General features: G+C 39.3%; 3 protein-coding genes and 1 long non-coding RNA gene across 4 annotated transcripts; all 4 read right to left on the bottom strand.

Moving 5' to 3' along the window:
* Positions 1-23,799: 23,799 nt before the first annotated feature.
* LOC128894379 (elongation of very long chain fatty acids protein 7-like) lies at positions 23,800-31,056 on the bottom strand. The gene is made up of 7 exons (XM_054156072.1): positions 30,471-31,056; positions 30,053-30,101; positions 29,586-29,776; positions 29,025-29,105; positions 28,794-28,956; positions 28,252-28,391; positions 23,800-25,614 (listed from the first exon to the last, which is right to left on the bottom strand). The coding sequence occupies exons 1-7, from the start codon at positions 30,534-30,536 to the stop codon at positions 25,450-25,452; spliced, it is 855 nt and encodes a 284-aa protein (XP_054012047.1). The 5' UTR covers positions 30,537-31,056; the 3' UTR covers positions 23,800-25,449.
* Positions 31,057-33,585: 2,529 nt separating this feature from the next.
* LOC128893892 (cysteine sulfinic acid decarboxylase-like) lies at positions 33,586-37,764 on the bottom strand. The gene is made up of 6 exons (XM_054155215.1): positions 37,413-37,764; positions 36,877-37,123; positions 36,553-36,760; positions 36,052-36,428; positions 34,687-34,878; positions 33,586-33,876 (listed from the first exon to the last, which is right to left on the bottom strand). The coding sequence occupies exons 1-6, from the start codon at positions 37,682-37,684 to the stop codon at positions 33,703-33,705; spliced, it is 1,470 nt and encodes a 489-aa protein (XP_054011190.1). The 5' UTR covers positions 37,685-37,764; the 3' UTR covers positions 33,586-33,702.
* Positions 37,765-38,038: 274 nt separating this feature from the next.
* Positions 38,039-38,458, bottom strand: LOC128893755 (protein UXT homolog). The gene has a single exon (XM_054154963.1). The coding sequence runs from the start codon at positions 38,456-38,458 to the stop codon at positions 38,039-38,041; it is 420 nt and encodes a 139-aa protein (XP_054010938.1).
* Positions 38,459-40,854: 2,396 nt separating this feature from the next.
* On the bottom strand, positions 40,855-44,653 carry LOC128893934 (uncharacterized). Its single transcript, XR_008461422.1, has 3 exons — positions 43,725-44,653; positions 42,899-43,645; positions 40,855-42,742 (listed from the first exon to the last, which is right to left on the bottom strand). It is a non-coding gene; the product is annotated as an uncharacterized LOC128893934 (long non-coding RNA).
* Positions 44,654-72,089: the final 27,436 nt, after the last annotated feature.

The raw sequence follows: 72,089 nt of genomic DNA, 5'->3' as shown, positions 1-72,089 counted from the left end.
CGCGTACGTGTCCTCCGTTGAATCGTGAAAAATGGGTAGGAGGAGAAAGAGATATAACGAAAGAGAACGATGGGGGGATGAGAGGTAGAACGAAAACCGTTGGGTGGCGGCTCATAGCCGACTACAGTTTACTTTAAATCTCCTGGATGGTTTCTCGTCCGCCTTCCCGGTTTAAGATAAGCTACAGGGTCCGCCCGGAAAACGGAAGTAATGGCTTACCAGATATTATCAACTGCTACAGGGTGCATCGTAAAGGGGTGGCGTTGCTGGAGAACCACTCCCAGCACCCTACATTATTTTTAAGGCACCACTGTACCGAAACTAGCAACCACCGTAAACCTTTCCGCGTGGCTTACCGCATTACGTGCTGGAGTAAGCAGCTTATTGAATTCCGGGGCGGTGAACCAAAAGGGGTACCCTTAACGGCGCCACTGAAAATTTCGTACCGTTTAACTGGATCTGCCCTTTCGTTTTCCGATTTTTCGTTTTTCCCTCGTTGCTTGACCGTGCTCGAGTACAGATCGTGCTACCCGAGTACACTACTGGCGCGAAACGCCTCCTCCGAACAGAGGAATTTTCCTGGCAAGTACGAATTCTCTTCCTCAAAGAAATTTGAACACTATCGACAATTCCATAGAAAGTCTTTCTTCTTACCAGATAATAAGACAGTAATTTTTATCATCCTTCCAGCACATAATAAAATGGATTAGGCGAGACAAACGAAACATGAAATTAAACATTCCATGAAATACATATTTTCCTCGAATATATAAATAACCATTTCACGTATAATTATTTACCTCTTGCACCACCCTAAAGTAATTTGTACCACCGTCCTTTCATTCGGTAATTAATATCGTATTCCCAAGCGTGTATTACAGTTTTTTGTTTTTTGTCTCTTTTTCCATTCGAAGAAAGATGTCTCGGTCGTGAGGCTTTCGCGCAGTAACGAGTTTCCACCGCATTAATTAATTATGAAATTCTCAAAGGGAACCTTTTACGGCTTTTAACGAGCTACGGGGCAAAATAAATCTCATCGGGTTATTGAAAAATATATTGAAGCAACGAAATTGAATCCAATAAGCGAGCCCCGGAGAGACAGAAACCTAATACGTTCTTTATTAAATCCGGACAGAGTCTAAGAATAACCTTTTAACGGTGCACAGAGGCCATCATTGTCGTCGGCCGCGTCAGACGCAGCAAAGGTAGATGAAAGATTAGAAAGGGTGAAGAAGGTTCACTTAATGAGCAAGAGCAAACCGCGGTACAACTTTAATGGTTTGTTAATAGAGATGGAGATATCAGACCGTTTGCCTGCCGGAACCAGACTCCGGATGAGAAGTCATAGAAACTCGGAAATGTAGACTTTTCCTGTTTGCCGAATGGCCTTCCATCTTTATTCCATCTGCAAAGGGGCACTCCTTCGACTCCATCTCAGACCGGGAATTATGATTCGAGATAGAGCTTAGCCGTATGCCGTTTAAAGGGAACTGCAACATCTGATAAGACGAGTAATATTCCGCCAAAGGTATATTTACGGGTGACTTTACCTTCGTAATCATATCTGCCCTTCGTGCTGCGACATTGCGGTGATTCCGTAAATATTATTAACTTTTATTCGACGTGGAAAATACCGTGATTTGGGCATCGCAAAATGTTTGAAAACGATTGGAGATGGAAGCTGTGTGTAGTATTAAAGTTATTAAAAGTAACTCGTCATTTCTACTTATGGATGTGATGATAAACATTTATAATAGTATGGTATTGTTTATTCTTTATTCGTACTATTTCCCAGCTAATTGGAACCGAATGAAATAAATTACAACGACGCCAATCTTTAAAGTCGACAAATCAAGTAGAAATTACGAGGAATGATCAGACATGGTCGCCAGTCGTACTCAATTGTACCCGTGCTCTATGAGTTTAAAAATTTGATTTTCTCAAAAACAAAATCTCCTATTCTGTATCTTCTTGTTTTGTCCGAAATCGTTCTAAAAAGAGATTGAGTTTTCGGTAGTACATTTCGTTAGGTCAGCAACGAGCCAGTGGTGAATCTTGCCTTACTTCGCGGGAAATGTCACGGTTAGGTCAGACGGGCACTTTCCAGACCGCGAAATTCCGAACTAAAACCATTTCCAGTTTGCACGATGCTCTTTGTCGTCGTCGACGTCTCGGACATTTCCCGACGGTTAGTAACTTCATAACGGTATCCCCAAATAATTAGAGGCCATTAAAACAATTGCGAGCCACTTCAGGCGGGCTAATTGCCCTCGAGATATTATTAATGATCGTGAATGTTGACGATACAATTTCGCTTGGTTAGCAATTTATCTTAATGAGATAACAATGCCTTTGTCCATGCTAACCAACTTGCAATTGCGTCCTAATGCAATTAGTAGGTGTGAAATTAATTCAACGTTCCAAATGCGACGATAAACGAAAGCTATTTCTGAAATTCTTGGACCGCGGAGAAATCTATTTCCTGCTAACAGCAATACGTAAATTAGTTTCTTTTATTAGAATTGCTATACATTAGCAGGAAATCAGAATCGATATAATTAAATCTATAATTTATTTTATTATGAATAATAAATTCTTGATCTAAGAGTCTGCAGCTATATCAACTACAACCTGAATATTGTCTGTGACCGTTTTGCAAGAATCATGATTAAAAAGAAATTGATATTTATTATTAAGTTTCAGAAAATGCGACATTCTCTAGGCATCCTTTTTAGGCGTATCTGGTAAAGGGTACACAGCCAGGTCTTCGGACCTTCGCAACTTCCCTAGAAGTTACAGGAGCGGTCGTTAATCATGATTCTTAATTGCTCCATGGCCACCTAAATCGGGGCGAACGAATAATTTAGGAACCATTCCATTGATTTATCATATAAATCGCGGCATCGACCCTTACCGAGATTGCTGAGTAAATTCTTCTCCTTTGTCCTGGAAACGGTTTAATCGTTCTTAACGATCCTGGTTCCGTTGATTTAATTCGATTCAGTTCTCCTCGTAAACAAGAATCTGATTTCTAAAACTGAAACATAAGCAAAATGGAGTTTCCTTTGCTGAAATTATATCATAAATATTTTTAATAATCTGAAAAGACGTCATTTGTGAATTATGCTTCTTAATAATCAAGCCAACTCAATGAAGATTTCCAATTACCCTCAAACTAATTAAAACAAATGATTCACCTAAACCACATACCATTCAACAAATTTGTACGATTATTAGATATGAAAATGTTTGAAAACTCCTCCCCCCCCCCCCGCACCAGCTACCAATGAATCCTTAAAAAGCAGTGGGCGTCCCATGACTTTCAGTGCAAAAAAGTAGAATTTGTCTTAAACTCTCCACGCATGCAGTATTTCATCGGTGCATATCGAGAATTACTTTCTTTGAAACGGTCTTGAATGAGCACACGCGAAACGAGGAAGCCCGGTATCGATTGGCGCGTGTTCCAATAACCAAAAAGGCACCCATAGCTGACGCAGAATCCCTCAGATCCGTTAGAGAGCAAGTACGTACGAGGCTTTGGTATCAAAGATCAACAGGCCACGCACGATTTCTCCAGTGCTCTCCTCTTAGCCGAGAATTCGCATTAATCATTACCGTTGCAAAAGCGAAAAAGCATTCGAGGGCACACTCGAGGATCCTGAATGCAGCTCGCCTTCGCATGTAGACATCCGTTTGGCAACGTATATATACATATATAGAGAGATACGCATTTAAGACGCAGTGAAAGACACGGAAGAAATGGCACGGGAACCGAAAGAGAAGAGCCAGAGCGATTCACACGATTCACGTGCCCGCTTATGAAAACAGGGCATTTGAACGTTGTAGGGCTTCCGGAAAAAGAAGGATATCAGTGAATCTATTTGCTGGTCTCGCGAGCCACTCCCGGAAGTGTCTCATTAAAATGCTAGCCTCATTTTCTTTCAAACGAGCCCGCCACCGGTGGCCAACGGTCTCCTCTTCCGCGTGGCCGGTGGAGCCGTCTCCTTGGAGCGTTCAGAACCGCCCCCAACTTTGCCCATCGTCTTCGTAGTTCAACAAAGTGGGAAATGAAGCAGGGCAAACGGCACAAAGAGAGATGGCAAATACGACAAGACCCATCCAACCGGCAGGTGAGCAGAAGGTCTCCCCCGTTCAGCCGAGCAAACCAAATGACGGACAAACGTCCCCACGTTGAATCGTCCACAGGCCTGGGAATTACGCATTCTATGAATAACCAGGCGAGCCTGGACGTTCTCGGCCGGATAGCTCGGAGTTGGAAAGATGGCTGCCACGACGATGCCCCCCAGGGGGCCCGCCAATGGCCGAGAGCTGGAAAAGCTCGCAAGTGAATTACCGCCGGCCGGGATACGCGACGTTTCCAATGTCCTCGAACTCGAGCAAATAGCGAGTGAAAGGGTTCGATATTAATATCCTGGACTTGAAAAGGAAATGCTGAATAACAACCGATGAGGGGATAGAGGCAGCGGCCGAAGTATGCCATTGAAATGTATGTCGCATGCGGATGACCCGTTTCCCGTTTGAAATTAGTATGGCAGTGTGGTCGCGAAATGAAAATACAGATTTCAGCTCACGAATCTCTCTGCGATATGGGGAAATATTCGCGGTACAGACGACGCGCTTTATTTTCATCCTTGCTCGCTCGGTCGTATGCAGAATGAATGTCTGCCGTTTCATCTTCGGCGAAGGCGGAGACGGTGAATTAACGCGATCGCTGGGCGAAATTCGTGCAACTTTTTACGCGTACACTACGCGGATTTATATTCTGGTAATTACTGCGGCGGAGACCGTGGATGTTCTTTCGATGATTTTGAAATAAACGTGACGCAAATTGCTTAAAAAATGGACGGTTGTCGGGGATAAACTGGTTGAAGCGAAGATGTGGATAAATCAATATTTATTTAATTGCTACATGAGTAATCGTGGATGTTTTTACACTGATTGAAAATTGTTAAGGCACAAAAAGGTCATGTCGATGGTACAATTACAAATATATGTTTAAAATATTGATTCGATATTAAATGATATTTAATTGTGATGATATAAATCTAAAGTTCGTTAACAAGAGTAATCGATATTATCGTGTTACCACGCAACCGTTTGTTGGTAGTATGGTAGTAGTGCAAGACGAGTAGCAATCGTAGCGCTCTTTTTAGATTCCTTTTCGTCAGTTGTTGGGAAATTTACTCCCTCGGAGTCAAATCGCTCGTCTCGCGAGACTAGAAGGTATTCCAGAAAACTTGGAGTCGAATCGTTCAAGCTCGCAGATCTTACTGCGAGTTCTCCAGTTGCTCATCCTTTGTTCGAAAGCGTGTAACTTGATAAAACACTTTCCTATCGCGATACAACCTTGTCTCCCTTTCGCTTCTTTTCCCCTTTTATACAAGCATTAATCTTTCTATTGGTAAATTGTTTAACAGATAATTGTTTAACAGAGAAATATATTCAATCAGCCTTTCGAAAACCAATCAGGAATACTAAACGTGCTCGCTATAAATTCATGTTTGACGTAATAGCGCGATCCAGGGAGGGACTGCCGACAAAACGGCTCGGTTGCTGCATCGTGACAGCTCTTCATTGGCCGAGTGGGTTGATAGATGTGGTAAGATGACGGAAAGGAGATTGTAAGAGAAGGATGACGCAGAGAAGAGTCTGAGCCTCGTTGAAGGGGACCGTTATAGGGAGCACTTCCGGCGTGTTGACACTGCAGCCGGCTGACCCGGTTGGTTCAAAGAGAAACAAGCAACCCTGATCGGCGGTTCTGATAGTGGCAATAGAGTCTAGATTACCTCAGCGGTGCTTCTACCTATCCGTCATCGTTCAACGTTATGGGACCAGAGAGAAATGTCTTGCTTCGTGGTAGGTGACGTGTCACGGAAGAACCTCTGACCGAACGACTACTGGCAACGCTGGAGTCGAGTGTATAATCTGAAATGCATGCATCTAGACAGACTCAAAATGGCGAGGCAACCCCCGTCGTTTGATCTCCTCTAGGTAGATTCGACATGGTCGACGGCGCGAACCAGCCATTCCACGTCGAATCGCGCAACTAAACTGCTGGATAAAATTAGCGGAACATTTTTTTTAAATGTTCATAATTATGAGAGTTTTTAATCGATTTCAGTGAAACTTCGTGAGGAGTAGTCTTCAAGTGTCTTCTGGGTGCTTGCAAAGTTGTATCTGTCAGCTTAGACTGAATTCAATAGAACGTGGGCTGACCACGTACGGGTGCAGGACCTCGATGCGCTTCTGAATGCCGGCTCCGTCCGACTCACTTACTACTCTTTCAAATCTGCTCTGATTTGACAACGATAGGGTGATTCAAAAAATCTGACCCAGTAGTTTACTTAGGCCACTACTTACTTTGTTCCTGGTCCCCGGAAATATTTATTTGTAGGGAATTGTAGACCCACAAATATTTACATGATGGCGCGACGCGATCCTCTGGCGCCAACCGGCATAAATCTCTTCTCGACCTCGGAACTTCGTGTTATGAGCTGCTACAAGAGGGATGATGTATCATGTTGCTGCGTGGGCGTGGCTCTGCCCGATAAAGATATACTTAATTAGGACCGTCTAGTGCGCAACGTTGCCCAACAACACAAGGCTATCGATCACTTCGTCCAAACGAGTATGGCCGGCTGTGCTTTAATTGCATCTTCCTTATATATGTACGTCCTGGGTGCTTGCATTGAGGCTGCGATCAGGGTACATACGTACATAATCTGCATACGTGTTTCGGTGTAAATACGTACTCGAAAAGGTTTAAAGAAGTAATATACATTTATTCGTCACCGAATCTAATCAAACTTGTTGACATTTTTATTTTCAAAAGCATGGAGTTGCTTTCAATATCAAATTCTTGATCGAACCATTCATTTTTAATTTAAACCAAGGCTTATTGTCTTTTCTTTTTTATTTTCTCGTTTCTTATTTGCAAGAATTTTATTATTACTTATTATTATATTATTTAGGAAATAAAGGATAATCATGAGTATCTCTATTCGTTGTTTTATCATAACGTAATTGTTCCCAGGTTAATCTTATCTTATAATCCAATCGTAGATTAAGGAAGACGTACAAGTATTGCTTCCGATTTTCTTCTCATTTTGATCACGTGTACTTTAATCACCGAGCTAATTGAATTTCATCGAAGAATTACAATCTTTTGTCAGCGTTTTCTTTTCGTCTCAGTAGTCCGCCTTTTCTTCGACGATCATTCGTCTTCCACGTCCAGCAAGATCAATTATTCTCACGATGGAAGTTTCTTTTCGCGGTACCAAAGTTCCACCATCCCACATTGATTTTCCTCTTTTATCTACAGACATTCCTGTCGTAATTAATTGAATTAAGCTAAACGCGAACTTCCTAACAGAGATTTGGAAACTACTGTAATATTGATACTGGATCTCGATATAATTACAAATAACGATTTGATTACAAACGTAACGAAATTCCGTTAACAAGCTGCCAACTTGAAATATAAAATTAAGATTCGAGAAACGGAGTCATACGTGTGATTTAAAATTAAGACAAATAATACACAAGTAAATAAATAATTTTCTAATTTCTAGCCTCCGATATCTAGTCGAACAAAATTGACAAATTAATAATATACAATTTATTTTTGCTTAAACTCTGTAAACGTCAAGTGTAAAAGACGGCATTCCGCAAACCTGATACCCTTGTTAAAGTAATTACTTAGCTCGCGGAATTTTCCACTTTCTTTTTAAGTTAATAAACGTTCCCGTAGTTGGGAATCCGTTGCGTAGGCGTCGTTTGCATAGCCAGTGGAACGTTTCTTAACGTCAACAAAACTTTGCTTGTTCGATTCGTTGATGTTAAGAGTACGAGTAAGTGCATCGTTGGCAGAACCTCGTTTACTTGACGTTTCTCATTAGTCCATTAGTAAACTTCTGCTGCTCCTTACTCGAACGCCGAGGCCTTTGGGGAGTCGTGTCAATTTGTCGCCTTTGCTTTGCGCGCACAATAAAAATATTCGTGTTTGCCACGAATATGTCGAGCACGATAGCACCGGTGAAATGCAAATACATAAAACATGTGATTTTTCGACTAACTTTACATCTACACACTTAGGCACACCTAGGCGTAGTCAGAGATGAATATACCACGAGGCTGATGACTAATGACGCTTCAGTCTCGAGCCTTACGTAGGAGGAGCCCCCTGGTGCTCCTCATTTATGAGTTTTTTTTTAATTTATTTACTACTTAGAGACATAGAGAAGAAAATATATAAAAATATACAATACCCTCGCAAAACATTTCAAAAAAGGGAAAAGAGCCTCGATTAAATTTTTGACACTCCGGTAATCAAACCTGCCTGTAATAAAACCCCGCTCGAGCCTGATACAACATTTTCCGCAATCTCACTAGAGCAGCCCCCGATCTTCCGTCTGAGATGCTTTCTCGATCCTCGAAACAACAGAGAAACTCGTATTACATTTCAACCAGCCCGAAATATTCACTCTCAAGCCGCATGCCAGATGCTCAGACAACGATATTAGCGTCCTCGAATGAACACACAAGCAGCTTATTCCCAAATTCCATCGCATACACAGCAAACGGTACACGTCTGTTTAACGTTCCGCCGGTAATGAACACTCAAAGAACAATTCCAGGACTTAGCGTCATATCCGCGATTCGTGAGTCAGCTGGCCGTGTAAGACGAATCGCATGCCATTTCGGGGGACTTAGACGAAGAATCCACGGTATACGAGAGGACAATACGAAGATCGGGACAGTCATTAGGCGGTATTTCGCAGAGGTAACCTCGAAACAAGGACGCTCGGAGCGATTCGCGACCTTTGGTCTCGTCTGTACTGGTCGCGCCGAGTGGCTCAGCGATGCTCTCGGCTCTCCTATATCCCGATCTATTGGTCCTGCTACTCGGTGAACGGGCGACACAATGGCCTAGGTAAATCTAGCAGAAAGAGGGGGACGGATGGACGAGGACTCGGAACGGAGGAGAGGATCCAACAGGGGTCGCGAAGTTTCGAGCCACCGGAACAATGGCAACTTGTCCGTTTCTGGCGTGGCCCGTGTTCCCTCGTGGATTAGCCGAAGAATGTCTGTTCTGGTCTACGTGCCTCCTAAATATTTCCTTTTTCGCGTAATTCTCGGGATCCGCGGTATTGGCCCGCGCTCAAATATCCAACGAGATCGTTGAAAGAACACGGACATTAAATGGAGCAGTATCTCAGAATTTGTCCAAATTTATCGCAGCTTTTAGTGATGCTTAAACGTACCTCAAGGGATTCTTCAAAATATAAAAAATTATGGATTTTGCAGGTATATGCATATGAAAGACAATATAAATATCAAAATGACGCCTGACGTTTATTCATGATACATGTACCATGATGTTCACGAAGATGATTCAGGGATAAACTTTAGTCGTAATTTTCATTTGAATGTAAAATATATCGAAGTCACTTTCAGGCAGATTTACGCGTTCCTACATTCCCGAGGATTTCCACGCAATAATTCACCGTGTTTAAGTTAGTCATGGTAAACAGTTCGAAGTTAGATATTGATTTTGATTCAATTTGCAGACAAAGTTACTGCCACGCTGGGAAAACATTTGATTTCCACGGTTAATTATTCGTGACCAACTTCACCCTCTGATAGAACTTAATTATCTCGCGTTGTGCGTTCTACTCCAGCAAAATCTTCAATTTCGAGCTGGTGCACTATCGATTTCAATATTTACGCTTCACACGCTCCACTTTCCACGCTCTATTAACCACCTTTCAAAGTATTAAGAATTTTGATTCAATCCTTTCCGTTTCAAATTGCTAAAAATTAAAACATTCATAAATATTTGTATGAACACATATCAAAAGTAGACTGCGGATTTTATACATTTATTATATTTTACAATTAATACAATAATATTATTATTTCGTTCTGCATAAGTACACGTACCTTTTTGGTGATATGTATAGCGCGCATTTATTTCATTAGTTCGTATAATAAATGCACAAAATCCCCAGTCTAATGACAACTATTACGTTTGCTTGATTATCGCTTATTTTATAATCGAGTAAAAATAAAGCAGACGCGTAAATAAATTCGATCGACTCATTTCGATGGAAACAATCACGATTTTAATACTCGAAACATCATTCGTACCCACAGCGCGAAACCTCGACCGAGATCGTTTCGCCTAGAATGGGAAGAGAGAAAGAAGCGTGTCGCTGACTCGAAATAAGTGCAATGGAAGGACAAAATTGCGCCGAGGACTAACAAATTGCGGGCTTATGCACGTGCGACGAATGAAACCGCCGACGGTTGCGAGCGCTTGGAAATAATGCCGCCTCCTTATTGCGCGATGCAATACACCGGTACCGGAAGAAGACGGGCTTTCCTCTCAACCCCTCGCCTGGCAAATGAATTTGACGTTGTGCTCATTTTTCACTGAATTGAAATTAGCACGCTAGCATAACGATAAAACAAGAAAGGATGCGAACGTTTTAGCAGCGAAGCGGAGTTATTGTCTCGTGGAATTGGAACGACGATGAGAAAATGGAAAAGTTTTATATATATATTTATTTTACTTTTAGCTTCGTGGAAGTTATTCTGTTTTCCAGGATGCGATATTGTTAAGTCTTTATAAGAATTCTTTATCGTTTTCTTCTTGGTTTCACGTGATGGAGCACCTCTTGACCCGAAGACAATTATTATGTTTGCCATTCGAAGCATTTAACTAGCGACTTACGCGCACGTTGGCTGCGAATAGTTAAATATGGCGGTAAAAAGAAGAAAGAGGTAGCAGGAGACACCGATGGATGAACAAGGAGAGCAAATCCGCAATATTCGTTGAGTATCGATAACCAAGAATCGTTAGATAAATGACTACATTTCGGGGACACGCTATCTTATCGTAAGAAGATCATCCTTCGTCAGGGCTCCATAAATTCTGGAAAAGGTAGACTAGCCGATACGGAGGATCTCGAGTCGCAGGCACTGAGCTTGCGAAATGCCGTTTGCGATCTGATTAATGGACTAGGCTTATGTACCGCAGACCTTCATCCACTTCGACATCGAGAGCCAGCGACTCGAGCATTCATCCTCTCGAGTATTTTCGTAACGCCCGTTGGCGGAAGAGAATTTTCGACAAGCTAAAAAAAAAAGCGAAAAGAAGACTAGCAACGATACTGTCAGTGGACTTCCGTCGATTCGTCTAGCCGTTTATTATTTGAAATTTTACCAAGAGAAGATAATACGTACGCTAGTTATTCCAACAAATATTTGTCTCTGTTTCACTGTTTGACAAACTGTTACCGAACGGATCGAAACGAAGTTCTCGATTCGTGGAAAAGTGGCTAATAGCGCTGAAAAGCGTAGACTGGCCAGGTACGGGGCGTTTCAACTTCGGCCGGATATAATCCAGGGCGAGAACGAAACGATCAAGGGAAGGAACGAAAAATGGAATTTCGGATTATCGTCTGTCCTTGGATGTACTCAGGAGTACCCGTGAGCGAAACAATTTCCTCGCTCGCGACCGGCAAAAAGAGACGATAGCCGAGCACGACGTCGACAGGACATCCGGGCATAACTCGGGCGTAATCGTACCCTGGATAACTGGCTATCCGCTAGAAAGCGGATAATTTCACGCTCTTCCTGCATTTCGTCCCAGACCGCTTTCTCGTTCGAGAGGCGAATTGGCTGGTTTAAAAGGAGCGTAAGGGACGGGAACGAAATGGGAGATAAAAACTACGCGAGAATGATCCTCTTACGAAAGGACAGCGATGGGCGATGCCGAACGAAAAATAAAGGGTACGCGCGGGCGTGGGTGCAACGGACATGCAAAAGAAAGAGAACGCGGCGGGAGGTGGGTATCTTTCTTGTCGACAATAAAGATTTAACGCCGTGCGTCGGTGGGTCGGTCACGTCGAGTGAAAAGACAAATATGATCTCGCCTTTTTGCTCGTCTTTCGCGGAGATAAATCCGGGACGGACGAAACGAATCGTAAAACCGTTTACACGCTGAATTATAATTTATTTATATATGCGACAAACGGAACAAACCTTTTAGTATACGAGAGAGGAACGTCGCGAGATCTGTTTTCCGTTTCCGTCGCGGAACAACCGTGTGTTCTTTCGATGATTATTTAGATCAAGTTTTATGGTATACGACGCGAATGGTTCCGGAGATGTTAAGTTTAATTATTTCTGAAGGTTTCTCGTTATTGGTGGTATTTAGATCGCGGATTGCATGCATTTATAATAGGTGCGGATTTGAAATTCATATGCTCTACGTTTTCTATGTATAGATGCATCTGTGCTAGATACAATATTAATACAAATCTTGAAAATAGATATCGATTTTCATAATAAATTCGTAATAAATCTGATTAAAATTGTGTTTATTATTCATTATTGCTTTTATGCATGTAATATCAAACAAATGGAACGATGAATTAAATTTACAGTGTTAAATGTTATCTGTATCGTATCATGTTGACCTAAATAATATTTGAATATGTAATCTTTAAATGACATAGAAAAAATCATAAAAAGTGAGATTACTTTTAAGACAATATCATCGTGACGCTTCCGAAATGATGCAAGGAGGTAGAGAAAAAAATAAAAGGCATACTTCGACAATATCGCACCGTTTATAATATGTACATCGAATATCTGTCAAGAAAATGAAAACTTTCAGGACAACTCATGAATAACCGAGAGGAAAATTAAGGAAGCAAAGGGAACAGTGTATGATAGTTAGCACGATCGACGAGGCAGGTATGGGGGGAGATGGGTGGCGGAAGGTCAGTAATTGGCTGTTACAATTTAAACAACTGGCCGAACGAGCTTTAATTTACTTTTATTTCCACCTGGAGAGTTTTCGTTCGCGTTTCCACGAAGGTTTATAACTGGCCCCGGTCTTCCGACCTGCATCGACCGTTTCCCCCCTGGCCCCGGCCATAGAGAAAAGGGTCTTTCGCGGATCCGCTGCCTCCTATCCGTGGTTTTATTCTCAATTTCGCGGCAACCGCGCGATCCAATTCTTGCTCGAATTACGGAACACCGACTCTGCGCATGGTTTAATAAATATGGAGACAAAAAGAAACAGACTACGAAGAGGAAAACCTTAAAGTTCCTTCCCAAATGCATTTCCGAAGGGATTGCGGGTAAATTGTAAAAGAAATACGGTCGCTTCGTGTCGCGGGGAAACGACGAAACGACGGGAAGCAGTATCCAGGAAGTTCGTTTTATTTTCTCGGTTGAATAACGCTTCCCCGAAGGATATTTAAAGCGCGTCGTAATTTCGCAACTGCGAAAGAAAAACGCGAGAAAAATCAAGCGAAACGAATTAAAAGTTCGTCAGGGACGTATTAAATTATTTAAATTCAGCGGGGCTCCTCCTTGTTTGCGTCGGGGTGAAAAGAGAAAGTACGCGAAAGGGGTGGAAACCTTATTACGCGACTTGCACCGCCGGAATCACAAATTCGTTTCAAGGATTCGTTAAAGTTTTAATTTCTTATTCATCAGGAAGTTTGCGGAATGATACTTCCGTGTTCGGCCGGTAACCCCCGGAATATGTTCTTGATGCTTATCTCGACGGTGCGGATTTCTTTTTCGCATCCCTTTCGAGTTGCAGAACTGAAAATTAACCGGAACAGGAAGAGTTCTTGGACTTTCAACAATCTGTCCTGGGTATCAAATTGTTTCTAATTGTAAACATAGTATACAAAAGATTATCATAAAATTTTATAAAATAAACGAAAATAAACAAACACCTAATGGGTACTAATACTTATACATATATGTATACTAATACATATATATATATAATGTTCATGTTCATCTTTCTCAACTGTCAGGATAAAACTCAACAATCACATTTTACTTTATATAGCGTTTCTGTATAACTCTCTTAACCATTTGATGTAGCAACTGTTCTTAAAAATTCATGGACATTCCATTATGGCTCACCAGTGATATTAAAATTTCGTCGGATAAAACAAACGTTATTTTGAAGTAATTTAGGAAAGAATCCCTCTGTTTTCTATTGCTTTAATTTGACGCGGTTCTTCATTTCTCCTGACCACGCCGCTGAACAATTTAATTCATAAAACGACGGAGAGTCGCTGAAAGATGAGAGAAAATAAACGGGGAGAGCGGTGGATGAGCTTTACCGGGTTAACCGGGCCTCGAGAGTCCTTGAAAAGGATCTCATCGGGGTGTAGTTGAACAAGTTATACGCGTCTCTACGGAAACTTTCCTTTCTTCTACCCTGACGATCATTATGAACTTCGCGTTCTGTTCTTGCGCAAACATGTCGTAAACATTGCAATACACGAGATCCGTAAGCTGGAAAGGCGGAATTGAAAGGGGGAAAACATAAGTGAAATAATGAAATCGTGTAAATTGAATCAGCTGTAAATTGAAGATTTCGCTGGGATAGAACGCGTAACGCGAGATAATGAAGTTCCATCAAAGGGAGAAGATGGCCGCGCCGTTAACATCGCCGTGCGGAAGCGAACTTTCCTGGAAACCGGAGTTCCGCGAATCCCGAGCCGAAGGTGGGTTAAAATCGATGCTAAACGTACGTAAACCGGTGTTCCTTTTTGCCTCGCGTAGCTTAACCAATTCTGCGGTTCGTTCGAATGTGACCCCGACGCGACGGTCACATCGGCGATAGTGGTAACGAAGGGGGTAGGGGAGGAGGAAGCAAAACGAGATGGAGCCATCCCCATAAATATTAATTGAGTCTCCATCGGCGTCGTCGTACGAGGACGAGGAATTTCCAACGACTGGTCGTTCGGGAGAAAACGAAAATCCGCAGGCCGCAGAACCATAAATTCTCAAGTTTCTGCGGCTGTCTCCGGCAACCCGCGGAATGACGAAGAGGATGGGTGGACCCACCTCGCCCACGGACCCCCTTCACCCACCTTTCCGCCCTCAACGCTTCAGTTACTCTGCTTCGTCGCACCTTCCTTCCGTTTTCTATTATCTTGCGTACGTGCGGCATGCTGAATCCTCCGAGGTGGACTGTTTTGCGGTCGTAGGAATCACCGTCACTGCTGCAACTTTACTACCAAATAATCGTCCGTCGAATGCTAGAATAAAAATAATATGACGTATAATTTCAGATGTGCACAACATAACTCGTCAAGACTAACCAGATGAGTACCAAATATGCTTTCGCAAAATATCATTTCAATCGTTATTGGAAAACGAATACCCCGAGCAAACGTGGCCGAGGGAAGATTTCTCCGAAACGTTTCAGTTTTTCAATCAGGTGGTGGCACGTCCACGATTTTTCTTCCGCCGTCTGACGGCAAAAGTTACTTTCCCACGGTCCTGGAAACGATTCTTCCGCGGCACATGTGAGCTCACGTGCACTCCCCCTATCGTCGCTGCATTTTCTGATTGCACATTTTCGAGAGTATGAGGAATTTTTTTCCGAAAGATTACCAACCGAACAAACGGCTGACGTATTTGACGGTAATGTAACGCCACCGTCACACAGTGGCTGGATCATTGAAATATCACACTGTGCGTCGGTCGCCTCGCTTCCCTAAAACGGGTGAATTTAACGGCCAGAGCTAGAACGCGGGGTAACGTTCCGCCATTGTACCTGCAGGCTACACTCTACGCTAAAGAGAAAATATATTTGGTCAATTTACCATGTATACACGCATCTTTGTGGTTTATGGTTCGAGCGTTGAGTGTCTTTCGATTTTGTGCTGGTAAATTAATTCTGTGTATGAATTTTGCTCAGCCCTTACTTACAGGTGTCTAACGCTTCTATGTTAAATATAAAAGGCGTCCAGCAGTTATAAAATTATATTTCACCCTCCAGACCTCCACGATAATTAACCCATAATGGAAATCACCGCAACGACTCGTTGTTCCTTCTTCTCGCAGAACCCCCCGCGCGAGCGTCGAATTTCGAGATTCAATGAACTTCCTCTATCCGCCCCCAACTCAGACATACCCTTTACCGAGATTTTTCTAGCCGCGCACGCCGACCGGCGTTTTCTCTCCTTTAAATCCCATGCCACGGTGGAATTTCATCGATATTCGCTAATAAATTTTAAAGGGTGCCCTCGTGAACGCCAGGGCGCGCACTAGCTGTAAATATTCAAAGTTCTCCTACGAATCGGTTTCCTCGCCGCCATCCCCTCCGTCCGAAAGTCGTTCTTTCTCTGTCGTTTCTCGCACACGGACAGGCAATCACATTATGAGCAACGCGCGCGAGAGGGAAGAACAACCGTGGGGCTCTTCCAAACTTTTTCACGAGATGAATTCCTCCGCGAAGAAAAAGGGCGGCAGTGGAAAAAAGAGAGAGGGTTTTTCGATATCCAGCAGGCTCGAGGAGGAACTCCTGCCGGAATCGTTTCTCGAAATTCGCGCCGCCCGGTAGACTTCGAACGCGCCACCTTGGGAACCGCAATGATTTACATCCGGAGTAAATCATCCGATGTTAGACGCCTCAAACTTTGCCTCGGTGAACGGCTGGAAAATAAAACTAAGAGGGGAAAGTATCGCGAGGGTTTTGCGGACGGGAAACCGTTTCCGGAAAACAATTTTTCTGCAACCGTCCGCGAGACGGGGCATTATTTTTCTTATTAACCAGGGAACCAATACCGTGTGAAGCATCGAACTATCACTGCAACGCGTCGAGCGCTCTGAATCGCTGCTGAATATTTATAGAAAAATCTTCTGACCTATACAACGATACAAGATAAGTAGAGATTATGCTTGAGAATTCTTGAGATAAAATTCTTAACAATTTTCAAGCATTCCAAGATTCCTCTTGTTTCCATTCCTTTCTTGTTTGTCTAGGCAACGTCACTTTATTTTAAAGATGTAAATTCAATCGACAATGTAACGAAATGGCGACTTGTATCGCTTGGTGCAACCTCGAGTCTCTTCCAAGGAGTAACGAAATTCAGGGTTAAATTTCCTGGAACAAGGAGACAGATTCCTTTGTTTCTTATGCAGATTGTGCGCAATTTATACAGAACGGTTTTGTAATTCAAACGGCCACCGACACGGTATTCATTCTTATGCGCACCTGTCTGGAAGTTTTCTTTTTCAGTTTTTTTTTTTTTTTTTTTTTATAAAGCACAGGTTAATGGAGTCACATTTTCCTCTTACCTCTCTTTTCCTAATTCACGGTGGAATAAAACATCATTCGGGTTAGGAATGTATCCTCGTATTTTTTTCCCACCGACTTTTACATATAAGACTCTGAATATTCATCGGCGAAGTACGACGAGAAAGTTCAATCTGCAAGAAGTGGACGACCGACTTCGTTAGGATTTTCCCTCTTCCAGTTCAAAGTTTCGCCCTTGACTGAAGCTTCGGATAAACTTTGATAAGGTAATATTGTTACCGGTAACTCTGACAAACGAACAGCTTTCTACTTTGCCAGGGAGCATGTCCGATGTCGCTTCAACGAAGATGGATCAGATATAAAATTAGGAAAAACGAGCGAAATATAAGAACTTTCGATAATTTCGTGTCCATCGGAGATCAGGAATTCCTCGGCCGAAGATAAGCCGAGTCTGCACGGCCACACTTTCCAGGAGAAGTTAATACCATTTTACGAAATCGAGTTTGCGAAATTTTCATTTCAGGAAGACACTTGCAATCAATTTCACAAGTATTAATGGTATCGTGTCGATCGATATGGAAGGACCGAGAGAGTTATAAAAATAAAAGAATATGTTTACCTTATCGAAAATAGGAGAGTACCTCCTTAAACGGTATAATATAACTCAGCTGGTAGAGAAATTACGTAGCGTATAAGAATTATCGATCAAACCCGGAACCAGAAGAAACGAAAGGTTTCCAGGCTGTGCGCCGACAAAATAAGTAGCTGCGGTCTACAAGAGGCGAAGTAGAACGATGGTGGACCGTGGAACGGGTTGGATGATAGCAATAAAGCGCTATCTAGCTTCCACTCCGAGTCACTTAACGTCTGCAAGGACATTTAAAGTCCTTAGGAGGGCGGACCATTCGCGCTATAAAACACTACCTTACCTTCTCCGCCGCAGCTACTTATTATAACGACATTATCCTCGCTCTCACTCATTAGCTACCCCATCACGACACTTCCTTCCACCCCCTTTCCCATTTCTAGCCCGAGTCGGCCATTTCGAACAACGAAGAATGCTGTGGATAAGGCGAGGCATTCCTGTTTGCCACCTTCTTCCCTTACATCATCCTTTTCTTTTCCACGGTGTTCTCGTCCTTTGCGCCACATCGCCAACGCGACCACGACTGAATTAATTTTGGTTCGATGCACGTAGCCGCTCGTAATCCGTTTATCGCGACCAGCTGCGGAAGGAATCGTGTGACCGCTTGATTAGCCGTTGCACTTTCTTCTTCTGCGCGCCGAATTAGACGGGGAAGGACGACGGTGTTTGAATGTTCGTTTTACTCGTGATTGTGGAAGGTTCGTTAGGTTCCGTACTGTCAGGTAGACCGGATTGGACGTACGAGGTTGTGGATTGTTCTCTTGCAGGCGATGCTCCCGGTCTTTACGAAAGATTCGATCCCTTCCATTCGTGAACTCTGAGGTAATAGGTTATTTGTTATTTCGAGTTTTAGGAGGTCTGGGATGATTTAGAACTTGTGAACGTATTTCGGTTATTTGCTTGATATAAGCCATCAGAAGTATTTAACATATTTCATTCGATGCTATGCTTTTAAAACTTATAAATTATTTGTTAATGAAAACCGTTTGTGAAGAAAAACAGTGGTAGAGCTAGTGCTTTTTATTATAAAAATTTAATTTTTATTACAAAAACAGCACGGTTCATTTAATAAAAACGGATAATAATGGTAGCAATGACTGCCGCGTGAAAGAATAGCTCGGAGTCGCTGGCAACGGAAATTCTTTGGATGAATATGCATGCGTCGCGTATGCGCGACTATGAAAACATTGTTGGAAATGGTCCTTCTCTCGTTGCGCTCTAACTCGATGATTTGTTCCCGCGTTTTAGAATGAAAAATTTTCAAAGGCCATAACCTTCTCTCGTAAATTCTCCCGAAGAAATGAGAAAAATCACTGGAGACTTTTGCGTTTCGATAGATTTGTTTCGTTTCAGGTGGAAAGCTTGGTTTTAGTCCTGCAGTTTCTCAGAAATTCACGCCTTTAAATTATTGCGAAAACGAAATACACAATTACGCGATTACGCCTTCTGGAGTAGGCGAAGGCGCGTCTGACTTATGACGAGCTGTTTCTACTGCGTAAATACCGCATTTGGGACGAGTCGAAAAGAGTTAGACGTTTCCCTCTGCAATTGTTATTTAATAATATATGCTCTCATATATTCTACTACATCATTGAAAATAAAGAATGCAGAAGCATTTTTATCATACATTTCAACAAAAGCATTGTCACTGATCCAGTAATTTAAAAAAAAAGAATCCGAAGTATACGGATCGTATCATCGCACGGAATTACTTTTAATTTCGCCAGTCATTGTTCCAAAATATTCCGAACTTGAGAAAAGACACGCGTGTCGGTATCTGTAAGTACAGCAGGGGAGCGCGAAGGGGAGCGCAGGGGAAATTAAATTAAATTTAAATTAAGCTCAATTAAGTAAGCCGCTTCCCCCATGGGAACACGGCTTCTGTGCCCGGTTACTGCCCCTGAAATTTGCCCCGGGACGAAGGGGGTGACTGAGAGGGTAGTGATCCTTGTCTAGGGCCGGATACGGAACTAATCTCTTTTAAATTAGTATTAAATTCTAAATGAGTTCAAGTCCGTGCTCGGTGGTTATTAAATTCCAGCATGCTATCACCAAGCACGTTCTCTCCCTGGGCCACGCCGCGGCGCCTTATGTTTTACATCGATCATAAATATCAAGATCTTCTCTGTCGCGTGTCGTCGGTGCAGCGAGATCAAGGGATCCACGATTCGTGTTATCCTCGCCGATTCTGTATTTTTAACCGACTTCGAAAAGGAGGAGGTTACTCAATTCGACATGTATATTTTTTTTTCAAATTTCATATTTCCATTACCTTCTAATAGTTATAGAAGCGTTTGGTAATATTTTACTGATTCTAAACAAGAATTTCGTTGTCAAGAAGGTATTCGCACACTGATGAATGTATTCTACAATTAATATATTAATATTATCATTACGTTTTCCATAAGTGTACGTAAACGTTCGCTTGTATCACAAATATTTACATGAAATCCGCAGTCTAGTGACGAGTATGTGTCTCCTGATTCTAATAGTTTAAGCACAATTGAGCTTTGCCATGAAGCTTGGCAGCTTACGAGCAATCCGTGAAGTGACATGTGGCCTTTCAATGCTAAAAGGACTCCCTGTGCGAGAGCATCCGTAAACGGTGTGGATGTGTGTAACGCGTGTATGTGACAAAGCTGGTTTAGGTCTCGGTTAGACGAGCGTTTGTTACGGTGCGTGTCGCAGCGCTGCGTTTTCCTCGTCCGAATGCATAGAACGTTTAGCAATTGATTTGACTACACGAGCGCACGCCGGCGGCATTCGGACGACAAAAGAGCAGCGCGTTGAACACAGCGTGACAAACGCTCGTCTAACTCGGGCCTTAAACGGCCCATACACGTAGAGGTTTATGCAAGAGGGTCATTCCATTCTAAATCGGTCACTGTTTTAAATAATGTTTCGGATTTTGTTGAAAGTCGTAAAAATGAAATAATATTAGTTGAAACCTTGTTTTATTTTTATTGTGAACAATGTAGACCACATTGGCAGTAATGTAAATTACTCTGGTGATGAGCCATGAAAATTTGAGTTTGGATAGCCTAGTGCACTTGGTAAGACTCGTTCGACAGAGCACTCCGTCATGGAAGTAGACCATCCTGTCGGTAGAATATTCTGTTGATAAAGCTTATTCTAATTGAGAGTTTAATTCCCTGTTGGTAAGAAGATGAATAGAGGTATGCCAGTAGTAATATAGACCACACTGTTAATAAACTCTATAATCATTTAAGATTCTCAATCGCTTATTGACTATTTCGGACCAAACGATCATATACGCATAGGTTACATTGCCCTCTACTATGTCCTTTCTATTTGTATTTGTATTGTTATTAATTAATATTCCCATGTTTGCGAATAAGTTTAAACTTGTTATATAATCAGCTGCGCCAACTCTGCGGATACTAATAAACATATATGCCAGTTTGCAACCGCAGAAGTATATTTTAGTTACTATTAGTGGTACGTAGTTTCATTTGCGTTTGCTTAACTCATCAAAATGTAAAATTAATGCGTGCTATGGTTAAATCAGTCGTTTCAACGCATTGCATTAATTTATCTAATATATTATAACAAATTGTATTTTTTTTAATTTCTTGGCATTCCTAGGCATCGATGAGTGATAATTTTATTTCTAGTGGCACTAGTTTAATAATACCATGTTAGAGGACAAAATTTACAGATAAATTACAGATTGAAAATCAACTGATCGCGAACCCCCATAATTTATTTTAGTATTTTTTCCTATATTTTTTTGTTGTCCCATTAAATGCCAGTTTTACTATAGCTGTCGCAAACAAGTACAACGGCCCCGTCCTAGTTTTCCACAAAAATAAACTCGAAACTGGGATAGACTTCACCATTTTTCACGCAACGAAAATTTCTTGATTGTCAACGTGCACTTTTATTCGCCGGGAAAAATAAAACAAAGCGCGTCGCAGGTCGCAAGCTTGACGTTAGTCAACGGTTTGCATTAGGCAGTCCTCGCGCTATTCCAGAATCCCAATGATCAAAGGATACACCATTGAACGTCGCGGAACAGCGGAAAAGGTAGAATACCAAAAGTCTGCGTTTCCAAATTGAAAAAGTCCAAAGAGAACTTCCCTCGTACAAAGCTCCAGCTCGTAAACCGTGGAATATTTCGCGTGTGTATAAATGATGCTACGACGAACACGAGGAGAGGGAAATCAGATTGTGGTAACCTGGATACAGTGTCACTTTTTATTAGCCAATATTTCTAGTTTTCTATTCGGACTTAGAAACTTCACATGCTCCAAATCAGAGACAAAATCTCAGTACGATGATAATTTAATACATTGCCGAGGGATAATTTAAATAAGAAATATTCTTCTTTGAAAATGGTGTCCACCAAGAATATTTTTGAGATGGAAGAACATAATCCTGAGAAATGTGACAGGACAAAAGGAATTCACGACGTTGGACACGCGTAAACCTCAGAAATCTAAAAAATGAATTCGAAAAACTGGGGCGAAACAGACGGCTGCATGGTCATACCTTTAGCAGAGGAAGGTCCATTTTTCTCCTTTTTATTTCGTGGCCGTAAATATCGTAGCAGTGGAGAACACGTGAGTCATTTCGTACTCTAGGGATAGAATGGGATACATCTTTGGGACTTTGTCATATTCATAATTCATTGTAACGAACGATAATCTCCTGTTAAAGTCTAATGAGACAGAGAGCGGAAACTTTCCTTTTTGGGAAGGACAATCCTTTCAGCTATTTTTGTCCTTTTGATCCTTTTGATCCTTTTTGATCCTTTTGATCCAGTTCTGGGATCAAAATGAACATAAAGGAAGCTTTAAGATTTTTGAAAATAATCTCAACAATAATATCAATGATATAAAAATGACACTAATTTCAAAGACGTAAAAAGGTTGAATCCGACGAAATATAGTTTCAGTGACGAAAGCTTTATACTTCGTAATTACTCTAGAAACCCGCACTTGCCAAACGGTTTCTGTTAGCCAGCCTATCCCGAGGTCGGACAGGTAAAGTCACTGGTACTAGTGTAGAGGGTTAGGGTCCGGTCGAAATTACAGGATAAATAAACCCGACGTTAATAAAGTCTTATCGGCGTGCAACCATGCGTGTCGACTTTAAGCCACGGACGCGCTAAGCCTCTATGCTAATTTCGGCTGGCCGGGAAAACGGCAGCTCTAACGCCATCCTTCCGGACTCGCGTATGCACGAAGACGACCATTGCGCAGATACAATGAAATATATTCCTCCAGCAGAAAATAAATATAAATATTTTGTGTGAATATTTTGTACTATGTAGATGTATGCGTAACTTACCTTTAAATACGATGTATCGGCATTTGTGAATTAACAATAATAGCTATTGACGTTGGTATGACTAATCAACTTGTATTCAAACAAACAACAGGCTCATTTTTAATTTGTTTAGAAATTAATTTGGTATTTTGTTTTTTAATAACAGGACACCTAATTATCGTATTATACGATAAATTTTAATTATATGTACTTTCATTTGAAATAAAACAATCGAACATTTTCTATGCTACTTGTGTTTTATTAAATATCGTAATCGTAAAGCCAATTTTGGGGAAGCCTTTGCATTCATATTTTAATCCGAAATAATTAAAGGGTATAGTTATTAATGATACTTAATACACAACACCGTTCGGTACGTGTATAGAATAATATTTATTACAAACATTTTGGTATGTTACTCTAATACATGTATAAAATATATATGTATCGTATGAGTTTCGCTTTAAAATCTATAATTGTAAGTATAAGTGATAAATCCTTAGGATTATTCCTAGCAATGTTTACTTCTACCGTACGCATACCGCGTCTACATCGCCATTTTTATTAAAACCAAATCAATCTGCAGGGGCGAATATATTTATCTGGAATTAGTTCGCTGAATAAGCTTCTCCCATTTTTGAAAAATATTAACCCTTAGTGGTCCAAGTACTCTCAGGTGGACTGACAGTCTATCAACGAATTAAAAGCTGAGAACATTAAGGGTGAACACAACATTAAATAAGAAAACTGTTAAAAAATTTCAATTATTTAGAAATCGTATAAGCATTTAGAACATATCCTGACAAGAAAAAGCTTCATCAGCGGAGCAGATATTCGTGCATATTAATGATTCTAATTATCAAATCGATAGAAATGTATTATAATCGCTACTACAATATTAGGCAAATTAAAAAACAGTCATACTTGTAATAATACGAGTAATGATATCTTATCTTCGTTAAAAATATTGGTGTTATGCGATAATTCATGTATAAATAAACGTACGAAATCTCCAAAGTTTGTCCATCACTTTGCCCTTTAAAGAATCATAAAAATTGCTTCGAAACTGTTGGAAACAAAAAAGTACCCCCTTAACGAAATCACGGTTGCGAGTAGAATCTCGCGGAGCAACGCCACCGTTGTCGATATATCGTGCCCAACAAAATGTAATACGTTTCGATTCGCCGATGGGACGAGGATGGGCGAAAGACAATGAAAAAAGAATCCGACTAAAAGCATTCCCGCGAACAAACACGGGCTGGCTCGGATACGCGAATTTTATTCTTCTATTATGGTTTGTCTCGCGTCGAAACAGTTTTTCCTTGGTGCCTGATAAATATCTCTCAGGTGTACGCCGACGCGTACGATATATCAAATGACGCGTCGCTGTATCCGCCGCTGCGATCGCTCCGTTCGGACTTTTTCCATGGAATTATTACTACGCGGGACACGCGTCCTGGATTCCCTGGACGAAAGAGCTAATGAAGAGTCGGGCCACAAAAGCTGGAGTCTATAATTTTTACGGCGGCTGGCAGCATTATACGGCTCATCGCCATTCTTCTCGAAACGACCTGCCGAGAAAAGGTGGTTATTTGAATAAAATTAATCCTCGTGACGTTCACGGCGAGTTTTAATAACAAATATACGTGGGAACGCATGAACTGGTTCGACGCGATGAAATTAAACTGACAATCAACCGCGCTTCTTGTACTGGAATTAATGTAAACGCTGGGGAGAATAATTAGATTTTCTTGAAGATAGCATACAGTGGGTGTAGAATATATTCGTACACAGATCAATTTCCCAAAAAACTTTTGTGTGAAATTGTAGTATATTAACTTATTTTTTTATAACCAATAATTTCTCTTCTTGTATTATATTAACTCTACTGCTTTCACAATTGTGTCTCTACTAAAATAATGCAGCCAATACTTAATATCGTTTTCCAGTATTTTAGAAACTTAATTTTAAATAAATTTTCTAATCCAAGCCTGCATTTGCCTCACGAAAAGCTTTGAGGGTTTCCACAAACGCGATAAAAACTGCCTTCGGGGTAAAATGGGTGGAAAGATAGCAACTGCCACCTTACATGTTATTGTATTCTGAAACAGAATTGTTTGAAAAGATTTTCGTTCGGTAGTCTCACTGATTATATCAAAGACTTCCTGTTACGAGCAACAAGTCGTTCCTATGATCGTAAGCACTACATTCTGGAAACGTTCGAGTTAATATGCATGATCCACGTATCGTCGTAATTACATAAGCTTTCCGGGGCACACGATGGGTACGCGAAACGTTATACGTGTATTGAGATCCTATAGTTCAACGATGAATTAATCTCTAGTTGTTAATTGCGAATCGATTCGAGACTTCGCTCGCCATGATACTCGTCGAAGCGTTACTCGGTCTTTTTTCTGAGGTACGATTTCTTGTAGTAGTCGCAAAACATGTAGAACATAGTGAGGATCTGGGACATATAGATGTAAGCCACTGGTTTTCGATTTGGCTCGCAGGACGGCAGCAGAGCTTGAAACGTGTGGCATACCATGATCACGAACTGGACCTGGAAACACAGACGACATATTTTTAACCTCCATTCTGCAATTTAAACATTATTTTCAACTAAACGTATTATCAAAATATATTTTAAAAGAATATTTTATCGATAGTGTCAATAAATATTATCTTAACACCTTCGTTATTGTGCTCTGTCCTTGCGCAACAACAAAGGAAAAAGATCTCCTTTCGCATTTGTATGTTTATTTTCATTTTAAAACAAACAAATAATTGCAAAACAAATATACCCATTCACAGCCAACAAGCTTATCAAGGTCTTTCTCCCTTATACGTAATATACTAATGGTACTCTACCCCGTCAGGGGTCCTCTTCATACCCCCTCCCCCCCTCCCTCCCTTTACGTTCCGCTTCGCATAGTGTAAACGCTTTGCTTGAAATTAAACGACCACGTTAGCCAATAAATCGTTCCGTCGATATCTCGGCAGAAATAAAAGTTCTCCCACTGGCGGATTATTTAATTAAAAACCGTACCGACGCCACTCTCCCCCCTGTCCACCCTCCCCGTTACATTCTACGGGACGAGCTTTCGTCGGTCGCCATTTCATCCCGCTGTTGTTCCTCTCGGGGCTCGAACCCAAATCGAATCGCTGCTCGCGACTGCACGTGTAATTCTGCATCCGGCACTTACGACCTTTTCAGCCCTCGTGAAAACCTGGTTATCGAGTTAGGAAGGACGATCGGCGAATATGGGGCCGATATGCGCATTCCGTGCCAAGTGCAACACACGCTTAGCTCGCCGTGTGTTTCGTATTCATTGGGAGAACGTATTGCGCCTTTCGACAGCGTTTCGATAACTAAAGGTACGGCCGTGTTCCAGCTGGTTTTTTTTTTCTCTCGTTTCGTTCTTTTTAACGTGTTTACAAACAATCCTGCGGAGAGAGTTGTTGGCAAAATTGATGGCGTGATAGTAAAAGTCCGTAGAAAAATCTGCTCGGATGTATAGAATTTATTATATCTTCTCATTAAATGCCATTCACATTTTTCGATCGTCGATTTATTTATAATGTCAAGTAAACATTGTTCACAGTTCACATTTTATAATTAAATTTGTAAGAATGTATTTATTGTTGGACGAAAGATGAGTCAGTATTTGTAAGTATGCATTTATTGTTGGACGAAGGAAGAGTCAGTCTTGGAAGGGGTTGCGGTCCGTATTGGGTCAGACGTTTCGTAGTCAGCCCTCGTAACGCCTGTGAACTGTCATTCTACTTACTGTTGACTGTCTTACCGACTTTTTCCCTGGATTAAATTCAAGGAAACCATAACTTTTTCACAATTACGCTAACTGAAAAAAAAAAAATTCAAATACCAAAACAAAATTTGTTATGGACTGTGGACTATGTCTTACAGAAGACAAAAGATTTATTTATGTGTTTATTCGTACTCGTTAATTTCGAGTAACGTGTGTGTTTGCGTTTTGTTATAGGCGACCGAGTTCCACCACGGAGTTTTTCAATCATGTAACTAACTGTTTTGTTACATCCAGTTCAATGGAATCCCAATCAATAGTTGCTGCATTTTTTCAGGCGTTCATTATTTCGTCCCTTGTTGTGCTTTTCAATTATTCTTTCGGTTTCATTCATCATGTATTTTGTTGTATCCCTGTTGACATTTATGTTTTATAGCTGTATGCATTTCATCTGCAATCCTTGGCACGCCAGTAGAAACATAAAGAACAATTTTATCGTAGTTGTAACAGTTGGTTGCGTGAAACGTATTGAATTTTGCGTTCTTGTTCAAATCTGGCGATACTTTCGAAAATTAAATCGAGCATTTCTAAAAAACGATACTATGCATCCTGTATAAGTAATCATAGTTCATAGTGTTAATTAATTCTTTCAGGTATCAATGAAAAATTTTGGAGTAAATATAAACCGTATTTCACTGTTCAATGGTCCCGATTTATCCTTGTTTTTGGGGTATGATTTTTTGTCAATTGTATTATATTTTCTGTCGTATTTTATTTCTTTTCCTACTATACATTCAGAATTACAAAAAAAAAAAATCAAAAAAGTTTCCAATGGTCCCAATGGGATATTAAAGAGATAAAGATAGTTAAAAGGAATAAAGAAACGATAGCAATAGTGAAAGTTGTCTTATCTCTAATGCCAACCTAATTAATTCATTCTTCTAGCCAATATTTTTCCTTATTCTTCCAAATGAACCCAGTACCCGTAACAAGACCCGTGGCAACACGTACGTATATTCCTTTCACCTCAGAAACGTATGCATGTTCACGAGTGTTTTATGCCATAATCGTTATCCGTGTAACTGTTTCGCGAAACGTTTTCGCAACGATGCTGCCGCAAAAAGTCGTTCATTACTCGTTGTTTTCCATTCCGCGGCGTTTATTGGCTTAGATTAATTTACTTTGCCCCAACGCCAGCGTTCCAACGGCGAGGCGACCGAACGTCAATAGCAATTCTGCTTTTGAAAAATTCGCCGCGCGACGAAATGTAATTTTACGATTACGCGATACGGGGACGTGCACGGTGAAATGAGCGAATAACGCTCCCAGCACGGCAATTCAGTCAGGGCAACGAGCGGCACGAGAATATATATGCATTGCGAGCTGTATGCAACGTACCAGATAGTGAAGTCAGATAGAAAATGGAAACGTACCATTTGTAATCCCGTAATGTATTGTTTCCAAGGCGCGATCCTCTTTTGCATTTCTGGACCCAAGCAGGCAAGGAGATAATAGGTGTACATAATCACGTGCACTATGCAGTTTAGCATAATCGCGAACGTCCACATCCCGCCTGCAAATATCGCAATTCACAGTTTCAATTGGTGGGAATTTGTGGTTCGTCGGGAATTAGTTGATCGCGCGACACATTGGAGGAAATCAGATATATTTTTACGTGGTTCGCTTGTTCCGGTGGAAACGAAATAAATGGGACAACTGAATTGAACTTCAACGAATTAAATTTGATATGAAAAAAGGTTTAAATTCTCTCTACTAATACTCTTATACTAGTTTGATCGATATCAAATTTGTAGAGAATATTCTTATGCGTATCGTCTGAAATTCTGCGAGGAATTTTTTTGATATGCAAAAATTCTACGAAGTTGGATACAGTCGTTTAAGGGTGAGCAGGTTTTATATACTTTAATATACAGATGAATAAATCGTTATTCTATGTTAGGCTGCTATAATTTACCTGGGACAAATTTGCACGCTATCCACGAAAGTAGAACGGTTGACGTATGATGATAAACGTGGAGGAAGGATGCTTGATTGTACTTCTTTCTCAGAATGAAGATGACGGTATCGCTCAGCTCGAAGACTTTCAACATTAAGAGCCTCCATATCCAACGAGCCATCTATGAAAAATGAAACTTTTATGTGACTCAAATTTATGTTTCTTGAAGATCCATACTGTTATACTTACGCGAAGAGACTCGGGATCGTACGAAACAATGTGTGGCTCACAGCCAAGAGACAATTTTGTAGTAAAGCCAGACGTAAGCAGCTGAAAATTTAAAAGTATGTTGAATATTTCAAGCAGATGCAATGCAGCAAGTACAAACTAAAGTAGCAAATTAAATTATTATGTTTGAATTAGTAATAAATTAATTATTTAAAGAAATGTAACGATTTTCTTTTTCACAAAATAAAATTTATTAATTTGAGAATTTCGACGAAATTAATAATTAAATTAGAATAGAACGTAGAAATTATTTTGATTGTATACGATAAATAATACATTTTGTTCTGCAATACTGTATTAATCTTATTATATGTAGAATCAATAAGAAAGTGCAATAGCGAAATAATTGCGTTTCGAAAAACATTATTTAACAATATTATGCAGATAATATAATCATCTGTAAAATGTATATAATTAATTTAGTAAATTTAAGTGTGAGGTACACTTGGATTTATAGGATTTAATGAAAATAATTCCAAATTTCAAGTCGAAACGTAATAGAAATGCTTGCTTTGATCTCACCCCGTTGAATACAGCAGCGCTCGCGATCGCCATAAATATGTTGTAGAAAATCATGACTGTGTTCAGAGTGAACGGCTTTCGGTTTTTCATATAAAGTGGTCCGAGACGAAGAACGAACGCCAGATAAAGGGATGTAATTCCTAACAATGGGAATGGGCTGCCCATTAAAAACCAATCCCCTACTCTAGGATCTGGAAAAGAAAATATAAGATGAATTACAAAACGACGAGTAAATACAAATTTTCAATGACAGAAGTACTAATTACGTAACAGAAATAATAATAAGTTTCCTACTCGATAAAATAATGAATCTTATAGAAATTAAATACAGATACAATTTATTATTGTAAAAGAGAAAAGTAAAATGAATTATTAATTACATAAAATTTAAATATGTATATAACAAATATATTGCAAAACAAGTTAAATAATTTGAAAGGGGGATATAATATATCTTTAATACTGACCTGCTGCGTCCTCCATGACGTAACGATACGTTTCCAGGAGTCCCACGTTCTTCAAGCGACAAAAATATCATTCATAAAAATTAATATCATGTGATAGTGAGACATAAAATTCTAAATGTAATTACCTCGTAAATGAATGCTAAAGTTAGTCACACTAAAACGTAAAAATTAATTACTTAAATCGACACAAAGGTTACAGAAGAATTTATATCATAATTCTAGAAAACAATATTGTTTCCCAAACACTACACTGTCTTACAACGCAGAATTTTCTATTATTACAAAATTCGCGAGCAGTTCGCTATTAGCGAGCACAACGTCATTAGTGCTTTTTAAATTCGCTGAAAATGCGTGATTTAATTTACACTACAACCGTTAATGGCCAGAAATACAGTCGAACAAATGAAAAAGATGGTACCTGTGGCACGTTAATTGGGAGACCTTTCCCATCCTGGCCGTCGAGTTTGCAGATATCGACTGACATTCGGGTTACTGAACGCTTCGAATGGTGACTATCGACGTTAACACCGTCTTTCGCGGCAGCAACCTACTGTCTAAGTTCATCCGCAGGGCAAGCACCCCTAGCAGTGACTCGGAGACAGGAACGTAGCACACAAGCCCGATTCCCTGTAAAGGGTTTCTCGCACACCCTATCTTAATACGATAAAGAAACACGTTCAAGACCTGTACAGTGAAGCATATTATTTGCATATTTACTATCGATTACGTCTGATCGTTGCACTTTCGCATTAAACCTCGACCCACTGCGTCAAAATGGGTTGTTTTATTCAATACACTACCGAGGAAAATTATTCTTTTAAAGCTCTAAAGTGAATCGGTATTTAGGGCAAATTCGAAATATGAAAATAATAGTGGTTAGGAACCGTATTGAAATGAATGGAGTGTTTTTTAGTCGTCTGAAGTGTTTTTTTTTTTTTTTTTAACCTTTGATGTATTTTTGACTCTATAGTTTCGAGTCTTCCTCTAATATGTACATTAGAAGATTGAAACCGACAGACCCGAAACTCAAATCAATTTTTAAACTACATTTCTTTCGTTTTTCATTTCTTAATGACATGTTTACACATAGAATAACTGTGAAATAAAACAGCAACATCCTTACGAAATCATACGAAATTTTATTGTTCCTGGGGAAGAAAAGCATAGACGATAATGATGATAATGAACGAAACGAATGAACAAATTTAATTCTATTATTCGATGTAGCTTGTCGAAAACAAAACGATGAAGTGCGAGAGAATAATGTTGGTATGTTTATACGAGAGGCTTTCGGCGCTCGCATTATGTTAACGAGATTTCGTTCTATTTTGCAATTTATCGGTAATTGTACAACTCATGACTTTTGACGATCGAAAATTCCACACGATTACCGTGATCGTTATCGTGGTTTTTATTATTAATTATGCATGCGAGCATTTGGAATTGTTTGTCAGAATTATACATCCTATTCAACGATAACAACAATTAAATACTAAGCATTTCGTTAACACGGTTTATCGTGATTGAAATGCAAATTTCTGGCGATAAAAACACCCTTGAAGGAACAATTTATGGCACACGATGGCGTCGCGATTAAAAATTAATGAAATTACCGAATATCCTTCAGCAGATTAAACATACGAAACATAATATTTTTCTAAAATGAATAATTATAGTAATGTTCACGAATATGTTTAAAGCTAGGTATGGCCAGAATAATTAGTCGTTAGTAGTTGTATAGTTAGTTGCTAGAAGTTGTATAATTCTGTTGCACGTGAAACATAATAAATGTCCTAAGATTTTTAAGGATTAATGTATTCGTACAACGAGACCGACAGTTTCTGAGTGCTTTCAAATTTTTATTACAGATCCTATACACCAATCAACGTGACACACATCCGTCACTTTTGATTGGAATATGCGATGCGGTCGGGATTACATGTTTCATACGGATTGCAAATCGAACTCTGCCAACACGGGTCGCTGAAACTTTTATCGTAAATACAACAGACCTACTTCAGAATGAAATATGACATTTCTCCTCTTGAGAGAGTAAAAATCAATTTTGCCAAAATTAAAGAAAATTAAAATATCGAATCGCTAATTTAAATATCTATTATTACACGTTTACAAATAACAGGTGGATAACTTAAGTTCATTTAAAAGATGTTATATTATTAAACGATTAAAGTAATTTCTGATTTTCAAATAATTACAAACAATATACTTGGTCATAGAGCGGCGATGGAACTGATCGACGGCGAATGAAAATACGTTCATCGATGAATGTTGCAAATATGTTAAATGAACGATAAAGCTTAGATGGAAAAGCCACAAAAATGTAGTAAGTGTTGCAAAGTCGACAAGCGTGTCGAAGTAATCTCATTTTGTTGGATAATCCTCTGCGCAAAGGCAAGTGTGAAAAGAAATGGAAATATTTTGATCATTAAAAATATCACAACAAAAACATAATTACGTAACTACGAACGCTATGGAAACCGTGAATAATATTCAGATTATACTATTATATGTAGTTTAAATTATTTTCTACTTTAACCTTGTCGTTACTATTCTCGTACCTCTTAAATTATAAAAAAGTGAACCACCAAGGATTAACCCGGTAGCTGTAACGTCAATCACCTAACAAGGGATGGTTCTTTATCATTTCTTTTATATCTAAATGAAGCAGATTAGTGTCCACTTACCATGGTCTTCTAGACAAAAAAAAAGAACTACAATTAAATTATCTCTTTTAAAAGATAAAATAAAATTCATACAGTAATCGATTAAACAGTCAAGTACCATTTTCCTGTTCTCTCAAAATCTACCCTAACTACGATCAGCAACTGCTCGACTGAAAATCAATGAAACGCGTATGGACTATCGAATGGAAATATTGCGAAACGAATGAACGTACGACAAGGTTTCAAAGAAATAATTATTTATCGGAAAATATGGTACGAAACGGTCGGTGCTGTATAATTGCAAATTGAATGGCAATTGAATCGCCGTTATCGAGAGATTTATACGAAAACAACGCCAGGCAGACGCCCCTTTCGGTAGAATGAGCTACAGCCGTGGTCGCAAATCATTATGTTCTACATAGTACGAACGTAGTTCTATAAATATACATAGGGCTTCTCTATATGCTGTCACTTGTATCAGGATTAGTCGGGCGGGTACGAAGCGACGCCGCGGGCTGTGCGACGAAGGCAGTCACGAATTGACTTCGTACCTTGGCATCAGAAATTTAGTGGCGGTCCCTCGCCTAATCAGATCAACTGGCTGCTAGGTTTCGCCCAGTTAACTCGCGGGAATTGATTGTCGTGGCTAGAATTCGTTGCTTTGTTCGCGTGGCGCCGGATAAACCGGACATTTTTTACCGTAGAAAAATAAAGCTTTTAATCGAAACGTGCATTTATTTTAACTCCATAACGCAACATTGAAATTTATGTAAACAAGGTATAAAGAGAACGGCAAAATGGAAATGAAACTCCATTTTCATTTCACTGATATTGATTTCAATTTTAATATTCCTTTAAAGTATATTTCATTTATTACTTTAACTTGATTTATTGTATTGTTGATAGTTTTTTGTTTTTGTATACAGTTGTGTATGCGTGATTTGATTTATACAATAAATGCGAAATTTAAATAGTCTCCCCAAGGTTCTCCAACTCGTCGAGAACGTAATAAATATCCTGCGTATTCACTCCTGAATTTTGTATCACGAACCGAAAGAAGTTCGGTTTTCCATGAAGCGGCTGATAGTTGATCATTAGGCTGCCCCTTTTGGTCATCTTCTCTTTTAACTTCGGTGCAACCTTGATAAAAAACAGAAATTTAAAAATATACTTTTTATTGAGTACGTATTCTTTAGACTTAGGAGATATTAGATACGTTAAACTTATATTTGTATTCAAATTTTAATTTTTCGGGTATATAAATAATTTGATATCGAACTTGTAAGAATCAGACGATAAAGTAGAATTAAACCAACTGCTGGTACAAGCGAAATCTACTTAAACGATAAATTTTAATACCTACAATCAATAACATGATATCTACGAGAGATAACGAAAGTTCCTGTTGCACTTATCGTCGATAAAATCACTTCATACTAAAATTACAAAAATATAACATTGTTTTTCAAAATGTAATTCCCGTGGCATCGTTTTTGAAATTTTCTGTCTTCTTACATCTGTCTAAAAAATTGATTTCTTAATTCCATTAAAGAAAAAACACCAATTTAAAATCCTCTTTTGAATCTCTGCTTGTAACTACTTTTTTAAATTTTGCAAAACTCTATTATGATTACTTACTGCCGACATTATTGATTATTGATGCGAATTAAATTTATCCTTTGTTTTTATTTTCATTCTCAAATAAACTGTGTTGTGTTTATCACGTTTCAAATATATTTATATGTAAATACGCGCGTCACACATAACAAAAAAGTACATCAGTACTGCCAACCACATTGGGATTCCAGTCTCACCAACTTAAACTCGATACAAATCTATAGATCATCTAGTAATATGTTCTTTTCATAACGATAAGGAATCTTATCATTCGTTATTTTCATATTATTACATAAGACTATAACTACAATATAAATACATTATTTCACTTACGTCGTTTAATCGGCTCTTGTAGTTACACGATGAATTTTGACCTCTTAGTGATGGCGGTATAAACCAAAAACACACATTTATAAAACACGAATCTATCACTAACTCAAAGCCTTCTCTATTTTCAACTTCTTCTTTAAAAAGTGCCGAGAGTGTCATTAAGTGATCAATATGTTTTTCAAACCCTGAAGCGCCCTAAAACAGAATCACATTAAATAGATAATACCAACCAAACAAATAAATAATTGCAAAAATCATTCCTATGTAAATATAAAAGAAAACATTTCAAATGCTAATAAAATTAATTATAGCACATTTGGTGCTTTAATGATGCATTAGAAGGAGAAACTACATCCATGCAATTCATGAAGTGAAAGTTTTCTTGATGAGACAGTGAATACTTAAAAAACAATGTTATTCACTCTATTAACAATGATTATTTATAACATTCTACTAACAAAAGAACATAACACATTTATATTTATCCCTAATTAACAATGAATCAGTAGAATCCAGTTTTCTTCAGTCATCATAGTGTCATGTATGTTAGGAAGAGATGAATTTGACATTACAGTAGATATGTACAAAAAAATAGTTAAAAAATGTGGATACTTTCAGAATTTACTTTATAATTTAATAATGATACTGTATTTTCTTAATTTATTTTACACCTATCTTAATGTCTTTTTAAATTATGAAGAATTGATTGAAAGTACAACTCCTGAATATTGACATGTCTAAGAATACTGTTCTTCTAAACACCTTCCTGTTAAAATTATAAAAAAATATGATTTATGGCAAACTATTAAAAACTATAACATGGTGGTGATGCTTAATTGCCAGATAGGAACAGAAAGTCTCTGGTTTAAATGCCCTGCTATCGTCAGACCCCCTTGAAAATTTCAGGAGCTTCTTTTATGATCTTGAAAACCCAATGAATAGGTGCAGTATGAACATTCTTTCTTCCTACCAGGGGAAGTTAATGTATGCATAAGTATACTGGCAAACACTTGAAACATAGCACACAGACCCTTAACTTGTACGGAGTGCACCGCTGCAGCAGCTTACCACAAAGTACAAGATGCACAATTGAAGGAAGGTCAGGGGAAAGTCAGGGGAAAAAGTGCTACCAAGGCTAGTTTTCGACAAATTTGCATAAGTGGTTGACACTTAAAGATTAATAAGGGGAACCTCTATGCCATACGAGCAGGTCTTATCTTGTGTCCGGAGCATGTCATGCAAAAGACTACACAATACTTGAAGAAAAGGAATTTTTACACAGACAATATTTTATGCTGAGACTAAGCAAAGGAATTGTTGACAAATGGGAATAAATTTAACTAACAATTAATTTGTATATAAGATTACCTTAGCCTGCCACATGAACCAAAACTTCAACACATCTGGTCTGCGTCCACACTGCAAATACTTGTCCCCAACATCTAGGTCTGCAGGGTAGAACTTATCTTTTTGAAAGAGGTAGGGAGCTTGCTTGGAATGTGCTTCTTTAAAAATGTTCTGATGCTTAGTTAAAAGCAACGAACATTGCTGAGGGACAGCTAGTAATTTGTGAGGATTAAACAGAATAGAGTCTGCTCTTTGTATTCCTCTCAAAAGAGAGCTATGCCTTTTGCTGAATATTAAACCACCTCCCCAGGCTGCATCAACATGCAGCCACATATCAAATTCTTGACAAATGTCCGCAATTTCAATTAGTGGATCGAAAGCACCCAGGACTGTCGTCCCTAAAAATTAACATAAAAAAACATAATTATTAACAATATAGAGCTGTTCCTCGATATTGTGTTTTGCATAATGTAATTTCCACGTTGTTTGCGCATGAATATTTGATGTAGTTCCTTAACATACCTGCAGTGGCGCTAACAGAAATCGGGTAATTCCCCTTTCTTTGTTCTTCAATTATGTTGGCTCTTAAATCGTTAACATCCATTCTACCGTGATTATCGGTCTTTATGAGAATGACTTCCACATCACAAACGTTTGCCCACTTTAAAACCGAATAATGCGCATCTTCGGATGTGAAGAGCACTAAATTCGAAGATGGTACATTTTTATTCTGAAATGTAAACATGCCATTAAATATAATTGCTATACAATGATATGCATTGGACGTGTTCATAAAAAAAAGGCGCTGAAACAGTTGTGATGTCGATCCTTGATCTAAATACTCACACTTTGAGTTTTCTTCCTGAACCAAAATCGGGCTAAGTTAATAGCAATGCCATTTGAGAAGGAACCTCCTGGACAGAAAAGGCCATCTCCAGAAGAAATACCAATTTCTTCGTTGTAAAACATCCTCAGTAATTTTGTAATCACAGATTGTTCCATTAATGTTAAAACGGGTGCCACCTCGTACGTGTACACGGAAGAGTTTAATGTATCGGTGAGCCATTGCCCGGCTAAACCGTAGGGATCCAATCTACATCAAATAAATCTGTTCATATGTCTGTTCGTTAATTAAAAGTATTATTAGTTTCAGAGGCATTGTGAGGCATAATGACTGTTTTCCTAAATATTAATTGACAGATTTTTTTTTTTAAAGTTTCGCGGCCAAATGCGCGTCTATTTAAAGGGTAATTCAGGTGGCATTTGAAAAACTGTTCTTATCTTCTATCGCACTTAAAATTTCCATCAAATAAATTCGTAGAAAGAAACATGCGAAGCTTGCGATTGTTCCCAAAATCAAATTCGTGCATTAATCGTCTCACCCAGAGAACAACTGATTCATGAAGTAGGGATGGCCAGTTTTAACGCTGTATTTGAAAACTTTATTTGCTATTTCCAGCAGACTATCCTGGCTCCGTGGCCCGTCCTCCAAATCGAAATTTATGATGTCCCGCAAGTGACCTGGTTCCCTCCATCTCGATACAGGATTATCACGAGACACACTTTGGAACGTGCAATCGATCAAGGCCGCGATAAGTTTCTCCAGAAACTCTTTGTGTCTTTCCACGCATGGGATGCTACGCCAATCCGACATTAAAGGAACGCTTCAAGGGAGAAGGCGTCGCGAAAATGAGAAAACAGCTTGTTGCGAGGAACGTACTGATCCGTTTGCGATTGACCTCTATCACTTATAAGCAAAGCACAAGGTCCTCGTAAATTCACGCAATTGCGCTTAACGAGGAAACAAAAGCCCGCCGTTCGCAGTGGTAAATTAATGGAGCACAGACAACGATTTCCATTAAATTAGATTACCGAATGAATTATGCTCAGCAGCGGCCAACGCAGAAAACAATAAAACAACAAAAATCAAAAGACAGGTAACATTTATTCACAGTGTTTCCATATGTACAGACATTTAGAGAAAGACGATATATACAGTGTTAGACTACTACAAGCATTGTATAGTGAGGAGAAGTAGTTTAATGTGAGCATTTGTCATTGCTATTTGTTTGCGAAAGTGTACAATTTGCTGTTCCAACAGTTTAATTCTCACATTAATGATAGTTATAGCATCATTGAGCAAAAATTCCACGTAATGGCCTAAACCAACATCTAAAAGAATAGTGGATGCATCGGGAACCTGGGCTTCGATGAAGAAGTTCTGCCCAATGTCTACTTGCGTTTTAAAGCCATTTTTATCGAATTCATTGCTCTGAAGGGTCTCAATTATGGATTTTAATTGAATAAATTCAGCAATGTCTGCATTCTTATCGTCAAGCTTCTTCTCTAATTTAGCAAGGTCTTCTTTCAATACATCATTGATAAACGTTTCAATCTTTAAAATCTTTTGTTGCTGATCAGGATTCATAATCAAACAGCCTCTACAACATACAAATCATAAATACGCAGAGGAAATAAAGAAAGTGTATACGCTATAGGTTAGGTTTATCGTACAGTAACTATCATGCATATAAATTTATTGTAGCATTAAATTCACTTACCAAATATAAATTGGAGGTTAGAAAGTTTTGTTGAGAGTACTGTGTATCACTCACAATAAAGAAATCAAACTTAAAAGTAATACTTTCACGACTTTTGAGGTTAATATAAACATGTTCGTAAACATAACCTTGTGGCTTTTATTTTAACATTTTACGAAATTACAAAATTAGTTACACGTTTATAAGCAATTATAAGACTTAACTTAAAGTATTCTAGGCATATAAAGAGTCACCTTTATATAATTAAACAAATAAAGCACGCAGTTTGGATCGCATGTCAAAACATATGATTGAGAATGTACGCCACATGTTCTTCTAGCGTGAGGAACGGGAAACCTGCAGCTCTGTCGATACTTTAGTTCGATTATCGATAAAATTCAAAACTGTTCTTTAAAAAACATGGTTTAAAATCTTCTTGCGTTTCATAGTAAACTAAATTCTGACTATTGCTAGTACTTAAGTTCCAAAAACTACTCAATACAGGAAAATATTGACAATACAAACATCGATTTCTATTAATATAAAGGAAATCTTTTTATTTTAAATGAAAGTACACATGATCGCAAACGCTTCCTAAATTTATATATCAAATTCATAATGAACATTTTTATTAACTTCAATCAATGTAGATAATTCACACAGCTGACAATGAAACAGCACGTGGTGCGCAAATTGGATGCGCGAAAGACTAACCAGTATTTACTGCCACAAAGTAATTAATAAACTTAGAATTCATTTAATCAAAATCAACAAATTCTAAATTAATGAAGACGAACATATCAAAAATTCTTTGTTTAAAGTTTCTGGCGCAGAAAATCTTCCTTTATTCAAGAGGAAGCCACTCGACAAGTACGAAGACTACTGTTTTAGTTATTGTTAATGTAATGAATGAATTTATCTCAAGAACGTGTCATTAATTATGCATATTTACATGCGTTATCTAGACGGTATAATAACAGCAATGTAGCGCACTTTCGTTGAATCGCATGAAATGGAAAGAAGATTGTGAGAAGATCCTCAACGCGTATCGTTGTTCCATAAATTAAAATAGGGTTCGCAGATTATAGCTGTTACGGTGCGCGTACAAGTGCACACATCATAACCGACTTTGCATTAAAATTTATGAATGAACCGAGACGCGTCTAATGGCCACGAACTCGACCCCAAAAACCGAGCAACCATTACTGCCTCGATGTTCTGTCTATTAGCACGATAATTCGATAATTTGCGAGTCCACGGTCGCACAATGTCACTGCGCGATAGAACCTGTGGATTTCTATAAGGAGTATTTCTATAAGGAGGAAAAATAATTCAATCGAGCGCAACTTAATGCGAAAACGCTTAATTTAACCAACCCAGTCACATTCTTTTCAGAATAAAATAAACTCAATGGAAGCTTCAAACCAATTCATCGTCTAATTGCTTTATAAAAGATTTCTGAAAATATCTCTCTTTTAATGAGAGGGGGAGTCGTTACAGTGTTGTCCCCTATTAAGGAACGTTTTCGTAACACGTATACTCTCTATGTATGGAAACCACCGTCATTTCTCCTAAAATTTCGCAAAATATGGCACGCTACCCCAGACCAGGTAGCAAACGGTCGTTCGCCTCCGGGTAGAATTAAACCATTCGCGCTCATCGACGAGTTTGGTTACTATGCACGCCTTGTAGCTGCCCTCGACCCTGTGTTGCGGAATGTATACATTTTGTATCCAGAAGCTATATAATTTTCCTCGAACTGGAATTTTCAGGTGTGGAATTTGGTAGAATCTGAAAACGTTACAGGTGGGCGTGGGGAACGATGCACGAGGGACTATTTACCAGGAACCAAAAATAACAGTTATTTCAATAATTTGTACGCGAAACGGTATTAACAAAAATTTATTTGTTATTCAACTCAAGGATAGTAATCGTAAACGTAAAGAAAATATTTTTAAAAATTACACGCTTGAGAAAATATCGACTTTCGATGTTTTGGTTGCAGGTGACATAACATGTTAAGGAAGCTTTCAGAATAATAATATAAGTTATATCCTTAATTTTTGTTTCTAGTTTCTTTTTTTTTTTAAACAGAAAAATGATTCGTTCGGTGTATATCTATTCTATATACTAATTTATTAATAAAGTTAATTCTGCATTAGTTTCAGTGTTAATAAACAAACATATAGAGCTATGCGAGACCCAATTTATTTAAACCTCAATTGAATAAATGTACGTGAAGTACAAAACTAAAAGGAAAAGGAAAAGAGAAATAAGCGAAAAGTCATGTATCCAGAATTACATATATTGCCTAGTGGAACGGTCGTTAGAACTTTAAACGACGTTTGTAATTTGCCAATCGACTTGATATTCTAACAGAAGCGATAACCACACTGATACACTTTAATAGTTATTTGTTTAACAAACTCCAGGCGATGCACTTAAACGTACTAAATACATATGTCGATAAGACTTCACGTATGTATTTCATAATCTTGTCGTTAAGAAAAATTCAATAATTACCTAACTAATGGTTTGCCTAACTAGAAATGTCCTTAAAGTTACTGGATATACAGAGTGTTGTAATAATAATCGTGGTTCAACCGAAAATAGAGTGATTATTTATACAAATAAGATTGTTTCTCTGGTTAGCGAGTGGTCGCTATCTAACATAATCATATTTTACGTTAAATTTTAGATTTATTTTTTTTTCTCAAACGGAATCGTCCCTTTCTCGTTTGTATTGCAATTACTCGGACATCCTGCATAAAGTACCGTCTTTGAGTAAGCCGATACATTATTCATATTTTGCTACGCAATAACGGATTAACCTTGAGAATTATATATAGTACGTATGACTACATTTAACGAGTGCACTGTGAACCTTAAATACATATGTAGCGTACATTAAACCCAAGTAAAACAATTTCAGTCATTTATCGTGCCGTGTTTATTATGTATCGTCAAGAATGACAAATGTAGTTTATCGTTAATTACCGTTCTCGCGATAATTGCATTGTAAGAATGCAACGCCAGGTTTCTTTACGAAGCACAACGGATATCAAGTTTTTTAAATGCTTTTTTTCTTTTTATTCGATTGATTTGCACAATTTTGTCTATAATTCTGCATGAATGTTTAGTTTAGTACACATTTTGCGAACGTACATATTTTGTTCGATATTAAAATTCCTTTAATTTCTTAAGTGTAGTATCTGAAATGCAAATGCTCATTTTGCTACAAGATGGCGGCTATTTGACCTACTTTACACATCCAGCGTTTCTAATTACATGTTATCACAAACAAATTATTATGTATTGAATACGTATCGTTGCATTTTAATATGTTATTTAAATAAAATATTCATAAAGTTTATATCCACTTTAACGCAACAGTAGCTTCTTGTTTGTACATAACCGTTATTATCGATGTCTCGAGAATAATTTTTTATCTCCAAATCGTGGAAATCGAAGTCGATTTGCTTGTAAATAAATACCATAATCCTCCACTTTTTCTTTGAACGGATATGATTCCGAGCCAACTTGCAATTAGTTTTCGTTATGGCAGGTAATTAAATATCACCGCTACTTTAAGTGTAGCCTTTCAAAACGTTCGTTTCGTCGTAAAACGTGACGTTCAATAACGTGACGTTCAATTATTTATAAAATCATCGAGCACCTGGAACGCGCGGCTAATTTTCATCTTTTTACTCGTACGGAATACACAATTGTCCTGAACTAAACTATAGCCATTACGAAGCAAGTCCATCACCGTTTCTCCTCTTGTTGATTTTCTTTTTAAACTGACTGCTGTAACAAATACCAGGGTTTTAATAATATGAATTAATATTAAATTACCAACCTCGGGCAGAGAAATAAAGAAACTGAGATTATTCTCACCTACCTGATTACAAAATATTATAATCACGCTCGTTAAACTCTCTGTAGTATACAGATGCAATCCATCTCCGAAGTTAAAATTCTCGGCCAATGAGAATACTGTTTTCGGTTACGTGTAGAAATTATAAGATTTAGTGGAAAATTCGGATTTCTTCAAGATTTAATTACACATTTTAATTTAAAACAAAGCGTAATTTTACAGTACACGTATCCTGGCCACTTTTAAAGATATCTTAACGAAAAACTTCACGTATATACCAAGTTTAATACTTGTACTGGAAAAATTACGTTTATTTTTTATTAACACGTTTACTGCAATTTTTCACATCCTTTTCAAAATTTATCGCATTTATAAAGATTTATTTTCACCTATGTGCGGATGACGTGGCGTTTTCAACTTAATTAACTTTCGCTATAAAAACTGTGCGTACCCTGTTAAAATCGATATAAGATTCTCGAATATCTTGCAGAACGATCGAAAACGGACCCCTTAAAAGAGAACAAGTGAAACGGAAACGCATGCCCAAAAATGTAAGGTGGTCCGTCATCCGTGGTGCTCCGTTTCTCGTTCTTTATCGTCGAACGCCCATTAAGCAGATTCAAGTGAACTAATTACTTTGTAAAGTAATTTAGAAGGGTGATAAATGCATTTCAGATTATATCTCTCACGCCTCACGGTGAGACTGCTGTTTTCTTCCTGGCAACAGTATTGATTATGACTGGCTATGCAGACGCACGGTCAGTGTAGAATTTAACCGTGACATTGAGATGGTTACAATGGATAATGAGCGAACCGTCCCACAATGTCGAGAACGGGTGTCGTTTAAACGACTGCCAATACGGAAGTCGAGCTTAGAATCGACGCGTTCCACGACCTACGGCAAGCGCCATAACGTGTCACCGTGATTGCCAAAACGGTAGCAGAGTGTTACATAAAAAGGTACTCTGGCAATGATTAACAACTCCAGTAAAACGGGAATAGCAATGGAGTTCTTTAATTCCCCTTTGGATACATTTACTATATATTCTAAAAAGGAATTACTTCTTCATTACTCGCCAACACGTAGCAAAACGTTAGATAAAAAAGTACTCTGACAAGGATTATCATCTTCAGACAGTAAAACGAGACTACTGGTGGCTTTCTTTAGCTCTATCTTGCACCGGTTTTATTTGATTTTCTATAAAGGAAATATTTTGCGTTATTTACGACTATAAACCAGAGTACTCATATTAGACGTATATCGGATAAAAACGTACCCTGGCAAGGATTATCATTTCCAGATAGCAAAATGAGGACATTCTTTAATTTCACTTTAGATAGGTTTTATTTCATCTAACAGAAAGAATTATTTTCTTGTTTTTCCACTTCTATAAATATTACAAGCCTCGTGATTTTTTGAAATTTTTATTAAAACGCGTTCATATTATTTAATACCAAATACATCCAAACTATTTTCAAACTATCAGCATTGGTTTCTATATTTCTCCCAAGTTGTTCCACACAACCTAATTGTCGCTTTGTAACATTTTCATTGTGTACTTTTGTGTAACACCACCCGTTCGTGATCACATTAACTACAGTCCACGTTTACTGCTGCCATTGACATTGCCATTGCCAAGGAACATATCTCCATATCGCGTTGTCATTGCCATTGCAATTACCATCGTACATCCAGTATACATTGTGCATGTTTACATAGTGTAATCACGTGTGAATCAGTGGTTGTTCGTTCCCCTTCCGCTGGCTTAAACATCGTCTTCGTCGTTGGATGTGTGCGTTGCCAATGTCCATTGACACCGCTATTCCGATACCGTACTGCCTTGAGCAATTCCATTGTCGTTGTCTTATGCTACGTTGCTTCTCGTCGCTCTTAACGCAATGCCATAGTACGTTGGCATTGCTATTGCTCGCTATATTCCTTGGCCCTTATTGCATTCATTCATCATTCATTTATTTAAAATGCGTAACTTATTATACAAAGTTATTGCACTATTGCTTACTTTTCCATTCTTCTTATCATCGTCTTACATTACTCTTGCATTGTTTTAATACAGTTTGCGGTATCTCTTAGAATCATCTTCTCATCTATTGGGGCCTCTCTCTAGCTCGGGTACCTCGGGGTTGCTAAGCCCGTACTGTAGCTACAAACACCGCTACAGCCCCTGAGAGCGCCCTTATTGCAATGTAGGGTTATGCAAAAAATTTGTTTTGTAACCCAATATAAAAGAGTCCCCTAAAGTTTCATGTTTAATCAACCTAACGTAACGGTCCATGATATAAACATTATGCAAATATTAGAAATATTTTAAAAACCTTGAGTAACAAAAGTACAAAAGTACAAAATCTATTCTTTGACCAAGAAAAAAAGAGACCACGCAATTATCGTTTAAAACGTCGTATCACCCAGAGTTGAATATCTTATTAATAAATCGTTTCGCCCGTGGCTCGCGATGCGTGCAACTCTGAAGCATTATAAACATTCGTTGGTGTTAAATTGCCGCGAGGCGATCATTTATCGCGAATACCTTCCTACATAAGTAATGGTGAGTAGATAAGGGAGCCATACGTTCTCGTAATACCGAAAATTCTTGTTGTGAATAAAACGAGAGAAAAGAAGAAGCCGAGGAGGATGCTTCCTGTAATAATAGTATCCGCCCCGAAAGATATAATTTGTGAAGGACGTAACATGCAATGAAGTTCGTTCGCATATCGAGTCGCGATTAATTGGCGCATCGAGAACATCGATGCTTTCTCTGATCGATCGTATCGTACGTCGAGAACGATATGCACATTTTTTTATCGTTCCGATGAAACTTTGTGGGTCCCTACTCACACAAACGCAGGTAACAGTGGATCAGAAAAGAGTTCGTTTGGTGCTTTAGTTTCTTCGAGCCTGATATGAATGTTTTAATTTATTTATTTAGGGGTTGAATAAAATAAAACTTTTGGTATATTATATCATTTCACGATTACGAAAATACGACGTTACTCGTCATTGTTGGCTAACGAAACATAAGACAAAAATTTTCTTCCTTCCAAAATTATTCTGAAACTTCACTTAACTTCGTGTTTTTACACGTGAAAATTAAAGGATCCACCGGCGCCAAAAGCGTTCGAACACTTTCACGGTCCGCTGTACACGGACAGGCACGGACAAGCCAGAATTTAATTAATTGTCCTGAATATCTGATACCGCTGTCGGCGATATTGGATAGCAAACGCGATACTAGGTAATGGCGTTTTTAGTTCCACGCGTAGACACAGAATTCGCCGGTACTGGAAGAAATTTCCGGCATTCCGCGTGTCAATTAATTATCTAGATCGTTATTTTTATTTGTACAAAATGTGAAAGTGCGGATCGTTACACGTGGAAAAAGTAGCTGGCCGAACATGGTGGTACATAATGGCTACTCATCTGGTTAAACGCTGCTTCGAGGTATCCACTTTTTTTCTTTTCGGCAGAATGTTAAATCGGCATTTAAGTGACTGCCATTAAATTATTCCAATTTGCGGGTACAGTAAACACGAGTGCATTACAATGAGTTATTGCGTGTGCGCGCCGTTTAATGCGGATGAGGAATAGAGGAACAGAGTGATTAAATTTTTTAGTACTTGAGGAAATTTGATGTACAGTAGAAAGTGGAAAAGGTGTTGATGATTATTCTATTTTTGACCGTTAGTTTAGATTGTTTAGATTGTAGCTTCATTCATGCAGCGTTGAATGAAAGTAATGCTGTAATGCTTTCACGAATTTCACGTTTTGTTGTCACGACAATCTAATAACACTTCTTTCAGTTACCTTGGTTTCCTTAGAGCCTATAAATATTAAATTCATCTGAAAAGATTTTAATTCTATTAAAAATCCAGCTAACAAAATTTATTTGCACACACGTTTAATAAGCAATCAGCTGTTAAAGGAGAAGACTGAAAGTAATAACTATTAACCATATATAGACGCTAAGAAGCCATACGAAACTATAATTAACGTCAATTGAAATAATTGCGAAAAAACTCTAACGTCTTATAAATTAAATATCTGCGTGCATTATTATGTGTACGTTATCTGCGTTATTTAAGTGTCCGAAAGAATACGCGTCACTTGAATAACCGACACTATTATTCTAAAGAACCTCCTTTAAGGAGATCCGGTTACTTCCTACCATTAATTAATGAATATAAATTATATAAAAAAGAAACGAGTTCTCCGTTTTTTCTAAGACTCCGTTAAACGTTGGAAATTCAGCGAGATACAGCAAGAAAGACAAACGAAAATGATACTTTGAAAAGCGTATTTAAACTGACAGTTGCGAGACATTTGATCGTGAAAAACTGTAAACTACAATTAACCACTCTGTTACCCAGAAAAAATATCTCTCTAAAAGACAAGGTTGAGGATCGCTGGCTTAAACCCATGGGGAGAGGTTTACGATACTCTTCCCGCGCGCTTATAATACTCTCAGCCACTGTAGTGCGAATTCTTTGCTTACCGACTCTAAGAATGCGCACATGCAACAGTCTCATAAAATATCAATATTTATCTTATTAAATTATGTATGACGGCGTTTCTACTCGCATCATCTCCAAACAACATTTAAAAGATGCTACGTATATTTCGAGAACTGAGCTCCTTAGTTGCTCCATCGCCTCTTTTGTCGTTACTGTTCTGCCAAGTACGTACTCTTATCATGTTTATCCTTCATCCTACGTTTACTTACTCACCTTCGACGAGTTTGCACGATCAAAGGTGCGCTATTACGCTTACAAAACTCGCCGGGAACGCCTGTTGCGGAAGAAACGGCGGGGGATCGGGTAGCTTTTAATCATCCTGAAAAATATTCGCTACCGATTAAGGGTTAACACTTCGTTATCCGGCGGTCACGGGACCCATCTATCTCGCGCCGTGGATCGCGGATGTCGTTCCCATCGGGGCGTGTAAGAAACGACATCGCGAGGGTGCACGCTTTTGCACACACGTGTATCCGCTTTTACGTGGAAATGCGCCAGGCGTCGTAACCGGGATAAGTACGGGAATTTGCGTATAGGCCTATAAAAGTCTTCGCAACGTTTAACTGCACCGTCTCGGACATAAACTAAAGACTATATTGCTTATATAGCGCAAAAATATACCGTAACTAAGACGATGCAATGCTTTTATACGTCTCGAGCCGAGGAACCGGCGTTCGGCGTTGGCTATACGGCGTTAAAATTTTCTTGCTTTTCCCTTTGTTTTTCGAATCCCGTCTCCTGAGCACCGTCTTTGTTTTTCGAATCCCGTCTCCTGAGCACCGTCTTTGTTCCCGCTACTCATTCCTTCTCTACGTGTTACATATACGCCGGGACGGTCCATTAGCTCGCGTGCATTTTCACGTAATAGGATATCGCCCACGTAATGAGCGACGTTTGTACTTCGGAGCCGAAAATAGAGATCTAATACGAATGGCTGTAATTGAAGGTGCTTCCAAAGAAAGCTTTGGGATCTTGAATGCTGATAACTGCAGCGTCTACAAGTACTAGAGAAATATTTCAAATTCCAAAAAGTAACACGAGCCGCTATTTTCGGTGTACCAAGCATTAGCGATAGTTATTTTCTGAAAGTACCACGCAAAGGGGGAACCAAGTAGTTATAAAAAGTGAATTTCGTGTATAAATATTGCTTTCTCGGGGCTGGGTCGTCTTCTCGCGTTCTTCGGCGGGTAACAATGCAAGACATAATTAGGAGAATAACAAGAAGGAAGGAGGAGGCACGGATACAAAGCGTGCAGGTAATTTTTCGCCCGAGCTAATTATGATAATTACCACTTTCATTTCGCCTAGTATCTTGAACCTAATCGAACAAACACGCCACTTCTTGGAATACTTCCCGACAAAACGAAAACTATAATATAATCGCGATTGGTACACCGAACCGGAATCAACGTGAATGTAGTGGTCGAAAAATGAAGTTATAACGATGATACACGAAACTTCAAAAGGGAAATACTAAATACAACGTAATATCGTATACGTATATGCTCTACAAAAATATAAATTACGATTGCTTTTTGAAAAATTCTGAGATGGGATCATTGATAAAAATTATTAATGGTATATTGTCTATTGCATTGCTCAATTATTGATCATTTAAATCCAAATTTAAATACGAATGATAGAGTCATATATAACAGAAAGATGTAACTGTTCCAGTCGAATAATCATCGCGAATAAACCGTAATTTATATACGCATAGTAATAAATCATATATTGCAATACGTTATCTTAGACGCTTACCTAGATCGCAGAGTAGTTTCTTCCTGAACGGCCGTTATCCGGGAAATAACAGCCTTTGTTCTGTCGGGAAACGATCGTCTCCATTTGAAAGGGTGTAAACGCTCAGGTATTCCAACGAAGTCTGACATTTGTCTCCCAGCTCGTGTGAATGTAAAAGAAGAAAAACTAAGAGCGTGCTGTTCATCAATATGCTCTTCACACAAGAATTGCGATACACCACTTTGTCGGAAAAATTCCTTTACAATTTTTACTGGTAATTAGTGATTTGAATACTCGTAATTTTTTAGTGCCATTTTTTACCATTCATTCGCCGTTCTTTGCTAACGATCCAGCTTATACGTATTAATAATTTTATCGTCAGTAGGCCGTACCCATAACGTATAACATATTCCCTCCGCGAATATGCGAAATAATTCATTCATTGCCAGGATCGCTCTTTCACGCTATACCTTCCACTAGTATAAAAGGAATTTTTAAAAATTAACACTTTAACTAAAAAAACATTCATAAACTCGGAACTTCTTTTTGATTGTCCAAATGTACATAATCCTTGAAGTGCAAGATAATACGTGAACAAAAAGAAATATTTACAAATCAATATTCACATTTGTCAGCAATTCCACTGTAACACAAAAGTAGAACAGGAAAGCTTGGGATGTCCCATCGACAAGAAAACGCAGTAGATTGAATCGTTATTTATTAAGGCGTTATAATAGTAACAATTAAAAGTACGTCGAATACACTGAATCCATGAACAACAATACTTGTATACTTCGAACTTCGAAAATCGCGACATTCGTCCATTAAATCGTCCGCTCACAGCGCACTTCACCCTTATCCGTTTCAGGTGAGCCGCGGAACATTCACTTTCAACTTTCAAGGTCACGTGGCCCTACCACTTAACGACCCTGCAAGTAGACGAACCTGCGGGAGAGGGAATCCTTTCCCCCCCCCCCATTTTTTGGTTTTAGTTTTTATCTCGTTATCCGTGAGACTTTTTCTCGACCACTCGTACGGGCCACTTTTATGCGAGACGTTACAAGCTATAAAAACGAAACCGTCACCGAATACGGGGTAGTAAAATCCTCGTTATGTTCATCCATTCGTACGCGTCGTCGTTTACATCCAAGTAAACACGAAGACCAGAGGACAGAGCGGGAAAGGGTGAAAGGAAATCTGGTAAAACAACAAATCGACATTTATTGTTGTCTTATACTCGACGCGGTTACAATGCCTTGTTTAAATATTCTAATAGACACGAGGGCCATACGTGATACAAGGTTACGTCTCACAATCAGTATTACTATAGTTTTCAGTCAGAGCAGGATTAATTGGCCGCTTGAGGGCACTCGTATGAGAATCCCCACCACATCGTGACATTTATGACGCCGTCTCTAATCTCTTTTCCCAATCCTACAAGTACACTGGTCGGAAGGAGTACGGGGTATTACTTAAGGCTCACTCGATCCTATACGTACTGGACCACGCATTTTGCACCGAATTCATACGTAAATATAAAAACAATTGTTAAAGCTAAAACATTTGGACTTACTGTTTCGTGAAATTCGCATTCTTTTATTAATAAGTGGAGGGGGTACTCTTTACTTTCTCCGAGGATCGATGATAAGAAATAGGAAAAGCCTCTGCGCTTAAAGTATCACACAATTTTGGTTTTAAAACTTACGCTTATTAATTAAGTACAAAAATTGAAGAAGGAGGTGAATATCTATCAGAATTCTTCACAGTGGTCGAAAAATTGTCTGCTCTTTTTTTTTTTTATATGGTCGTCATTTTTACAGAAAAGATTTATTAATGCTATAGTGTTTGTCGGCGCCGTTTGATATTCTACTTGAATACTTACTGTTGCATCGTTGAAATCCCAGTTACAAATCCATGAAATATTATTAACGTATAACCGAATAAAAGACAAATAAAATTATTAAGAAATTTTACTTTGAATTGTGGAATTTAATATTGGAAATATACCAAATAAAAATATAACTGCTTGTAGGTTCATCATTTTCATCATCTATTATTCAATTTATAATCAAGTACAGTTTACATATATAAATAAATAGGGTGTTCACGAAATCATGGTGCGAGCTATATACGTAATACTTGTCAAAAGAAATAGAACACTATTTATGAAACATGTTTTAATCATTTTAAAGGAGGTCTATTTAAACAAATAATAAAAGAAAAGTTTCTTTCCATGAAACAACAGATGTATTTTTAGTAACACTATTACTTATCACTGCACTAATTCTCATCATGAGCTCGTGATAACCCTATTGAAAATTGAATCTTTCTCTACAACAAATTTAACGATTTAAGATTGAAATAAATTGTGAAACATTTTCTGAGATATTATGAAGTATGAAATAGCATGACTAATGAAAACTTTGTGGAATATAGATTAACGATTTTACTGCTCTATCCTGCGAAATGAGGTTCGTCTTGGGCGCACTCGCCGATGTAGGCGTTTCGGTTCATAAACGAGCGACAACCATTGCAGGGAACGCATATTTCACACGAGAAAATAGACACGCTGCCACACGGTTGCGACAGTGCGCCGTGATCTACGGCGACGAACACGCGGAGCCTTTGAAAATTGTTCTATTAACAGTGATTGAATTGGCAAAAAGTTTCAAAGCGACTGTCAACGACTGAGAACCCTGATTATATCAATAGAAAGGCTTGCGAGTGTGAAAATAAAGACCATAAACCTTGCAGGCTCAGAAGGAAGCATTAATTTATCTCAAACATTTCTACTCTTCTATTTGAGAGATCTCCAGTATCTAGAGTTTAGTAACATGCGTTGATATGGTCATTTTATACGAAAAAATTAATCGAAAACATCTAATAAAAGTTTTTAATTTGATGCCTCGGTTTCGAGATAATTGATTTTGAAAACTATTCGGACAGTGGGAACGACTCGTCTGACGTGCTGGTCATTACTGGACGTTTCTACTTATTTTGAGATCTATAAGCAGAGACGATGGTGCTATTAATTCTAGCCTGCATTTAAATCGTTGTTAGTTACTGAAAAATTCTGAAACTACCGAAAACAGCGTACATGCTGTTTCTAAGATTATTTTATTATTTATCTCAAATACTAATCGAGTATTAAAAAAATTGACCCCAATACTAGCATTAACTTATTTCAAATTAATTATCGAAACGTTTCAAGCAAAATAATGTTCGCCTCCGAGACTGCAGAGTGTTAGTCTTTAATTAACAAGAATGATAACAATCGAAATGGCATTTTTTTTATAAACATTTAGTACACGTCACTGTGAATTTTTAAATTACACTTCTCAGCTTCGTGGCACTTCAAATAAAAAATCGAGACTGTAGACTTTCGAAAAACCAAGTGCACAGCTCGAGTGATCAACATATAGTAACGCATACAGCTTCGAAAAGAAAGTGTCAAGAGCGTCGATGGTGAAAATCAAGGAAAAAAAAGAACACAAAATGTGCGGAAAACAAGCGTTAATAGACTTCGGTAATTTTAATTAAGTAGCCTATTTACAAAACTAAAACTCTCCACCTTGTTTAACAAAATAAAAGGAAAACATAGTCTACGCAGCCAGAATCAAGTCGAGCTTTAAAAACTTCTTATACCCTAGTATCGTGTCACTTTTATTTCTTAAGGAACTACTAAATGTTTCCGAAGATATCTTCGGCAACACAAAACGATTTATCACGCATTAAACGTTGACATCCTGTCGCGCGATCTAAACGCAGGAACGTGGATCGATACGAAAAATCGCTGGATCATCGAAAATTACCTAACTCTCTTACGAGAACGCACACGTATGCTTCCTTAATTCTAAAACTAGACGCGCGTTTCGCATAAACGTACCGAGAATCAGTCTGATTGACATTCACAATTCGCATCTTATCGTTACCAGCGTTATATTCGTGTATTCTGCATTCGTCAACGAGCCGAACGCGAAATCCAACAACAATCACAAAATTAAGTCCTCAACTTTGATAAACAATGGAGCGTAATTCGTGTTACAATCAGAAAGGTGGCTTCTATATCCCTCTGAAAGAAATAAAGCACAGAATGAAATTTAACGATATCACGGTTTTCCCCCGAGATGAAACTGAGCGCTTTTAACGTTATTTCGTACATTTTTGCATGATTAATTATGGAAATTCTGTTTTACTGGATACTTCATTTATATTTCGTAAGATCTGATTTACAATTTTAATTTTTCTCTACTATTTCTAAGTCCTTTGAACAAATATTATAAAGCACAATATCAGATAATAACAGGAACAAATTTGTCAACATTTAAATTAGTTACAAAGTTAAACAAACCTACCCCAGTTATTCTTCCTCTAATAATTTCATTTAATAAAAAATTGCACATATGATCTCCTAACTACAGCCCGTAGATTTGTCTAATCTTGTACTCGATATAACCTGCAAAAAATTCGATTATATCCTATATGGATCCACTTTACTTAACGTTGAAGAAAATTAAAGCTATAAATCGGATCTCACATGCATGGATCGAAAATTGAAATAATACTTTCCTTTGAACAATTCGATAAAATATGCTCGCAGATTAACAAAAAATTCTTAACGTTCGATATAAGTATCGATTGAAAATTGGCGTGAAATTCACGAGTAAGGTTGAAACGGGGATCGCAAAGCGTACTTCCGGCCCGCGAGCGCAACTTGGTCGAATGTCTTGGGTCGCCGTGCGTTTCTCAATCGTGCACCGATTCGAACACCTTTCATTTGTCATTCTATGTTTCTCACATAGTGGGAGGTTTTACTAAAATTGATGGTTCGGCCGGAACAGCCGGAAGCACCAAACTGGCGGACATTAACGTTCTCGCGAAGCGTCGTCCGTTTACGTCAAACATTACCACCGTCTTTTGTTACGAACGTAACACCTGACATGCTATTAGACGTACAAGAGTTCACGTTGAGCAACAAAATAGCAGGGTGTACCGTAAATGACTCATGCGAGGGGCCATATTGCCGATTGTCACTCGAATCTTCTTGGGAAACGACTACGTTTCAAGCTGTTTCAGGAAGGTCAGAACAAAATTAACGAAAACATTTTTAAACAAAATACTAAATCAGTTCTTTCATAACGCGTTGATTTTTTTTCTTCTTAATCGAACAGTATTAATTGGAATAGTAGCTCGGAAAAGTATTTTCATAGCGTTCGTGATAATGTTTCCTGAAAATTAATTTACCTTTGGTTCGGAAAGTTTAATCTCTCATAATAATATAAATAACCACAGTGGCACGATTCTCTGTGTCTTCGGATCGACCCGTACGTTCGCAAATTATTGCAGACCATCGAGCACCCCCGGCAGGCAAGACGTAAAATCGCCAAACAAGATATAAAGTCGCCGACATCGCTACGCGAAGTAATGTCTCGTTCCCGTAAATTGGCCACCGGAAGCCCGACGAACAGCAAACGATAAATGTTCGACTCGCGCATGCTCGTTACCGAAATGCAAATCTATTTCAAACTGGCCGGGCAATTAAGCTCTGTACGGTAATAACCAATCGAGGATCGCATCAGATTGTAACTCGGAACGTGTTCCCGCGGTAAGAAAACGATCATCACGGGAAAAAAAGCGGGTAAGGAGAGAAGAGAACGAAAGGTAGCCGTGCCACGGTGGCGGTAGAGAGAGGGGGATGCTACGGTTGAAAAAAACAGGTGGAGCCAACGGTGTGGCGAGGGGAGAGAGGAGGAAAAAAGGACGAAAGAATGAAACAGCATATCGAAGAGACAGCCCCCTCGGTGTTCTTATTTGAAAATTAATTTGCCGCGAGATGGAACGACCAGTTTTTGAGCAGCCGTTTTATTGCATCGCGTTGTGCAACTGACGCATCCGCCCCACTTCTTGATTGTGAGCTCGCGCGCATGTACTACCCATCGATGCAGATCGCCGCCTCGCGAGTCTTCGATTATTCCAATTCGGATCGAACACGCTTTCGTGGGAACCTACCAGCTATTGTTTTCTATTACGCAACGCCCATGGTTACAGATTCCAGCCAGTGGCGGATACGAGGACGAACCAAGGGGGTCTGACCCTCGCTCACGCGCTCGCAAAGAAAAGATTTAGAACTCTTCTATGAAGCGCAACCGAGAGGTATCTGAAACGAAAAGCTTGGGAATGAAACTGTTGCGACTTTATTTTTATTATTTTTCGGGCTTTTCGTGATTCTTTGGTAGCCCCCTCCTGAGAACTCTTCTGGATCAGCTACTAGTTGCAGTTCCATTGGGTATTTTTCGCTTGTCAAACGCGATGTTACACGAATAGGTAATTCACTTAGTTCATTTTATACGATAATACACGATAATAGAAATTTTTAGTTTCGAGGTTAAATTTGTTTACAAGATGGCAAACAAAATTCATACAATTACTGTGTTAATCACGTATGGAATAATTGGACGTGTAGAATCTTAAAAAAATTATAGAATCGTTTCCAGAGGTTACAGAATTTTTGACATTCGTGTTTTTCTGCATCTCCAAGCGAAGGAATCCTTGTCCTCTATGGACTCCTACCTCTTTATAACGTCTCTTGGGAATCTTTCCGGTGACTACCTGACATTACTACCGATAGTGACTCGTAATATTGAAACCCTCCACTGCACACTAGACATTAACCATCAGCCCTGCTCATTCCCAGCTTCCGTACAGTGAGAAACCGTATCATTAACGTCAACAGCCCATCATGTCGGCACGAAAGACACCTCAACAAGTTAAATAAGCTCCCGTGAGCCGCTTCGACGTCCTTTCATACTCTTATTCGTTTCAAAACATTATCAGATGACATTCCTTAGTTAGGCTCAGGCGACTGAACCGTGCCATTAATACCTATTCAAGGTTCTTGTTAATCTCGCCAAGCCGAACATTGTTCAGGGTCGAAGCAAACGGTCGCTTCGCGACTCTCGAATCGCGGACAGTTTTACAAAAAGGATCGATCCCGCTTAAATGTGTTTGCTCCGCTAAGAGCGCTAAATGCTTACTTTAAACGGTTGTTAATCGTCGATCGGAGATCGAATTTGGCGTGCTCAGTTCACTCTAGAGGAAAAATCATGATACCGCGCGTCCGCCTGCATCGTGCTCGCATCGATAAACTTTGGCGACGTACGCGAAGGAATTCCCGAGCTGTCGGGATTTTAATACCCCCGTTTAAGCTCGAATCTTCGCACGCCGGTTCCCTATCGTCCTTTTTCATCGATCGCTTAGTCGTGGCGCACACTAGCCCGATGAACCCATCGAGGGAACCGATTCATTACGTGACGTCTAATGTATTCAGATAACGCGATTGCATTCAAATTCGCGTTCTTCGCAGGGACAGCCGGGGCCCCCCGTTTTCAACGTTCTTAAGTGGGTTTCACACGAGAACGGACCTCGCGAACGAGCGAAACCGCGAGCAGAGCCGATGGCAACCGATTTACAAAGTACCTAAGCCAGAGGAGTCGGCGCCGGTTGTGCATGCGAGGTTTACCACACGCGGCGACACTTGATCATCGGGATGAGTCTGTCGGAGCGCGTCGCGTTCACGGACGGCTGGACTTCGGAAACCGGTCGGCTACGGTTATTCTTCATAATCGTACAGCGAGCAAACGTGTCTCGTTTCACCGTAACACGTCTGATAATATTTAACAGAAAAAGAAGGGAAGCGACATACAGCCCCGTCGGTAAGAGACGGTTTCTCTCTCGGCGAGAAAGACGAAATGAAAGCGGCAGATTCGATCAACGAACCGAAGGACGTGCGGGACAAGAGTACGCCCGAGGTGCGCATCGTCCGTGAACTCCTGACGAACCAATTGCAGAGGCGTTCGCGATTTTCTTCTTCTCCCGGCCGACCAGAATGATAACCCTCGATTACGCCCCCTTTAACCCCCTGGCCTATTATTTTCCTTGAAATCTCGTGCGATATAGTTACCTTTTGGAGTTCTTTGCGCACTTTCTTCCCGATTCGTGTTTTTCTTGCTCGATTTCAATTGCATACAACGAGTATTAATCGTTGTCGCAAGGCCAAAGGGTTAAGTGGGGTTAATTCGACGCAGTTCCGCGAATTAGGGTTAGTTCTGGAGGAACCTCCATGGGGAAGTAGAAGCGTTCACGATTTTCTTTCTTCATTTTGGGGCTAGAAATTAGACCCTCTCTTCGACCCCTTGCCCTACTGTTTCCCTCGGGACCTCGTTCAGGGTGTTTCGGTGTCTCGTGCATTCCATGTATTCCGTTGGTCCGTTTGAGAATCGTACTAGTCTTCAGCGGGTGAGGAATTACCTCGTGAAACCGAGCACACAGCCCCAGGCTGTTTCCAAGAAGCACAACGTTCCGGTTAATCGCAAATTTCGACCTTTCGTGCCACCCGAGCGGTGCACCGCCGATTTGAACACTCGGGGAACGATGACCAGAACGAAGAACGCCGAAGAGGGAGCTCCCTCTACTGGTTGCCAGCACTGCGCGGTCCTCTCTTCTGGCTTTAATACGGCGTCGTTTCTCTTTGGATTCGACCTGTTCTTCCAGTCGCTTTACTTCACCGACTGGACGGTAATCGATCTGAAATCAAAAAGAAAAAAAAGAATGAGAAAAAAAATAAACGGTGGCCTGCGGTTAACGACGTGTTACATTTGGCACACCGGTCTTGGGAATTGCGCGACGGGACACGACGCTCGGTTTGGGCGAGTTTCTTGGGCGGTCTTCGTTAGCGATGGGATCAAACACCTTACAAGCAGTGACTCGGAACCTGAACGGTTAGATTCGAACCTCTGTGTAAGAGCGACAAGGCGAGTGGTAGATTCGCTGGCTATATACTTGACTTGAATTTACGAAATTTGGTACATTTATTTATAAATGTGTACAGTTGTACTACTAAATTTGTTTCGAGGTAAGAATATTCCACGTGAGGAGAAACGGATCCGAAATGTCGGTCCGAAGCAACGAAGAGTGACTTTGTTTTGTTTATTATGAATGTGGCTGTAGCGTAATCTAGAGAAAAAAGTGTTAAAATAAAATTGACAAATTAACCCATTGACGAGTACGACACGTTATCTTTATTATCGTGTTTAAATTATTACATCCTGATTTCTTTCCCGTGATTGATTCGATCCCGTGGGAAGTGTTATATTTGGTCACCAGGTTTAATTCGTCGACCCCTGACCCAAGAGATTATACTTCGAGCCATCGGACCCGCCATCTTCCCATCCCCGTCCGGTCCTTTGTGATTTCACCGTTGCAACGCAAGAAATTCCGAAACCAAGCGGATAAGCGTCTCGAGCCTGGCGACCTAGTCGCTTAACAGTCGCGTGAGAGTAGAACGATAGGTAATGGAGCCTATTAGGCGACGGGAAGGTAACGTTGCCGCGAGGGGGCTGGAACCGCTGTCGAGGCAGGTACAGGAAACGAATTCGAAGCGAAATTAACGACTGTCGTGCCGGCTTATCCAGCGGATATTAAATCTGGTAGCAGCGAGACATTTCTCCGTGTGGAAAGTTTCCGTGGCGGAGGGATTGGCTTAAGGAGGGGTCGACGAAAGAGGGAGAGGAAACGAAAAGGTGAGCGACAAGAGAGGGAAGAGGAGGTCGCGTCGGGAAGACGACGAGGGATGTCGCTCATGCACGGTGAGAAAGAGAAAGGTGAAAGGGGGGTTGGGACGAAGGAAAGAGAAGAAAGACGAGGGGGTATATTATGCTCGCTAAAGCAATGTTACCAACTCGAGAACTGGCGAACTAGCCGACAGTAAAATCCATTTTATGTCTCCCTCGTAAAGCCAGTCAAATGAAACCCGGACTTAGTTTTCATACGTGCATCCACCCGCCATTCACCCGGCCAGACCAGACCCGGTTTCCTGCCACGGCAAAGAGGGTCGTCGCTGACTTTTTCCAGGGTCTAGACACGCTGGTTCCTTTTCACGGTGCTCTCCGCCGTCGACTTCAACAATCTTTCCAGACGGTTTCCTCTCGCGATCGCTGCGACCCTTCCACGTTCTTAGAACCACTCGATGGATAAGCTTAGAAAGAGCTTGCACCTCTGTTGTAAATTAACTTTATTAATCAAAATAAACAACAGATTCGGTACATATTTGTGAACGATGCGCAAGTGCATTTACTTCAATTTTTACAAAGACAATCTCCCGAGATCGAAAAATCAGACATTTCATATCCAACAAGCTTATACATAGATTCTAAATGGGATCGTTACTATACAATTCAATAGTTAATCTTCTACATATATACGAACGAAGCCCTGACCGATTACAATCAACGTCCAGGCTAAACCCTTGAACTTAGAAAGCTGAAATTTTGCACAGAGGTTTCCTTTACGATGTATACAAGGCACAGTTAGTCTTAAATATAACGTCATCAACAGGGGATGATTCTTTGCTTGAAAACGGATCGATAATGAAGAATGAAATTTTTTCATAGGAAGCTTCGTTTTCGTAAAAATAAATCGAAAGGTTTGACTAACCGTGTCTGACCACGACTGGCCAGTTCTACTGATTTACTGGCATTGTCTAATGTACCGTACCTCTCCTATGCAAACTGCAATTCTTTAAATGAATACAACTAATCGAAATGTACACTAACATAACAGAAGCGACATAAATTAGCGACATAAGTAGAAATGGTGAGTCATGGTCAGACACGCTGATCAAATCGTTCACGTGGTCCAAGGAGATTCAAGACCAATTTTCTCAAAATTGAAAGGCTAAACCCGTGAAAATAGAAAGCTGAAATTTGTCACCCCTACGGGGATAAAATGGGGTTGCAACGTTGGTAATTCCACGCGGGTGAAATCGCGGGATGCAGCTAGTTAATTATAGTTTCGAATTTTTCGACCTTTCCGTCGAACATTTCAGAAATTAGTTTCTAAGATACGATATTTAGAGTATCGACCGAAACGAGCGACGATTACAGGGGGTCTTAAAGAGAGATCCGAACGTCCAGGAAAATCCAGTGGATGAGGCATTGATGTGAATTTGGTCATTATCGCTGCGATGCTTTCGAGACGTATGTCTCCGGGACTCGTTTTACGACGCGGCTAAGTTTTAGTGCCGAGCGGAGTTTCGCTTCGCCAGGGTTTTCAGACTTCAACCTTGGTCTATTCCTACGTTGGAAATATTTCTGAGTTAACTTTGACGAGGCTGGTAAGAATTAGAAGAAAGAACATCGCAAATTTATGTCGTTAGAGCGGAGATAAAAATTACAAATTGTTTGTACGAAATATCAATGCTGTAAATATGTCGTGTATAAAATAAAAAGATTTTCATAATGTTTTCGTAGCCAGGAATAGAACTTGAAATGTGAATTCACGTCAGCGGTCCCGAATATGTTAATTTTAATATACCCAGTTCACAATTTCAATAATTCTCACCAAAAAAATCCAGCAGAAACATTCTCGATAACTCGGTAATTTTAGAAAGAAGTCCGACGTAAGTCAAACTGATCGGTTCGGTAATCTTTAGTGGTACGTAACAAAAGTGCACGCAAGTTCGTGAACGTCGAGGAAAAACTCGTGCCTTAAAAGAAAGTTGACTTCGTGTTTCTTGTTAGTCCATCGGGGGGGGGCGGGGGGGGGGAATGTACGAAGATGAATTTCGCGACTCTCACGGTGCTGGAAAGTCGTGAAAACGAGACGAATCGTAAAGCCGCGGGACTGGTCGGTGGACCAGAATGGGATGCGAAGAATGCACCGGGCGTATATATTCCGGGACGAACGGGAGAAATGATGCGCGTGGTTCGCCCTCTCGGTTGAAAGCCGCGACAAAGTAACAGCCGATCGTTCGAAAGGTTCGTTTTACGAGTGGAAATAATATCTCGGGCTACGTGGATGGGTTAAATATGTGTAACGTTTGATGAGGGTCGTCTCGTTTAGGCATTACGATCTCGTTACGGGGACCGTTAACCTGCTATCTTTTTCCTACGTCGTTTCCCTTTCTTTCGCTCTACGTTGGACTTTCCCATCGACGCCGACGCACCGCTCCTTCTTCTTCCAAACGCGAAGTGAAACAGATCAGACCAAAGCAAAGTCGTACAATGTTTCAACTCGTGCGCTCTTTTAAGGAATTCTAGTATTAATTTAACCCTTTGACAGCGGACAATTTTTACTGGATATTCTAAGAGACGTTGTGGTGCGAATTTAAAAAAAAAATATCAGTTTATAGGTAATGATAAAACGGAACTTTTTCATATTTACAGTATATTCGTAGGACGTTTAGTTTCAGAGATAACAATTAAAAACTTAAAAGATCTTTTGCCTGAGATCTCGTGATGGTCTGATTCTGTTGCTGTTGTCATAAAGAAAAAACGACAATCGAATAATCGAATTTTTAAATAAGGTCACCTTATAGAGATGATAAAAAAGAATTAACATCATACGTATTAAGTTATTCATTTCTTTTTCTACATTGAAAATTTTCATTAGCGTTTCTTTTGAATTATAAGGTGTTATTTGGATGATTTAATTAAAATTTATGACGGGCCAATTATACGCCAGTTTGTCGTGATATTTAACTAACCATTCGAGTAATTATAGGTAATTATTATGTATAATGGGAAGACGTTCGCGATAAAGTCACTAAGAGGCGGCTCGGCTGATTACAGGAGTGTTTAGTTTATATTTCTAGAAGCGATTAGATGAGAATAATAAACGAGACGGAAGATTGATAAACATGTGCCGGTTCCTGAAATCATCAGCATTTATCACTCAATGCTTAATTAAATATTTAGTAAACAGGTGGTAAATTGACAGTCTCGACTGTAATTATAAGAGTACTATGGTTGAAGAATGAATTAGGATCTCATGATTATGAACACAAAATGTGGTTTTGTTTTATATTGTAATATGTGTATTATAAACTCTTGCATTTAATATAGTTACGATATATAATAATTAAATTTAGATATATTTATAATGTAATACTTTAAAATAGGCGATGCAATTTTTTGGAACACTCAGGACAGAATCACAATTTTTTCTTATCTTCTCCTGTACTTTGGAGTGTATTACGATTAGGTCTTCGATTATATTCAGACAACAAATTTGTTAACATAAATAATAAAATATTGGCCATTCGTTTACTTATTTTCATCAATTTCCATCTGTTTGGGATAAACCATACCAAAGGTAATTCACCTGAATTGATAAATCAAAGTAAATAAGAAGTAAGTCGGTGCAAGTTAAGATAGCTGTTGGCATGCATCGATTCACAATTCATGTTCTATTCGCTCGAAGCGATCTTCCACTGATTGGCCATGAGGTGTCTCATAAAAACATGATTTACAAATGCGCTGCCTCGCAATCTCCTTAATCACGTGATATCTTTGCTGAGCATATCCAGTTCTCATTTGGTAAGGTATTTCAACGACAGCCTCTCAAATGTTGCCGGTTTGCTACAAATACTCAAAGAAATAACGTACAGAGCTCTTAAATGTAGTATGAATAAGAAATAAGGACACGAATGCCGTAAATGCGGTCGAATGGTATAATACAATTTGTCGGAAGGAAATATGTTTACTTGGTTTTATATCGGTTTTTTAAACGGACTTTGAATGCAACGAAACACCATAAAATTCTTCTTTAACTTTGTATTTCGTACCCAATTTCAAGAATATGCTCGTGATATTACTCGATAGGAATTGTTCAACTTCGCTTTTTATGTTGTGGAAGTAAAATGACATAAAAGTGAATTCTTTCCCGTTTGAAAAACTTCATTTGATTCTTGTTTAAGATTCAATTTAATACAATCATTATTATTTTAGAATCAAAAGGTAATGGAATTTGAAAGGACGACTTTCGAGGATTACTAATTCGATATTGTAGAATATACTTTGGTAACGATATAGAGGACTTTGTCAACAACGTAGGACACTCTGTTAATAATAGAGAACACTATGTTGGCAACATAAAGTCTTCTATCGATAATCTAGAGTACTCTGTTGGTAATATAACGCACTACGTCGTTCCAACGATAATATAGAGCACTCCGTCGATAAAGCTCCCTGTCACTTAAGGTTCTAATTCAAACTATAAACATTTTAATACTTAGACAAGTGCGGGGAATGCAGTAGTAGGTGAGGGATCCACGGGAACTGATATTTGATTCACGATCTAATAAGATCGGAAGTGTTTGGAAGAAGAACACTGGACTGTCGGACCGATAGTATCGGTACTCTCTAGACGTACGACTGGCCAATCGTTTCTCGACCGACTTCCATCCAATAGATGATCCAGGTAGGTTTCAAAAGTCTGCTCGAAAAGCCATAAAGAAAGATCTAAGGAAAAGAAGGCACATCCAAGCACGTAGCTAAAATGGAAACTGCCGCGGTGGTTGCGGATGTGGCGAGTAGGAGGTTTATCGTCTGTTGGTAAGTGCTTCGCAAGTTCTCGCTTTAACCCCGTTCCCACCTGGTGGTGGGAGAGCCGTAAAATCACCGCGAATACTTCAAATAATACCTATCCGCCAAGTACTTCGAGCGAAGGTAAGATCACTCGGACTGAAGATTTATCCTTTCAACGTCATCTCTCTCTTTTGACGCAAAGTTAGGAGGTAGAGATCTCTGTTTTCACAAAATCTTTTGTTTAAGTGATATCTAACAACCAAAGTTGTATAATTTTTCTTTTTTTTTTTAAATAGTATAATTGTTTACACTTGGTCAGGAATGTTGGACACCGACAAGAACAAAGCTTATCGAAATGAACATGGATGCGAATAGCAGTAAAGTAGAAAATTTATTAATAAGAACGATGTTTTAGGAAGAGCGGTGGCCCGAGCAACGGCAGATATACGTTTACTATAATGCACTAAACGAGACGTTTCGGTCGGGTCATGCTCGAATCTACCATTCGCAATACAATTTGCGACGTCGACTTCCATCGAGACAGTTATCGACACTTCTGTTAAACTAATAGAAGATTGCGAACGATTTTAGCATACAGAAAACATCGGATCTCGCCTGGTTGAAAACAGGTTCTCATATTACACTTCATCCATGGAACTAAGCTATTTCTATGCGCGATATGTGTAACTATCGTAAATTTAGAAATATAGAGGATGTTAGGAGTTAAAACCACGCAGGCGTAAATTTTTAAATATCTATGAATAATAAAATGCGCGGATAATAAAAATGGTTCTTATCCGGTTATGGGAGTTAGGCTGCTGAAAATGCATTTTATTTCAGCCAATTATCGATTTTCTTCAGTGTAATTGTATTTGTTTACATTTACGCAGGAATTTTCTTGATACAACAACTTTTTCAGCAAGAACGGAATAAAGTCATCGATTCATCAATTTCGTGCATGCAAAACATCGCAGTACTAGGAATGATGCCATCATGGTGTCGTCATTGGTCAAATATTCAGTGACATCAAGTATTTTCATTATTTCTCGATTACTATTGTAACCCATTTGTATATCAAGGAAAAGTAGAAATATTTTTATATGATAAACTAGACACTAAAGAATAAAAAACACTAAAGACCTCATCAGAAGTCACAAACCGATCGAATCGCCTTCCTTTCGAGCTTCTAACGAAACCAAAGTTCAGCGAGACCAACAATAAGTAGCTACTATGAAATCGATCCGCCAGAAACAACTCTTCAGAGATCAGCTTTCTACCCGGTTGCTGACGGTTGCCCGCGACGCGGTTCGCCAGCATAATAAATGATCGGATGAATAAACGTACGCGAGTCGAATCGCGCGACGCGTAGGGGCACTCGTCTGTGAAATCAGCTCCAAGGTAGCGAGCCAGCCAGGGAACGTGTTGTCCGTCTCTCAGGCTGTGACTAGGGGCTAAACCGTTGGATGATTCTTCGCGCCGGCCGATACTCGCGATGCCGCACGGGGCGGAGGAGACGAGGCAAGGCGAAAAAGAAGGTTGAGGAAGGAACCTGACAAGCAGTCGTGCAGGGCTTTAGCGGGGACTGACGTTTACGGCTCGGAGCGGTCGACCTAGCGCCCGTAAAACTTGAGAAGAAATACAAGCGAAGTCCGCATCGACAGTTAAAGTCATACGCGCGAAAATACAGCCAGGCTTCTGTGAAATACGACGTCTGTCGAGCACCTACCTCTGCCGAGCTAAGCCACCGGGGTCCACCCAGGATATGCGTCTCGTTAATGAAAAGAACCCCGCCTCCTACCGATCTCCTCGCGGACGATAATCGAGTTCCACGACCGAAAGAAAAGACCGGCCCACCCGCGTTCAACGAATCGACCCGATTTTCGTCCCGCGGGTCGGTTTACTTCTCGATGGATCGAACGGTGACCGCGACGACGGCCAAGGGGAACATAAACCAGAAGAACCTCGAATGGCTGCTTGATCGCTCGTTTCGTGCTTCTTTGTCCCGTGTTCCAGGGTTCTCTCGTTGGGGTGAAGTTTCGAAGCCAAGGACGACCGTGATTACCATTTTTTTTATTAGAGAGCGCTTTTGAACCCGACCATTGTTTATTTGGTTGACATTTTTTGTTTAATATTATACACTACTCTACTAAATACCTCTTTGTGAATTTTTGCAAATTTTTGTACCGAACCTAAAGAAGTTATGAATTTAAAGAAAAGAAAAAAAAAACAAATTAAACGTTGTTTTTTCTCGAAATGTGCGTTTTTTAATGAACTTAAACTCGTTCAATTTCTTGGAATTCTTACAAAGTTTCAGTGGTTCATGTTTGTCTTATTTTTTATCCTAGACTAACGCGTCTAAAATCGTCTTAAATATCGTCTAGAGTTGCTAGTTCGCCTCAGCGAAATTCTCATCAAGCCCCGAATGGATTTCGCGTCGAGCATCTTTCGAGCTTTGTTTACAGAAAAATGTATCGTACGAAGGTATAGTCGACCTTGGCGGCGAACGTCGGCCCTATTCTCGAAGAATGAAGGCGCGATTCCCAAGACAAAGCATTAATTAACGGCAGCGAAGTGCGTGAGCCGACGGCGGGCTCATCCTCCTCCTCATCATCGTGTCTTCCCTGTACGAAACCACGAACCAGGGAGCGTTAAGCCGTGTAACAGTCCTGGTTCTCCTGGCATACTGAGTTTTACTACTTTCTAACCACAGTCGTCGGCTACAATTAAACCCTCATAAAACTTCGTCGTAATTTTTTTGAAAGCGACCGACCGCTCTCTCGCGCCATGGCTCCCTTCGTTTGCCGAGTAAAAACCGCGCCATATTGCATCCTTAACGAAGCCTCGAGACATTGCGGTTACCGACGTCTTCCGGTCGACCCTAAACCGTCGCTGGTTCAGATCCCGTGGCCCAATGGGAGCCAAGTCTCTTGAAATCGCCTATTTTCGGAACCTTCAAAGCCACTTTTTCGTCGAGTGAACCATTGAAAGACTTGTTTCAATTTCTGGTTAACCACCGATACGACGAATTGACTTGTATTGTTTTTCTTCTTTATCCCTGGGTATTTCTTTTTTTATTATCGTTAGGCACAAAATCGTGTCAACGAAACAGTTATTTCCAGATGTACCACTTCATGCTTTCTAATAGAATGCGTAAAGGGAAGTCTATTCGTGTACTTGCGTTATATCGCTATTAACGCTTTGGGATTCAAGAAAATTTCACGTAAACGAAGAGTTTCACCTCCCAATCGGCAATTAAGTTGGCACGTCAAACCCAGTGGCGACTGAAAGTCATCTCTCGAGTGAAAGGACTATTACTAATGTGTAGGTATGCGTCGATTAATTGTATTTCTTTCAGTAACTGCTTTGGGTTTATGAGCAAAAGTGTGTTTTATTGTTCCTCTAATCAAAGCAACGACGTTTCGGTCATTTTTATGGCCCTATTCGGGTGCGAAATAAGGATTCCTGCTATAGGTAGCGTATGTACCCGACGAAAATGATCAGGGTCGTTAAAGCGGGCATCAAAATGTTTAACTCTAAATTTATGGACATATTTTATATACCCGTTCCTGAGGGTACCTGTGAAATTGATGTGTGAAAGAAAACCTACTAAAAGAAATTTTTCTTCAAAAAATGAATTGATTTCCGTCAACAACTACTTAATCATATACTATTAATTTGCTCGTACATTTGTTTCTGTAATATTATATTATAATGTCATTAACTATAAGTAAAATAAGTAAAGATTATTATTGCTTAAGAATGTAAATCTACGTTCTCTACTCTAACTGTAATGTGTTATTTAATTTATTAGATAAATGAGATAAAAATAAGAATTCACTTAACGTATTTCAATTTATTTTGCCTCGAGGATCAAATTTCTATGCATTTTCCATTGTAATTTCTCGCGGATAGCATACACCAGAAATTGCGCGTAAGTTTGAGAAATCGTGTCGCAAGTTGTAAACTAATAAAAACGGAAGAGAGAAACAGTGAAAACTATGCAATTGAAATTAGAAAGTCGTTCGATGAAACGCTGCCATGACAGGGGGTCGTAAATAACCACTACAATTTCTAAAATGTGAGCAGTCACGGTATCTTTATGAATTTAGCGAACGAGAAGTGAAGCGAAAATATGATTCTTGTATATCGACAACACAATGCTTAATTTACTATAATTCGAACGCTTCAAGCACTATAACTCGAACATATTATTCGTACAAACGTTCCATTACCGTTTCAACTTTACATTAGACAATTTATCGTTTAAATATACCGCTTAAACTGTTGATAACCGACTATTTCAAGAGCGACACTGTTTCACAAAGTTAATCGAGTAATTTGGTTGCAAATGTAGCTTTCTCTTTAACACGTCGAGTGTCACGTTCATTAATACTTAATCTAATATTTATCGTGAAATCTATTTACTCTTGTCAAAATTCATGAATCCAACTCCGTTTCTTTTTTTTTTTTTTTTTAAAAAATCACCTTGAGAATTCATTTGTTTAGTTCCTCGGTGAAAAGCCTCGCCATCTACATATAGACAAATCAACGTGTTAAACATCGTATTCTTAAAAAATAAATAATAAAAGAACAACAATTCCATTGTTTATTACTTAATTATTCTCAAGAAAACGGTGCACTAAAAATTTCTTTTTCCAAAGGTATCCCATATCTTACCATTCAGGCGACTCGAAATTTTATTTACAAAATGGTGGCCCAGGTTACGCACTTGTCAGGCCGACAAATAAACACTATGTTTCTCCCGAACGAATACTTTATAACACCGCGTTCATTCGTCCAGAGATCGCGACATAAATTTCCGTGCTTTTACGATTTGTGGAGGCAAAAAAATACGCGCCCACAGAAAGGCGTTACCTCGTAACACACGTGGTACGATTAGATCTTTACTGTCGCATACTTATAGCGGTGAAATATGCGAGCTGTCTTGTCGTCCGTGGTACGACACAATCTCCCCATAACGTGTTTACAGGGTATTTTTGTACACTTCCAGTTGTAAATCCGAAGCAACGCGTGTTTAAATTATAGGAAAGAATTTATGCCCACAATAAAATTATTCGTCGACGAACCTAACGTTATCGTTTAATGGGTACGTGTTACCGTTTCCTCATGAGAACCTCTTAAACTCTCCGTGGTATCATCGCTTTATGGGAGGAAATATTCAGATAGGCGCAGTGGGAAAGATTCGTTTTACAAGGAAAATTAATTTTACTCATGAACAGTAATAGATATCAGACATGGATAATTTATTTATACTCTGCAGATGTATTTCTGTATCCCTTACTCCTAACGAAGTATTTAATTTTCTGTTACGAAATTACTAGACTGCGGATGTTTATCCATCGATGGAAAATTTCGATGTACAAGAAACTACGAAATGCATACAGTATGCAATAATATAAAACGATATTGAAAGTAAAATTTCTATTATAATATTTGAAGAGTAACATAATAAAATTCTACAAAATGCACATTATAAACAACTCTGAAGCCATACTATTCTTAATATCTAATAAATAGATATATAATATAGAATAAATAAAAGGATGCTGAAAACACGTGGAACGCACGGAGCAAGTAAAAAGAGGCTCCGTTATATTGAAACAAGCACCTCGTATATATATTTCTTATCGCAAGATTGCAGGAAAGCACAATGGTTTATTGCAAAACAACTCTACAACTTGCAGCTGGCGTTAAACAAATATATAGAAAGGAGCAGCGATAAAACTGAAAACATAGCAGGAAGATTTCTTAATAAAGAATTGCTTCGTCTAACTCCTTGTTCGAAAGGCTTAGTGGCACTCGATGTGGTTTGGAGGCTAATGCTAGAATGCAACGCTACAAACACCAAAATTGCTCGCGATAAGGAAAGGATAAGTTTAATTAAACGATAATGGCAGCATTATAAGAATGTAAACAAAGGCATATCCACTCTACCTCACAGAACGTGTACGTAATCCTCGAAAGCTCGAAAGCTTCCGAAACCACAATCTCAATCGCAGCAACGTAGGTAGGATCGAATCATGCGACGAAGGAACTACCCTCCGTGCTTTAATTCAGAAGTTTATATAGATATAAAGTTCCGACAGTTTTAGTGCCCAAACTAAGACAAGTAGTCAAACTAAAATTTTGCTATGAAATGGTTGAGACTTTGGGTGAGATGAGTTATAAAACCTCGCTGTTTTTACTTTGATAAGTCTGCTAAGTCTGATAAGTTGTTGGTAGATACCAGTAAAAAAGGCTTCGTCTGCAAAAGGCTGAACTCTTGAAAGCCAGAAGGACTAAACAAAAATCCCGAAGAACCTTTTAAAAAAATCTTCTTTCGACACTGACTGGCAACTGTCCCCGTGACCTTTCCATGTCATCCCTCTGCATCCCTCCTCCACGAGACGTCTCGACGCGTTTACGACTGGGACAAAAATGGAGCCCGCGAGTTCTGGCGTGTCCCCGCCGGGATCACGGTTCGCGAGACGATTTCGACTTTGCTAGTGTCTGTCACATAAACTCCGCTAGTTTACTACAGCCAGAGTAAAACGAGCTAGAGAGTCCGAGGTGTGCCTCACTTACGATTACGCGATGACGGTTGCCGGGGAGGCGGCCGTACCGAGTGGTGGATACGCAGGGGAAAGAAGAACAAGAAGATGAACGGAGGAACCGAAACGCCGGGGAACGGGGTAGAGAAACGAGGAGGAGGGGGGAAAAAATACCGCAAGCTGTAAAACGAACCACGTTTACGACCGTCGTTAAGTCCGCTCTGAGCGACCTGTCTGATTACATTGATGCTGCGAACTGCAGAAGACAAAACTAACCCCTTCGACGAAGTGCCGAGCGGTTTTAGGAAATACCTCGATCGACCGGTTCCTCATCCAGCCGCGCCGGTTCGCGTGCTTTTATGGAATCGATAGGAGATTTTGAAAATATTGAAATTCGTACGGCTCAACTCGCGCATCCCAATAATTAATTTCAAAATTATCTATTGAAATTTAGTATCTTTCTTGGTTCTCCGTATCCAAGAATCCGTATCTTTCTCCGTTTCACTTTGAGAAGTGCAGAGCTATATATTTTACTTTCAGTATTTTTATCCACTGACCTCAACAAAATTAAACGTTAAACGGACTGCAATTTTGAAATTAAGAGGAATACGAAGAGGCAATCCAGATCCAATGTTGCGATAGAAGAACGTGAGTTCTTAAAAAGAATTGCTTTCACTCCTCGGTTTTCCTTCGTTCGCGACGTTTTGTAATCACTCTCGGCCTGTGGAGGGAAAACGCCAACGCAGCAACATCCTTTATAGCCGGAGATTTATCGACTCTTTCCCCTCTTTAAACAGAACATCAGCGATGTCTATAAACGAGATGAGATTGACCTATCGCGCCTTCGGATGGAATCTTTGCTAGAGTAGTACTGTTAAAGATTTAAACTTGGCCGCGGTCCAACGATGCTCCTGTCCGGTGCGCACGATTCACTATTTCTATGGTGGACGGAAACATCATCTTCGCACGCAAGCATGACCTATCATTTTTATAGAATCTTATGTATGTATTTTCGTTAAAATAAATAAATACAACAAAAAACTGGGTTTCTTTGTTGGTACGAATAACACAAACATTATTTTTAATATACGAGGAATGCAACTTTTAAGCTTGCTTTAGTTTTTCGAAAACATCTCTCATTTTATGTTTATTTTCTTTTCTTTTTCAACTTTTTTATACCTGTTCTAAGAATCGATATCTTTCTGCCTGAATGTCAACCAAAGGAAACAAAGTGAAATTGAAGTAATGCATGTTTTCTGAACTCTACAGAAAAACACAGTGAAGCAACAGCTGTTTTAAATGAATGGTTGACAATTTTACTCGGTAGAAGTTAGTAATACACTGTTACGTCAAGAAATGTCGCTCAACCAGGAAATATGGTAACGCTAATAATACGTGTTACCCTACGACCCTCGACGCGATGCAGAAGACCAACACGGTTTGTATTCTTTGATCAAAGAAGTTTGAGTTCTTTGTACATCCGAAATTAACGGGGGAGAGGGAGAGATAATAACGTAGATTCGAAGAAACAGTACATGAATATTGTGAGAGATTATAGACGAATATATCTGTTTATACAGTTCTTGTAGTTAGTAATAGATATTATGCCGTTCCAAAAGTTTTCTATGCAATAATTCGAATATAGGTGTAAAAAGGGATGAGTAAATTCGTGAATGCCATTTAAAGATATATTTCATAGTAACGAATAGGATGACATTTGCCATGAACTTATGGAGTGATCCATAGGTAATGAAATAATCGTATTTAGCTAGGGCAATCGATCTCGCTTTCCCATGGAGCAGAATTCCTCAGAAATGCTCTCGACGATGAAGGTAAACGACTCAAGAATCCGAACAAAGGCAGTACGAGAGATGGCTAAGCGACTCATAAATTCGACTTTTTATGGTGTTGTCATCGTTAAAGTTGAAACTGTAGCTTTAAGCTCCCCCGTATAACGAAGCTCCATCGGCAGCGGTCGCTTTGATGAAGTTGGTAGCGAAAATCGTTGCAGTTCGAAATAGGTACCTTTGTTACAGAGGTATGTCAACGAATACACACAGTATCTCTCTCCGTGACTGTTTTGGTTTATGGTCGGACTTTTTACAATCAGCCAGCATCTTACACGACAAATATCGAGTTGTGTAATAAATATATTGCGGTTGTTTATGTAAATTCATATTTTTACAGATTAAGGTTACCCTTATCTTTCAAACTGTTCAATATGTATTTTACCGTTGATTTTTTATTTTTATTGTTTTGCATTTATGCACATCATCATTTGTCAATATTTTCTAATATTCTAACTAAGTAAGCATCGACGCAAAATACTCGATCCAAGATGGCTGAAACTATGGATCGTGCACGTGAACAATTTCCACGGAGAGTAACGAAAATCGTAGGGGGAAATAAAAGAAAGGAACGGAAGAAGGAAGCAGCAGGAAATTGAGGAACAGTTCGCTGG

The sequence above is a fragment of the Hylaeus anthracinus genome, unplaced genomic scaffold, assembly GCF_026225885.1.
Source record: "Hylaeus anthracinus isolate JK02 unplaced genomic scaffold, UHH_iyHylAnth1.0_haploid 3, whole genome shotgun sequence".
Lineage (NCBI taxonomy): Eukaryota > Metazoa > Arthropoda > Insecta > Hymenoptera > Colletidae > Hylaeus > Hylaeus anthracinus.
The sequence above is the reverse complement of the archived record's forward strand: the minus strand, read 5'-3'. Positions and strand labels throughout refer to the sequence as shown.

Excerpts from the sequence above, each read along its gene's own strand:
- LOC128893755 (XM_054154963.1), bottom strand. The coding sequence starts at position 38,458 with ATGAATCCTGATCAGCAACAAAAGATTTTAAAGATTGAAACGTTTATC.
- LOC128894379 (XM_054156072.1), bottom strand. The coding sequence starts at position 30,536 with ATGTCAGTCGATATCTGCAAACTCGACGGCCAGGATGGGAAAGGTCTC. Across the intron at positions 29,106-29,585 it reads GCGCTGCTGTATTCAACGGG|CTGCTTACGTCTGGCTTTAC; the intron begins GTGAGATCAAAG and ends TTAAATTTTCAG. Across the intron at positions 28,957-29,024 it reads ACGATCCCGAGTCTCTTCGC|ATGGCTCGTTGGATATGGAG; the intron begins GTAAGTATAACA and ends CATTTTTCATAG.
- LOC128893892 (XM_054155215.1), bottom strand. The coding sequence starts at position 37,684 with ATGTCGGATTGGCGTAGCATCCCATGCGTGGAAAGACACAAAGAGTTT. Across the intron at positions 36,761-36,876 it reads TCAGGAAGAAAACTCAAAGT|AATAAAAATGTACCATCTTC; the intron begins GTGAGTATTTAG and ends TTTACATTTCAG. Across the intron at positions 33,877-34,686 it reads ACAAGAGCCGATTAAACGAC|GTTGCACCGAAGTTAAAAGA; the intron begins GTAAGTGAAATA and ends TTTTTTATCAAG.